A 72,089-nucleotide genomic window follows, 5' to 3' on the forward strand; every position below is an offset into this window, starting at 1 on the left:
TGAGGCTGTTGTTAATTGTTTCCAGTTCTCTCAGATACTATAGAAAGCTACTTAGCTTTGTTACTTAGTTTTCTTTAACAAAAAGAGAATAATTGAATTCAATAAATATTTACTCATTATTTACTTCACACACAAAAAAAAACTCTGAAAGATAAAATGTTAAGTAGAGCACAGACCCTTGAAAAGTTGTTTTAAATATAGTAGGGGGGGAAAGTGCACATATCTAGGGTAGGTGCCATAAGAGAAGCTAAAGCTATGGACATTCATGAAGGAAGTAGCATTTGGGACTCTTTCAGGTGGTCAATATTCAGCTAAGCACTGAGGATCCAGTGAGTGGTTAACAAAAAAAAAGAAATTAATAATATCCCTCTCTACATGGGGGAAGCCAAACAATTAAAAAAATGATAAGTAAATAAGAATTTCAGCAAAACCAGACAGACTAATGGACATAGAATGACTGGGGGAGGGGATTATTTTACACGTGGTAATTGAGAAAGTCCTCTTTGCAGAGGTGACATTTGAGCCTAGTTCTGAATTTTAAAACACAGAAATTCTGAGCTAAGTAGATTTCAGACAGATGAAACAGCAAATGTAAAATTTCTGAGGATTATATGCTTCACTTGTTCAAGGAACAGAAAGAAAGCCGATGAAACAGGACTATAATGAGCCAAGAAAGAGGAGGAGGAGGTGAGATTGAAGAGACCAGCTCATCTAGCCATGGGAAGCCACCGTGGGATTTTCAGTAGCGGTGAAATGATCTGGTTTCTACTTTTTTTTTTGGGGGGGGGTAGAGACTAGAGTGCAGTGGCCCAGTCACAGCTCACTGCAAACTTGAACTCCTGGGCTCAAGCAATCCTCCTGGCTCAGCCTCCCAAATAGCTGGGACTACAGGCACACACCACCACCCTAGCTAATTTTTCTTATTTTTTGTAGAGACAGGGTCTTGCTATGTTATCCAGGCTAGTCTTGATCTCCCAGGCTCAAGTGATCCTCCTTCCTGAGTCTCCCAAAATGCTGGGATTGTTTACAGGTGTGAGCCACCAAGTCCATCCTGATTTATACTTTTAAAAGATCACATTGGCTACTGAATAGAGGAGTCTTCATGTGGGTCATATGCAGAAATCAGGAGACCAGTTAGAGGCTGGCTGCTTTGGCCATCCAGGTAGGTGGTGGATTGGATGAAACTGGGCACTGGGGATATGGTGAGAAGTTCTTAGAATGGGGGTAATACATTTGGTAACAGAATCAATGACTCACTGATAAATGGTGCAAGAAGGAAAAACAAGGAATCAAAGATACCCCCTATGTTTTTGCCCCAACTTGGTAGATGGTGATACCATTCACTGAATTGGGAAATATCCCAAGATATACTGACTCAGTAGAACTAGAAGCACATTTCAGACACGGAAAGGAGGGTGGACAAAGGTTTGGCATCAAGAAAGCGAGCAAAGCTCTCAGGAAACAGTTGAACATTTGGCTGGAAAGCAAAGTACTTGTCAGAAAGCTAGAGGGCACAAGGCTGAAAAGGTCAAGGTTATATAGTGAGGCCTGAAATAGTGAAGGCTATGAATGCCATGGTCAGGGTAGAGGGAGTAGGTATTAGATCACAGACCCACAAATAATTAAAAAGATAAGAAAAATTGGAAAATCCACAGCACAGACTTATTATTGCCTTAATAAAGCCAGAAACAAGGGACCCAGGCTAGCAAAAACCACACAGGCCAAGTACAGAAAGTGCCCAAAGTGTTGTCAGTCTTTGGGCGGTGACTTTTAGGTACCCACTTCCTTTGAATGCTGTTCTTCATAGCAGCTGGCTGGGGGCCTACTTATTTATGATTGGCAAAGGTGAGTCCCTTCCTGACAAAGATGGCCATCAAGAATAAGCTATTTGCAACTCTCTATAACTTTACAAAACGAATCTAAAATATTTCAGCTTAAAGAGAACTTAGGATTTGTCTAATTCCTTCCCCAAAAAGTGCACTATTGAAATGTTTTCCCCTAAGCCTAAACCAGGGCAATGATTTTTCAGGACAGAAAGAGAAACCACACCCTTTCCTCACCAGGAGGCCATATCAAAATAACCTGAGAGCCCTCAAACCATGCAGCATCTACCTTCCAGAAACGCTGACTGTCCCAGCCCCCCCACCCCCGCTAGTGATACGTGGCTCCCTACCCTTAGAAGCGTCCACATAGAGAAATAGAAAGCTGAGAACCTCTGAGTTAGGGGTTCCTACAGGCATTTGCTTTTTGTCCATTTAAGTCGCTGATATGCAATTTTTTATCAGGTGGCAGAGTCGAAGGAAAAGAAAGAGGATCAGACAGCTTTTTGAAACCAAATTATTGCCTCTCTGACAGATACCGCTGTGCTGCTTACAAGTATTTTTCCTATTAAGTTTTAGTGAGTGCAAGGGCTACAGTAAATAACCTTTCATCTGCAGAAGCTTTTCAAGGAACAAATAAGGAGCAATGCAAAGTAATCCTGGGAGAAGTTTAAAGAGAGATTGTATCACCCGAATTGCAAGTAATAGAATAGAGAGAAAAGTAGAACTCTATGTACAATTGCTTTTGGGGGTCTCCTTCTTTCTGATGTATAATTTATATGCAAATTTTGTTATTGTAAAAATAATTAAGCCTACTTGGATTGAAAACATATATATATATATATATATATGAGATTACATTTGAGGCAATGGAAAAAAAATCTGAAATTAAGTAACAATACCTTGAGACATTTGGGAAGGTTTTAATACTGAACAGTTAATGGTAAACTCAGTTTTTACTCTTATTTTGAGAGTGTCTTTTTTCCCCTCTGGGCTAGATGAGAGAGAGATCATTTCTTTGGTATACAATGGTAGACTTGTGAGGTGATATTTTTATTTTTTTTAAGGCTCAACTAAACTTTTTTATGCAGTAATAACCACATTTCCAGGAGAAGTTAGTAAACTTCATAATATTACACACGAAAAAGAAACAAGAAGACCAGGAGAATATTGGAGTTTGCACTGGTTTGAAACAAGCTGTGCATAGCTAATCAATCAGAACCCTGGATTACAACCAAACCATAATAGAAGAATATAAATGAAGCCAGGGCATGCGAATGATTCTTTTACTAGAGGGAAAAAAAACTTGAATTATCAAGTAGTTTTCTGAAAATTGAAAAATAGAAAACACTCAATTATTGACAGCACACGTCCTCGATTGAGCAAATCTGCGTGTCAGTCAACCAGAATATACAATAGAATAATTTAGGTCGTTCTCTCTCAATCTACAAACATAATCATTTTCACATGGAAACTTGGCAATGTCACACTTCATTTCTCAGCAGACTTAAGAACAGTGTGCAATCTTGAGGTGTTTTGGATCACCTTTACAAAATGAATCCCAGTACATTTCCACTCTCCTTATAGATTGTTATCACGTACAATTAAATCTAAACTGCACTTGTCAAAACAAAATAACAAATTTCACTCTCTAGTGCAGTAGCCCTATATTTCTTTTTAATCATCTTTTGTCACTTGCTTACAAAGTTTACAAGTTGGACCATTTGCAATGCAATCTCAACACTTACTAGTGAGGTAGTCATAGTTAGAGCCATAATTTTAACTTTAAAACTTTATACTAACAAATAATTAGTACCTAACAGCTTTGAAAAGTGTTGAATGAAGCAGTAATAATTTACCAGAAATAAAAATTCAGAAAAGTGACAATTCTTTCTTTTTTCTTTTGTCTTTTTATTTTGGAGACTTTTATTATGATAAAAAAAAAAACAAAAAAAACCCACCTACTTTGGAATTTAAGATCTTTGGAAAAAGAAAACAGATTCCCATATGCATCAACAGACTAAATGATTTTGTTCTTTTCTAATGCATCAGTCCGGATGGGCTAGGTTATCAAATCTTAGTGGCTCAACACAACACGGTTTACTCTTCATGCATGCTAATGCCTGATATAAGGTAGCAGCAGGGGCTTTGCCCAGTGTATTCAATCAGGGACCCAAGAAAACAGAGGCACCATCTCAATATATGCTTCTAAAGTGGAAAAATGGAAGTCACATATACCACTTCTGTTAAATGTTCACAAATCATTGACAAAAGCAAGTCACAGGGCAAAGCCTATCTTCAAAAGGAGGGCAAAGAAGTATAATCCTACCATGTTCCTGGAAGCCTACCTATTTCCATTATTGAGGCAATGGTTTCATAAAATGTTCAGTATTCCATATAGAGAAAACTCAAAATCATCAATAACAAAGTAAATAAATGAACCACAGAAGAAAATCTTATGTTTGAAGAAGAATTATAAATATCCATTTGTCCCTTTGAATCTCCTACTTACACAATGAACAATGAATAACTACAAAAGTAAGTGACGGAGGTGGATTCTCACTCTGCCAGTGCTGGTCAGGAGATGCTGGCACCTGGAAATCTGGTCTGGGAGCCCAGAAATGAGATATGTCACTGACCATTGTCCTACTAAAGTGAACTTGGCCACACTGTTCATAGGCAGGAAGCTTTGTCTCTGGGCCACCTGACACAGCCATTCTGATACAATCATTTCATCCAGGGAGGCATAGACAGCTATTTTGATACAACCACAACCACTTTGAAACAGTCTTATCAAAACCACAATGGCAAAATGTAATAATACTTTTTGTTGTTGATAATATATGTAAGACACATTCTTAACTTTTCTAAGCTTTACCTCACCCCCTATCAGTACACTAGCAAATCATATCACAGTAAAAACATTTTTTGTGTATTATTTTTATTATGTAATAACTTATACAATCTTATCATTGACCTTCACCCTATTCCTGAATCTCTTTCTATCCTTTAATGTCAACTTGGTATGTTTGTTGCCACTGTTAAACATTCTCTACTGTCCCCATTGCATCCCAGGGTCTTCCCCTTCCTCATCCTTCTTCCCTGGCGTTGCTTAGCTTCAACATTTACAGTCATTGAAAATGATTCATAAACAGTCTTTTTTTTTTTTTTTTGAGACAGAGTCTCGCTTTGTTGCCCAGGCTAGAGTGAGTGCCATGGCGTCAGCCTAGCTCACAGCAACCTCAAACTCCTGTGCTCAAGTGATCCCTCTGCCTCAGCCTCCCGAGTAGCTGGGACTACAGGCATGCGCCACCATGCCCGGCTAATTCTTTGTATATATATTTTAGTTGGCCAATTAATTTCTTTCTATTTATAGTAGAGACGGGGTCTCGCTCTTGCTCAGGCTGGTCTTAACCTCCTGAGCTCAAGCAATCCTCCCACCTTGGCCTCCCAGAATGCCAGGATTACAGGTGTGAGCCACCATGCCCAGCCGATAAACAGTCTTATCATCTGTAAATCCATGTTTCGTACCCACAAGAGATTTCATAAAATATTAACAATAAGCGGTGCCCATTAAGAGTTAGACCAAAGATGGATAGAATAATTTCACCATTCATTCACAGAAAATTGAGAGCTACTCTTCTCAGGTATTTAAGAAGAGTTTTGTTTTTGTGTTCTCTCTCTACAGTCAAGATTTTTCTATCACTTCTAACATGTTACAATGGCCATCTGGTCTCTCCCTCTTTGGTAATGTGTGTGTCCTTTGTCTCTTCACATTAGACTCTGAAGGTTCCATCCACAGGTTTCCAAATCAGAATGTACCTTTCTAAATTTTGTTTGTGCAGTTGATAGATGCTTTCGGCTAGGAGATCATTTGTTATCATTATTCATTGACTTATTAAATGACTTAAGATGACATGAAAATAATGAAGCTGGACAGTGTCCTTGATCCTTGATATATGTGTGTCTGGTGACAATGTATATAATGAGATAAGAGATGGACAATACATAGATGGTAGAATATTCCAGCCAATTTTAAGTTGGATGCAATCCTTCAATTTTATTTTCTTCTAAGACTTTAAATGTACATTTTAGTTGATAATAAAAATTTAGTATTTTTATTCTTTAAAAAGGACATAAGAAGGTGTTATGTATGGGATGATGCCCAGAGGTAAGTATCAGAGCTATAAATGTCAAAACTTTACCTACTAATAAACAATATAGTTAAAAATGAGGGGAAAAATAGCAATGGGACAAAGGTCAGGAATGGAATGTGTACTGCCTTTGTGCACATTATTTATTAAGTATATAACTGAATTTAGTGGATATGATCTTTCTTGTATATTAAAATCTCTCAAATTCAAAATTTCTGCTTCAGAATGTCAAAATGTGTTTAATATTTCCTGTCTAAGGCTATATGTCTGTGTAACAATTCTTCTATTTATTTCAAATGATCTATGAACTAACCTTAATGTGTAATGCACTATGCTTAAGTGGTTTGGAATGGATTAGAAAAAGACACAGATCCCATCCTACAGTATCTCCTCAACAGAAGAGAAAGGGAAGGGAAATACCATTGAGGGCAGAGAGTCAGTAGGGTAGAATGGTAGTTCTTGGACTTCAGAGAGGGGAAAGCTAAATTAACAGATCTAGACCAATGATGTAGAAGCTCACAGTCTCAAAAAGAAATTTTATGTCCATTCTTACATATGACTGTTCTTTGGAAGAGGGACTTGGGTTTATCATTCAAAAAAAAAAAAAAGTTAATGCTGAGTGTACCAGGCGAGTGTACCTATGAATTCCTCCAAGTTTATTTTCTGAGCACACAAAATTTGATCTTCAAAATATCAAATTTGTGCAGAAGACATCCTGTGCTGAGAAGCATGCACACAGAGCAGTGCCAACTAGTCTGGCCAAAGAAAGAACAGCTGCCAGAGATGGCAGGCAGGGATGGGTTGGAGACTGCTCAGCCTCCAGGGCTAGTTGACTTAAAACACGGTCAGCAAGAATAAAAGCCTCATGTTTATCCTGTGCCTTCAGCATCTACATCTGTTTCCTAAGTTCTCAGTGAGCAGTCCGCAGGACCAAGATCCTGCTTCTTCAAAGGAAATATAAACAGTAAGCATTCCAAATAATTGCTTCATTGTACCTGCCAATCAGAGGTTACCTACTTTGTAGGACAGACTGCTTTCTCAGTGCATGGGCCTGAACAGGCTGTTCTACACTGCTAGGTGGATACTTGAAAATTAAAGCTTCAATTGCATTGCCAGATGTGCTACTGTTTGCTATCATTCTCTTGTTTGTCATTTTCTGAAATATACTAATATATATAGTTAGTATATGTTATCAATATATAAGTAAAGGGTGAATTCTGGGGAAAAGGAGTATCAAGAGATCCTATACAAGGTTTCTGTCCACAGACAAAAATGAACTCTATAATTAAGATTGCATGGTCATTCCCATTAAGGACTCAGCATAACATTTGTGTTGAAGCCCACCATTTGTATCATGGAAATGCCTCCTTGGAAAAGTATGGAAATAAAGTTGTTCTGACATTTTAACTCTAGGCAAAATTGTAAAGTAGATTCATGTTTTATCTCCAACCATCCTTTTCTTCTCTGGACCCTTTCTCTATTAGGTTCTAATTTTTTTTTGCATTCCCATTCTAGCTAAATAATTAGTGCCCATTTCTCCAAGCTACTGGGTAAAGTCACATTCAGCAAGCTTATTTTGAATGTCTGCTCTGTCCTAAGCAATGGCAATACAAAGGCTTGCTGCTTTCAAGTTGCTTATAGTTTAGTGAGGGCGAGAGAAATGTAAACAACACCTACTGTCTACAATTACAACCCATAATAATCAGTCTTCCAATAGAAAGAAGCCCAGATTGCAACGGGAAGTATATGGGGCCTCAGTCACCTGGACTGTGTGGAAAGTCTTCTGAAATTGGTCATGACTGGGCTGAGTCTTGAAAGAAAAATAGATGATCTCAAAGCAAAAGTGCGACATGTTTATTCTAAGCGGAGGCAATAGCATTTGCAAAGTCACAGAGATGAAAAAGGGCATGACCATCAATAGCGTAGCCCCTCCCCAGGTAAGGGGCTCACCCAAAGCTGTGCGTAGCCAGTTGGAGCTCAGGTACGTGATTCTGGCCTGGGATTCTGGGCTCTACACACTACAGACAGGCAACATGCTGAGGCCCAACCTCAGTTGCTCTAATGTCCCAGGGTTTGGGCTTTATTTTTTTATTCTGGAGAATCTCCAATATCTGCATACCCCGCTGATTAAATTAAAATTAACCCCACTATTTGCAGTCATGTCAATTCTTTGAACAAGCAGCATATCAGAAATAGAAAAATGGAATAATGATTTTTAATAATCAGTAAACATGTCTGAGTACCATGGCAGGCACTGTTCATATATCTTACATGTATTCACTCTTTTAGTCCTCACAACCCTAAGAGGTGGGTGTGCTATGATCCCCATTCTGTGAAGCACAAAGGGATGGCGTTGGTAGGACTGACTTGCCTTCTGAGTCCCACACCAGCATCCCACACTGCAGTCGTTTCTCTGCCTGGAGCTGAGGTTTCCAGGACCGTGAGCTTTGATGCTACTCATGGCCTGACTATAGAATCCCAACTCTGAACATCCTGATGGCCACAGAGGGAGGAAATATGGACATTAATGAACACTTACTTTTTTATTCCTACTTTTCAGGAAGTAAATCACATACTCCTCACAATGTCCCTAGAGAGATGTGTAGTATTATTCCATTTTAGAGATGGCAAAACTGATTCTGGTGCACACTGAATTTGAGAACTGGGAGCTGTGAGGGTGGGAAGATAGAGTTTTCTAGTGAAGGAACAAAGAATGTGCAAAGGCATTGAGGCAGGGAGATACATGATCCACGCATTCAGGAAACAGAAAGAAACCCTCTTGGGACTGGAGTCCAGAGAGGCAAGAAGAGCTGGCCGGCTCTGCGGGGCCCGGGCTTCAGTAAGTGAGAGATGCCGAGTTTATTCCACAAGCAGTGGAAGGCCACTGCCAGTTTCTAAGCAGGAGAGGAATAAAATCGAGTTTGCATTGTGCAAAGATCACTCCAGCTGCAGTGTGGAGAATGGATTAAAGGGAGGAAGGGTGGATATGAAGAGATTAGTCAAGAGGCTACTGCACTTAGGGAGGTGAGAGGTGACGGTCGCCGGGACCCAGCTGGTGGCCGTGAAGAGGAAAGAAATGAGCACATTCAAGAGCTCCTCAGGAGGAGGAAGCTTCAGTACACTCTCCACTCAGCAGCCTGGTTTGGAAGGTAAACCAGATTACAGCAGTCCTCAACTTAAATCCCTTCAAAGGCTTCCCAGCACCCTTGGGAGGAAATCTAGAATCCTTCCCAGCAAGACTGGGCTCCCCGGCCTGGCCGTGCTCTCTGCACGCCAGTCCCAGGCTCTCGCTTGGTTCCCACCTTAGGGTTTTTCACACGCTAGTTCCCCTGCCTAAAGCACTCTTCTGGCAATTTCCACATGGAGAGCTCTTCCGCATTTTTTTAAGCCTTAGCATAAATGTCTGCTCCTCAGCAGACTTCCTGGAACACCCCATCAAAGCAGGTGCCGCACTATTACCTACCTCAGCTCCTCATCTGTCATTTTCCCAGACCTCAGAGCAACGTGTCATTATTTGCCTGTTTTTCATTTACTACCTTTTGTTTGCCACGAGGAATGTAAGATCCCCAAGAGCAGGAAACCTGTCTGCCTTGTTCAGCTAGCACAGTGCCTGCCCTGGCACGGGGTGAGTTCTCAATAAATTCACAAATAAATACATAGGGACAGCTTGGCAATCTGCATGCTTCAGGCAGACAGAGTAGGCTGGGTGGTGGTGGCCTCCTCCGAGGACCAGGTTTGGTGGGAAATAATCAGATTTTAGATTCAGAAGCTACTTAACAGCCCTATCTTTATCTTTTCTTTCTTCCTTCATTACATCCCTGAGAATTTTTTAAGAAGGTAACAAGACAGTACAAGACAATGCATATAGTTCGCAAATTATCTTTTTACTGTGTTGTTTGTTATACCCATATTTTGTTCCAATTTCTTAAAAATTGTCAACACAATGAAAAACCAACATGTTTATTTAAATGACAAAAATAGCAAAAGGTCAAATTGAGCTACACTTTGATTATTGAGGAGATTTTCAGATTATTAAGGGACAGACCCACTTCTATATATGGCTTTAATTAGTATTAGTTCCTTTCACATTCTGGAGCATTTTTTATTTGCAATCCCACTTCCAGTGATTAATCTTTATCATTCTCCATAGAAGCCAAGGTTTAGAAAATGGTATAATCCCTATATTCTAACTCAAGAAATTGAAGCAGAGAGAGATTCCCTTTGCCAAGAAAGAGAGTGATTTTATAGTTCAGTGGGTTTCAAATTCAGAGTATATCCCAGGCTTTCAACACTCTACTAATGAACTGTGTACATTTTCATTTCTGTTTGCTTACATGAGTATTCACCAAGCCACCAGCACCATATAAGATCAGTATCCAAGCTACAAAGGCTTTTCAAATCACTAACACCAGACATAGTTCAGGCTTTAAGTACCAGGAAGCAACTGGGAACAGCTGCTTTTGAATCAGACATAAATCTAAGCAATGCTGCAATATAGCAAAAAGGAGAAAAAAGACCTTGTCTCATTAAATAGCTAACGGGAGAGTGTATCTGATAATAAAATCTTGGCAGAACATAAAATACCTGTTTACTGCCAAATTCTAGTCACACAACATTAAGGTTACCTATTTAAGCACAGAGCACTGGCTTCTCATCGTATATAATTCTATCGGGGAGCTTCCCTCGTGAAACGCTGCCTGTACAGTGGAGAGAAACACTATTGCCAAGATAACCAGGACCCATCCTCACAGGGATTTATAGATAAAAATTAATCCTTCAAATTGTGTCCAAAAGCAAATCAGTGACTAATGGAGACTATCAGAGCAAAGGCATAACCAACCTCTTGGAGCCTGTAGCCGCCAAAGCCTTTGAATAATTTTCCAGAGTGGCTCCTTAGCAGAGCGTATAGATAGACTCCCATCTGGGCGTTCGCGACAGGAGCTATACAGGCATGGTCTGTTTATTTTTCCTTTCTTCTCTGTCGTGGCCCTTCTCCAATTATTGTATTTGAGTGTCTGGAGTGTATTATAGGGTGACCAACTCATGTCCAGTAAGATGGTCATTTCTTTTTTTTTTTTTCTCTCTCTTTTTTTTTTTTTTACTTTTACACAGCCAAAAGGTAATTTCAAGAAAAAATCCTGGGGAAAAATATTCCATGGGATATTTTTAATCAAGTAGCACAATGTTTCCCATATAAATGTTGCATAGGGACTGCCATGAAAACAACCCATTAAGTAAAATATTCCAAAATCGAATCTAATAAAGCTGGATAGAAAAATCCATTCTTCTACTTTGGAATAGAATGCATAATAAAACTAGGGGATGCCTGCCTGGCATTAAACTCTGCAAGTCTAGTGTGATCCACAGCACTCAAAGAAAAGCAGAGAGGAAGAAATGGGAAAATAAAAGGGTGATGGCATTCTATCGCAGCCACAATAATAGATCTACCTTCAAATAAAAGAAAAGGAAAATCAATTCAGTTAGAAAGATGTCAGGATGGAGCAATTATTCATGGCTAATTACTTTTTAAAAGATGATGACAATGGGTTAGTTTTCTCTGATATTGATGAAGGGAAACCTTTGGGGAAATCATTTGCAAAGGTTAGCAAGGATATGAATTATTCTCTGGTATGTTGGAAGGCAAAGAAGAGGGAAGAATAAGTAAAATACTAGTACAGTTTAGTGAAGGTCATCAAGACAACTAAGCTGATACTATAAATTACCATTTTCTAAAATCCAAACCTGTCATCAATATGTCTCACAGTGAATTATTTCCCAGAAAAAAATGATTTGTTATGAAATGTTCAGTAACTCACCAGACAAATGGCTTTAAATAATTGTATTCAGTAGTACATTGTGAAAGGCAAGATTAGATGTAGTGGTTCTACCTATAAATTAAGAATCCTTTTGAATAGATTACTGTAGTGTTATGTTAATGTATGTTCTTGGCTTTGGCATTAGAATAGTTTGGTGGTGGTTAGTGACACTTGCTTACAGAATTCACCCACAAAAACAAAAATACTTTGGTGGTTTTCACAGGCAGTCTTTGAATATAGGTTAATTATAGATTATAGCCTAGAGCTGTGATCAAAGACCATGCATATTTGTAAGAAATGAACAGACTGTGGCATGGTGGGTCCATTCATTTTCATCATCAAAAACGCCCGTACATAACAGGAGGAGCTGCATATCAAAGAAAACCCTTCCCCTGGGCATGGTGAAGCAAGGGCTGTCTACCATCCACCAGGATTTTCAGCAATTCCTAAATAAACTCTCTATCCAAAATATATATACAGTTGGCCTTCCATATCCAGGAGTTTCACATCTATGGATTCAACAGCCACAGACTGAAAGTATTTAGGGAAAAAGAAATGGATAATTGCATCTGTACTCAACACACCCAGACTTATTTTTCTTGTCATTATTCTTTAAACAATACAGTATAACAACTATTTATGTAGCCTCTACATTGTATTAGGTGTTATAAGTAATCTAGAGATGATTTAAAGTATACAGGAGGATATGCATAGGTTATATACAAATACAATGCCATTTTATATAAGGGATTTGATCATGTGTGGATTTGGGTGTTTTCAGGGGGTCCTGGAACCAATCCCCCATAGATACTGAGGGACGACTGTATATAAAAGGATCTGTATACACAAGTGTGTTATCTGTGAACTTATATATAAGACCATGTGTTCTTCCCCACACGAAGGTATTCCCACAGAGAACCATCAATAATAGCTAGTGTGTAGACACACTCTGAGTAGGAAATGTGTGTTTATTTGCTCTTGTCAAAAACATGGTGAACAAAATAAAGACCATTGGCTAGTACCATTTTAGTCACCCAGTCTTTTATACAGAAAGTTGAACCAAGTACTGAGACAACAGGATTAATTCCCACTTGCACAGGAATTTATTTGTCCTGACTTGCTGAAATCACAGCTGAAAATCCTAGTTTGAATAACATATAAATGCTTTCTTCAGGTGTTTTAAAACTGTCTCCCCTCTCTTCTGTTATTCCCCACGTCTCCAGATTGGCCCGTTCACTGCCCTTCCCGGCCAGCCAAAATACTCTGCAACTTTCTGCTGAAGCAGTTTTAAAATTGTGCCAATCCTTCTGCCTGCAGTGTTTGCTCTCTCCTTATTTCTCCTTATTATCTCTTATAGACCTATACATACCTCGACCTCATAGTTACCATAGCTCATCTGTACCTCATGTATCAAGGACAACACAGGAAGCCTTCTCTGACTGCAACAGCCCACAGCGAGCTCACCATTCCCTGGCAGTCAGTACTGTCAGACTTGACATCCTCTTACTACCACATGTGATTATTTGTCTGTCATAATTACGTCAGTTATAAGCTGCTTGAACACAGGCCAGCCTGTAACACATCCTTGTGTCCTTAAAAATAATAGCATCATATCTTCTTTATAGCAGGTGATCAAACAATACATTTTGATTCATGAATGGATTGATTTTAAATGGCCTTAAATGTTGCTCCAGATTTTATGTGGGCAAATTAGCCTACAAGCAGATGGCATGCATATAAGCAACTGGATGAATTTCTATTAACCATCACATATATGCCAGAATTCTACACCATGATGTCACTGGATAATAGAATTAATTTTAATTAAGTCAACGGTGTGAAAAACAACACCTAGAAAATAATTTCGTTATCTTAGTGAAAATGTGTCCTTATTGGTATCATTGTTTTGTGTTTGGAAAGTCAGTGATCAAGGAAATGGTGACTGCAAGTTAATTTTCTCTTCTTGTTCTTGTTTAAGAATTTTCATTCATTGCTTTTCAGGAAAGCTATTAAGAAAGAGGAAAAGTTGAAGACAGAGCTGAATAAAGAAGTCTTTCAATGGAAGATAATGGCAGTTAAACAATTCTTATCTTCTTTTTTAAAAGACGCCTAGACATTGGAAGAAAAAAATGGAGAAGCAGATGGAGGTAGTGTCATCATCTGTGGACACTCCCAAACCTGAATATAGAGTACAGTATAATGAAACAACTAAGTTATAATGAAACAACTAAGTCCACTTGCTAAGTCTCAGCAAACATTTTTTAAAACATCCATTAGCCTCTTGTTTTGTGACTGCTCTGCCAGAGTGTTGCTTCATAGCAGGACATTTTACTTTACAATGAGAAAAAAAAATACCCTCCTTTTACCATCTTTACAGAATCAAGGCATTAATGGGATTAAATTGTCATGGTCCAGAGGGATTCCAAAAACTGACATTCTATCCTCAACTCTGAGAGAATTCACCATGTCTATTTGTTAATGCATATTATAAACACTTTCAACATCTTTTGTGAAAATTTCATTATAACCAGCTAAAGGCATTGGTTCTTCAAACCTTTGGAAGTGTTAAGAAGAACCTGGGCAGCCTCTCTTCTGAATAAATGAATGATTACTCCAATTGTTCTTCCTAAAGAATGTTTTATGATTATGAATGCATTGTATCATGTGCATTTTAACTCAACTCAATATCTTTTATGGGCATCTAGAGTGCTCTTAAAAACACAATAAAATTTGAACTAAAATTCCACGAAAACTCAGATAAGAGAAAATTACCTATCTCTGAAACCTCTTTGGAGAGTGTTTTAGAGAATTTGAAAAAAGACATTGATGGATTCCTACAGAAGAAAGTTTAAGAAGTAATAATATCTGAGCTGGATGGCAAAAAAAAAAAAAAGATGCTGAAGTGTTCTTAGTGTATTCTGCTGATGCTTTAAGTTCTACACGATAGTAATTGGAATGGGATTTCATTACGAGAAGTTTTTACCCAGTCACACCAACTGCATCCTTGTAAGAGTGATGGAGACTAAGTGTACCTGTTATGACCATTACCATCAAGTCTCCGGGGAAACAACTCAGGAAGTTATCAAAGCTGTAAAAACAGAGGGGAAAAGCATAATGTACTGCCAACAAACTCCACACTCTAAAATACTTGAAGCTTTAAAATAAAATAAATAAATGAATGAATAACTCATAAAATGCTGCTTAAACAATCTTGAGGAGGGGGGAAGCCTTTATTTCTCTTCTTATTTCAAAAATTATTTTAGCACCAAACATAGCTCATTTCCCTTGAAGAATATTATTCACATTCCTTACTTCCTCAAATAATATGGAGACTCAGTGATATTGTCAAGCAGAGTGCAGTGTAAAGTTTAGGTAAAGTTGACATTAGCCATGAACACAGATCATTCTTTCTATCTTTAGTTCTTTAAATAGAATAATTATTTGTGCCTCTTTCATGTTTCTATTTTAGCGTCCAGAAACATGTGGCTAAATCATACGTGGGCAAGGTATTTTATAGAAATCTGTTATATATGATGGCAAGATTCCCGTAGCCTACAATTCTCCATATGCCTACAATGCATGTTTCCCTTCGTGTCCAGGCCTGTATTTGAAAATTCATGGGCTCTCCTTGCAGTATAATGAGTAGGTTAAGGGCAAATGGGTAAAAAGTGGTTTTACCTGGTGGATTTTTTTTTAGCCCTTTTAATCTTCAGTCTAATGCAATCTAAGAGAGATAGTCTCCTTTACAGTCTCTGTTTTGTTGAGGAAAGAGGGAGCTCCCTAAATCTATACTAGTACAGACAGTAGTCAAGAGGATGCACAGGGAAGCACAGCAACCTGGAGCCTACCTTCCCCAGCGCTGGCCTTTCTGGACACCTGCTGTGGTGCTGTCAGGACTTAATGCAGTTGGTCAAGTTTAAGCAATTCTAAATCTAGTTGAAACTGACCAACAGTAGATCAACTGTATCTGGTTTCTACTTCCTAACATGATCTAGATGAGGTAAGAAAACCAAGCTTAACTATCACTACCAGAGCCCCAAGACCATGGAAAGAACCAAGGCAAGGGGTAATTTTCAAAACTCCAAGTGACAGGTGGTTCTGAGCATTTATTACACAGTATATGCAGTAGGGTCTTGACCTCTGAGCAGCCCCATCCAGGTGGCCAAAGCTCGGATCTTCTTGAGGGATAGGGAAGGCAGAGGCCCTCTTTCCTCCTAGCAGATAAGGAGAGAACCCTGCCTGGGAAGAGAGAGAAGGAGGACAAGAACAGATCTCCACATTGCTGGAATTCTTGGAGCCCAGATCTAGCTCCTTCTCCATTTTTAGAATGTTCTTCCTCTTTAAATATTCATGTTCCTGGATTCTACCCTCAGTGCATTCTCTTCTCACTCCACTAACTCTCCTCAGAAGAAGTTGGAGTCACTTGGCTCCAACAACCAAAAAGGATTCAGGTTTTTTGAGAGCAGAAATATATATAATTATGAAAAAGAACACAAAATCACAAATACAAAATTAGATATGAAGGTGAAAGTTTATTAAGAAAGAAGAAACACGACACATTGGCGGGTAGGTCATGGCTGGTCCTAGATCCTGCCCACTAAGCCAGTCCACTATCACAGGATGTAGATCTCGGATGCTGCTGCCAACAAATCCCAGACTCCCACCCTCACTCCCCCTCTGTCAATTTCCATTTTCACATAATTGTGCTTTAGAAAATTACCTCTTTCACAAATAATGTGCTTGGTTAGTTGAGAGATTTCACTGATGCTTATGGGTCTTTTGTGCAATATTTCATTAAGCTTTTGCATATTCAGTTTGATAACTAGAAGAGGAAATGAACACAGTTATGTCTGGTATTACAATTAAAAAATAAAAAATAAAAATCCTTTGGACAAATCTTTAGTTTCTTTTTTTCCAAGGGTTCTATTTTGTTTTACATACATTTCTTAATCACAACCACATATAAAAAAATGAATTTTATTTTAATAGCCCCACCGCTGCTCTGTAAAATGCACATAGATTTGCAAGATAGACAAAATATAGACTACAAATTACCCTCAGTAGTTAAAATTCAATTGCATTGATGAAATTATGGGAAAGGGTTCATTTTCTGGTGCTGTCTTTGGGTTTTTTGAAATGCTGGTTGCTGGCTTACTCACTAATTTGGTAATTTGCAATAGGTTTCCTAGTCATTAGTGCAAATTAGCAAGGTTTAGCTATAATGTGAATATTAATATCTTCATTTAGAACCATTCCACGTGCCTTCTCCTGGTTTCTAAGGACAAGTTGTTTTTTTAAACCTTGGAGAAAGGCTATATGAAATACATGAATATGATGTTTATGAAAAGGCATTTGATAACCAATGCATTATTTTTCATCTTCTATGAATAAAATGTCAGTGACTTTGGTAATATTGTATTTCAAAAGCCCCAAAGAGTGACAGACAGCGCCATGCCCATATTGTGCTATATTAAAGGAATATTGGTGCTTGGCTAGAAAGGATTTTCTAGCCCAGTCTGAGCAATAACCACTTGATCACACATCCTGCCTGAGTCTAAGCTCCTGATAGCAGAGTTTGTGCCTCTCATTTACTGGCTCCGAGCCTTCCACTCAGCATTCTGTACAGTCACCGGGGCTGTGTGCCTTCGGCTACATGACCCCTGGGGCACACTGGAGAAATGTTGCCTTCTGTCCATGACCCTTTTAAGACCCTTTAATGTCTTCCAAAGTTGTCACCATGGCACTGACTTGCTTTCATAATTCTCCCTGACAACCACTCCTCCTCAATGCTTGTTTTCACTGTAGTGCTATAATTTAAGTGCATGCCAGACACCTCCACTGTCAGTGTCTTTTCTCCTAATAGAAGCGACATTGGAATTTTTCGTGCGAATACACCAAAGCTACCAACTTACTAGTTTCTTAAGGGTGACTTTCTCAGCCCTGGTACCTAGTCTGCTGTTTTGCCTGCCTTGGGCCTCAGAGAATTCCAAAACGTCCTCCCCACTTCTTTCTTAAATGTGGCATTATTTAAATTTAACACTTCTCATCAATCAGCTTGGAGGCAAGAATGATCACATAAAACAGTATCCTCATGAAAAAGAAAGATAAATTTACCAGCTGAGACCTCTAAGCAAGACAGTAAGATGGATGGGGGCATGAAAAATCAGAGTTCCTTATTTTTCTGGATTATATCACCTCCCACTTATGATTCTAATATTCCTGAAAGAATCTTAAGCTTTGAACTTGAATCCATGCTCTGACACATCTCAGAGATTCAGTTCCCTTATTTGTTAGATGTGGGTGGTAACATGACCTCACAAGGTTGTAGTAACACTAAAAAGCAACATATGTAAAATACCCAGCACAGAGCCTGGAGCACAGTTGGGCTAAATAGATAGTGATGCTGCCATCATAATTGAAAGCATGATTGAAAAGGCATGTGCTGGAATATCCACTCACGTCCTTGCTGGGGTCTTTGGGTTGACTGGCAGTGAAATAGTCATTGACAAGGTTCAGGATCCTGATCGAGATTCTGATCACAAAGGATGCATGCAAAGAAACAGAGGAATAAGCCAGCTCTGGGTTCTTTCAGAAATTCCAAGACTCAACAAACAAAACAATTGTCCGTAATGAAGTCAAAGGGCCAGTCTTGAGAAACATTAGGGCCAAGATTTCAGAGTCCGGATAGAGAAGAAGTGAGAACAAGAACAGGTGGGATGCAGGTGGCAGGTGAACCTCAAACCTCAAACACAGGTGCCTATTTCCAGCTCACTCCTCCAAGCCAGTGGACATGTGGTGCTTGTGTAGGCAGGGCAGGCTTCAAGCGTCTGAAATGGGACAGAGAGCATAGAATATGAGATAAGAATGCTTTCAGCCAGCTTAAGCTATTTTTAAAATGCTGCATAAATACTATTCTAATACTACCACCTTTGGAATATACCTGTCTTCAGAGCCTATCCACCTGAAAGACCACATTTTCTGAGCAGCAGGTCTGTTTCCTGGAAATCAGGCACCTGCCACCCAAAGTCGCACTCCCTGCTGTGCAGAGCAGCGGTCAGATCCAACAGCTGTGTACACTTGAACTGCATGGCAAAGTGACCCTGGGAGGGCAGAGAGCTCTGTAAAGTGTCCCTCAGAATCACACTACTGTGCCCTGTCCAGCTGCAGTCAATCTGGGAGCAGCTTTGACCGGGCACTTGTCCGATCAAGAGCTCGTCCTCAGGGCTGTGAGCAGTTATGACAACCTGAAAACTTGGGGTCCTCCTAAAAAGAACGTGCAACTCTTTTTATCGTTCTTTTTTAGGAGAGAACAGATGTTATCTTTCCTACACAAATGTGTATGGGCCACCCCCTCGCATGGTTAAAAACCCTTCGCCCCACCCAGTCTCTTGCTTTTACACTACATAACTTCCCTACAGCCACCAGCCCAGTGCCTCTGCAAATTTTTAATACTTAGCGTGTAACAAGCCTCCTCTTTAGACTCCTCATACCTGTTCTTGGAATTCATTGAACTCTTTTCCCCTCAAGTTATCACATGCATTCTGCTGGTCAATGTGCACCCACTTCAAAACTTCATTTCCAGTGTAGTGTTTAAGGGTTTCGTCTGGACACGAAAAAAAAAAAAAAAAAAGGTAAGAAGAGAGAGAATGTGAGCCTCATGGAAAGGGAAAATCAGAACAGATTGCAATGAAGCTAAACTGTCTATTCATTTGAATCAAATGCTATAAATTTCTAAGCATAATGTTTGACAGTAAACTGTCATCAAAGCAACAGACTCATTATAAAAATGCTAAGGGTATATAAATCTCATTGACTGCTTATCATTAACTGCACAGGGTGCTGATAGGAAATGCCTGGTTATAATTTATATTTCACTAATAAGGTCCATTTTAGAGCATAGCTGTCAAATCTATTACTCACCTTTCCCCAGTTTTATAGTTGCTCTGGACAGCACTGAAATTGAATGTTAAAAGTGTGGTTTCAAGCATTATCTTTTCCTCTAATATCTCATCCCTGCATATTGAAGCATGCCTCACCTTTAATCAGAACTCAACAGCCAGATTGTTTTTTAGAAAGTAAACCAAAAAAAGAGAGAGAGAGACAGATAAACATTATTTTTTAAAAGCAAGATGCAAACAGTCCCATTTGCTCACTTTCAAAATCTAAAAGGCAAAATGCAATTAAAATATTAGTAATCCCAATTATTCCATTCTTCAACATATTATTGACATTAATGATTTGGGGGAAAGGGTTTGGGGGGATTTGGGGCTCCAATGAAGAAACCTGCCAATAAGTTACTAATGTGTGGCTCGCACAAGACTAGGCCCTTCCACTTAAGTTGCTCCATTTATCTTTAGGTCAAGATAGTTCCTTTAGGTTAAAAGAACTCCACCCAGTTTAATCAAGCATTATGCCATATATTCATAACCTCCTAACAAACAAGAAGAAAAGTTGTGGGTCCTATAGATGATGTCTAGGGCTGGGAATGTGTCTAAGGAAAATACTAATACAAAAACCAAAACCAAACAACACAATGTTTCACCACCAGTGCACTTTAGGGTCCATACTCTCCATATGCAAAACATTGAAACATCTCAGTAAACTTTGAAGAAAATGTTTTCATATTTTTGGTATATGATAAATGGAGTGGTATGTTGTATCTCCAATATACCAGTTCTTGCTCACTGGAGGCTTCCAGAGCCTCAAGGAATAGAAAGAAGAAGCTTCCAGAATGTGTCAAGCTGATGTGTTAGGCAAGGGTATAAATCGAAGGTCATGGTGAGAGTTGAGCTTTGCCAAAATCTCAAACCACCGAAGAATAGGTTCAGAGTAACCGAATCACAGAACTACTGGGTCAAGGCCAGCCGAGGAGTCCCAGTGTGACAGGTCTAAGACAAAGCCCACTGGGAAATGAGTTGTTGTCCCCAGACAGTTGCTTTTGACTCTGAAGTGCTTCCTCTTTGATGGTCATACCCCTGTGCATTTTAATGCAGCAGTACTTATGAACTATGAGCTATCCCTGACACAAAAGACTGTGCACTTTAGAAATGAAGTAAGTCACTGAATTGTAGCACCTTCCCCAGAAGCACCATTCTCGGAGTCAGTGGCCTTGGAACTTCCGGTGTTTCTAAAAACTAACGACAATGTTTAGAAGACAAGTGGGAACTATGTTACACAGAATTCTGCCTCAGGGCGTCTGGGTTCCCAATCTTTCAACACAGTCATTCAGATCAAAATCAACATTGTAGATTACAGAGAAATTAGTTGTTAGTGTCATCAATGCTTAAAGTTAGTACCCGACCACCACCTCCTCTGAACTGTGCTGCAACGCTCCAGAAACTTCTCCTTGGGCAATAGCTCCTTAACCAGAGATCTTCGACCTTCCACCACATGCCCATCTTATTATTTTCTCGAGTAGTTTGAGGGTTCCCCATTTCCCCTTAAGATCTGGTTCCTTTTCTACTCTGTGCAACCACCCAGCGCTCAGCTTGTCACACCTTGTTCTGCGCTGTAAATCCTCATCCGCCCTGTCCCTTTTAGTCTTCTCTTCAGTCTTTTAGTAAGAAGAAAAGATCACTAGTGCATTTAGTCAACCTGAATGAAATTCTGCCTCAAGCGTCACTAGATAGTTAACCTCAGGGGAAGTCGTTTAACCTCTCTGAGCATTTTTCCTCATTATGAAAATGAACATGTAAATCTGACCCCGTCTGCCCTTTCTCAACTGCGTTCAACAGCTCACAACTGCCAAAACAGTAATCTCAGCTCTTTTCCACTTATATTCGACGTATTCCCAAGGGCACACCTAGCCTTTATAGTCACTCAGGGGAGGTTACAGCTAGGCTATTGGAGATGTGTAATTGCTACCCTCCAACTGCCATTTGTCACAACATCTCCCTTGATAAAAATCTCTTATAGAGCAGCAGTCCCCAACCTTTTTGGCACCAGGGACCAATTTTAATGGAAGACAGTTTTTCCACAGACTAGGGAGGGGAAGATGGTTTGGGGATGATTCAGGCTCATTACTTTTTTTTTTGTGCACTTTATTTCTATTATTATTCCATTGTAATATATAATGAAATAATTATACAACTCACCATAGGTTGGAGATCCCCGTTATAGAGCATAAAAGTTAAGTTCTTTTGCTCGACACCCGAGGTTCTTCATACTCTGGTTAAGCTTCCATGCCTGTGTGTAGTCCCCCCAGCCCAGAGCATCTTCCCAGCAAGACCCCTGACACACACACACACACACACATACACATAGACACACACATACACACTTTAACATCCAGCTGTCCTGAACAACCACATTCTCTTTTGTCTCCAGACCTTGGTACATTTTTCTTCTCCTGAAGTGCTTTCTTTTTCTTTTCTTTTCTTTTGTTTTTCTTCTCTTTTTTTTTCTTCTTCTTTCTTTTCTTTTTGTTTAAACTTCTAATCATCCTTGAAGCCTCAATTCAAATTCTATTCCCATCAAGAAAACTTCCCTGACAACCTCCAGGAAAACTGTGATTCTTCTACACCTATGCTCTCCCTATAATTTGAATACTCGTTGATAGCAGTCATCATTGGTAAGTGTTTATTTGCAAGTTTGGCAGCCCCCTCAACCTTAAACTCCTCAAGGCACTGTGTCTCCTGATCTTCGGGGCTCTAGATGTGCACGTTACCCAGCACACTGTAGCTGCTCAGTTTAAATATTAGGATAAATAAATCTTACCAATATCTTCTACAAAACCTCACTGGAAATTTCAAAAAGAAACAACTATTGTTCAATTATGTAGCTACATAAATACAGTGCTGATCTCGTACATTCTTCTGGCACTGTGTCTACAATGACAGCTGAATACTGTTTGCTCAAATAATCCCATGCCAAATGTAACTTTATCTAGGAACGTATCAAAATTGACCACATATGTGAAGTCACATAACACTTACAGATTTATGGAGGATCAAACTGTGCAACCATCTAATTCACATTCACTGGAGCCACTGGCTCCACTGAGCAGGGGAAGGAGGTAAAAGGATGAAGGTAGCAATTCAGTGGCCCTGGGGATCCATGCGCATTACACAAGGAGAAACTACGCTGTTTAACGTCTGGCTACATTCCTAATTTTAGCCAGATATTTCACTAAGGTGAGAAAGCACATGCCATAAATCCATCTCCATAGGTGGAAAAAATTCAATGAATATATATTATGGATGGAGGAGTGATGAGATGAGTTCCTTAAGGGAAGCAAATATATACATATATATGTTACACACACACACACACACACACACACACACACACACACACACGCACACACACAAACTATACATCTACTTGCTTCTAGATAGTCTAATCTGGCCAGCAATATAGTCAGAATCAAACCCGGATGTGACAAGCACGGCGATAGTAGAATTAAGACAATCCCCCTCCTAATTTGAGCTCAACTCCATATTATCATAAACCAGTGATAGTGTGCAATTCAACTACAAATGCTGAGATAACAATAGCCCCACAAAGCACTCCTGAATCTCCAGACATGCTAAGCAAAGAAAAGCAATTTTTATTTTTGCTGATAAATGGTTTAATCAAACCTAACAGATGAGGCAATATATTTTGAGAACATTTTGTTGTTCAGATCATGGGGTCAGTAATTTTCTTTGGTGCAAACACATTACGGTATAACCGAGTGTATGTGGTGGGGTGGGGGAGGTGAGCTGGTGAGGAGGGATCACATAGATTTTTTGCAATAGGTAGTGTATTATGTTCTATCTAGAGAATCTTTTATAATTCTTCTATTTCAAAAATGCTATAAGAGGGAAAAAGCATCAGAATTGATATTTTTCCTGTGATTTTGCAGAAAGAGAATAAAATAGCAATGAAACATTGTGCTTCTCAAAAAGAACACAAAAAATAAAAACATTAAAGTAATAAAGGAGTAGATGTTGAATTTTGCTACAGCTTTCAAAATTCAATTCATACTATATATGGTAGGAAGCCAACTTTGGCAAATGTCACTAAGCATAACGATCAGATAGTCAGATTACTATCATGTAATTTGTACAATTCAATTCTGTAAAAGAGATGGTCCCAGGCTATATGCTGGGAAGACTACTTTTCATGACCAGCTAGCCCTGTGACACAGCCAAGACCTCAGACATTTGCAGGTGTGTACCATCTACTTACAGATTTGCTTCATGTTTTTCACAGGCCCTTTTTATGTGCTTAAGAGAAGACACTTCTAGAACCATACTGATAATAATTTTTAATGGAAAAAATTCAGCCTGTGTTCATATAGCATTGCTACCAGATAATGAGCAGCCCTCCCATTTGTAGAGCACTAGTGACTTCCAAATTATTCTTACACACACTATCCTTTTGAACCTCCAATGACTCTGGGATGCATATAGGAAAGCATTATCTCGTTTTACAGATGAATACACTGAGGCTCAGAGACAGGAAACAACTGGCCCAACATGAACCAGCTTTAGGGATTCTCGAGATTTCTCAAGGTCTTCTAAGTACCAGCCTAGGATTCCTGCGATCCTCACAGCTAGCTGCAAGGAGAGGAAGCTTGGCAGATGCCCTATGGTGGATTTGTTTCGGCTCCACCAGTTACCTCACAGGACTACTGTGAGGATACCACTAGGTCCTCTACCTTCTCATCTTATGATAAGCTGGTATGGTCCCAGAGAGTCTCAGCTCACACTACGGTTTGTAAGTTTCTCATCCAGCTGCATCCCCTGACTGTGCTGCAGGTTCTGTGACTAAGTGGGGCAGAAGTACTAAGAAGACAACCTCCAAGGCATGAGACTTCTCAAGTAAACAACTGTCCCAGTTTGCCCAGTTAGCTTAGGACTGAGGGATTTCCCAAGATGCAAGACTTTCAGGGCTAAAACCAGGACGGAGGGCTTTCCTGGGAGGTAGGATGTTAAGGACAGTCCCAGGTCCACCAGGACAGTTGCTCACCCTAGTTTTCAAATTTTTAGTATAGTGTCTTCAGAAACAAGGACTTAACATACCAAAGATGTTCAGAATGCTCTGTTCTTCTGTTTCTAATTTGCCCGTCAATGAAAATTTCACAAAGGTTCATATGAAGTGAAAGACCACTTATGAAAGACCCAGTTTGGGGAAAATTAGGAATTGAACTTACCATTTATTGAGCCTTTTTCTTATTTTCAGTCATTTATTTATCTTAACTGTTAAGTGGTTTGCACTTCATGATAATCTAAGTATTAGAATACACATTGTTAACCAAACAAGACTTAGAACGTGCATTGAACAACTAGAAAGATAGACAAGCAATGAAGCATCTACACTTCAGTGTGAAAAAAGACAAAAGGATGCTATGGGAGAACAAAGAGTTGACATATAACTCACATGTGTTTAGGGAGGTAGAAAAAAAGTGGATGTTCAAGAAAGGAATTTTGAATGAAGAGATTTTTGTTAATAACTGATGGAACTTAGTTGAGTATATAGAGTGGAAGGGATGGGGCTTGGGATGGACTGGAACAGGGTATCCTACCAAAGAACACAAGACACAAAGGCTGGGATGCAAGACAGGGAATGATGCACTCAGGGTCCCAAGGCATAGAAATTAATAGATGAATCTAGACAGTTGAACCTGATGGACTCTGTACCCCACACTAACAAGTTAAGACTTTATCCTATGTGCAACTGGGAACCACTTACGGGTCTTGAGTAAGCAAAGGTATAATCAGATGCACTTTGAAAAGACACTCTGACTTCAACATGGAGAACAGACTGGGAGAGGAAGGAGCAAGATGGAATCTAGCAAGACTGGAGCAGTTGCTGTAACTAAGCGAGGGACAGTGGTGTCTTGTACTAAGGTAGTGGCAGTGAGGATGGAGAAAAATGGACAGATTTTAAAGATATGAAGCTGGGAGAATAAATATGACATAAGGATGGATTGAATATAGTTTGTAAGGTAAAGGAAGGAATCTAGGATGGATATATACACACACACACATACATATACACACATATAAAAAATATCTGTGTATAATATATATGTATATTCATGGTAAATTTACATGTCTCATTCTCAAAGTAGTTGTGTACCATACACACAAATTTTAAATTTTGCCTGAGTCAAATAGCAAATAGCACAGTTTGGGATTCTATAGCCATCCCCAGCTCTTACCTCTTAAAAATATCCAGGCAGTATGTGGATGTATGTTTTGTACAGTTAGCACAGCCAAATAATGTATCCCATTCCTGCATCCCCCAACGAACATTTATCATCAACTTCTTAGTGTTGGTGGTTGGTCTAGACACCAGAGGACAAAAAGATGAATGAAACAGAGTTCTTGCCCTCAAAGGGTCCACAGCATAGAGGGGGAGACAGGCAATAAAAAGAAAATTACAATACAATGTGATCAGGGCTAGGATACAATGGGGTCAGGTAGGAGTATGTAAGGAGAGCAGCTTGCCCAGTCTGTCTCGGGATGCTGGTGCATGAGGAGTTCTGGAAGAGATTCTCTATAGGCTGTGTATTTCCCTCTCATCCCACCTCTCTCTCCCAGTGAGTTCTTTCCAGAAAAAGTCTGTTTCTTATTTAACACAGAACCTTGCACAGTAGATGCTCAGTAAGACAGATGGATGAATGGAGGGATGGATGGAATGAGTGAAAGAAATAAGTAGATATTGAGCTGACCTTAAAGGATTGAGGAAGAATGGCCATCAATTCATGGAAATTAATGGGTAAAAAGTGCTTTATGGTGAAAAGGGATTTATTGAGAAAGTACTGGATTAAATGGGCCACTGGTTCAATTTTGTTTTGTGGAGTTTGACCCTTATCAGTTGGTTCTCATTGCTTAGTATTTATTGAGCCAGATTTTCTCTGTACTTAAGCTACTCCCTGGGAGAAGGTTAGACACTTCTGGAAACTGCATTAACTCTTTCAAGCCACTAGGGTGCTATTCAGTGAATTACTTCTCAGTAATTAAAGACGCTGCAACACAAAAACACAATGTGCTGGGATATGGAGAGCTAATCTCTCTGCTTGCCTTCCCCAGCTGCCTATTTCTGATTACCGAAAAGATAGGGTGCAAATATGTGGGGATTACATGATGACAGCCATTCCTGACTTCATCTAAGAACCTACAGTACTCTCTTCCTAAAGCCCATGAATTTTTCACATTAGAGAACAAAGATTAGCAGGATCAAGTGACTAAAGCACTTAATGGCTTTAATCCTTATTCCTGCACATATTCACTCTGTGGTTTTGTACTTATCTCCTTCAAATTCTTTACCTTATTTGCCCCTTTCTGTACATCTGCAGGATGATAAGAGCAGTTGTGGGCTCTGGACACCAATATCTCTAATCTTTTTTCTTCTAATATAAAAAAAATAGAGTTGGATTTGAATGACTATCTTTTCTGGTGCCCATACACATGCCTGAAGTCAATTTATTATACAGAAACTGTCTTCCCCCTCCTCCTGATGCCCCTTTAAAGCCAGTGATATTCACCTTCCATTTTCAAACATCTTGCACTGCTAGTTTGCATCTTTAATTACCCAGGGCACTGGTCTTGTTTTATATGACTTACAACAAGCAGTTTTGTCGTTAGTTCATTTAAGCAAAATCATCCCTGGTTTGAGCCAAGACATATTCAATACACAATTACCTGATGGGTCAGGGCTCTGCCGTTTTGTCATTTTTACTGGCATTTTCTCCATTATTGCTAAGTACTGAGCAGTATAAGCTGTCAGAGCCACATGGCTGGCCTGAAACTTAATTTTCCTAAATTGCCCAATTCTTCAGAAACACCTTACCCCCCAAGCACAGTCCCCTTGACAAGGGGCAAATAGGGTTAAACTTCAAACTGAGTCATATAGAGCTTGCCAAGAGCAATGGTGGGAAGGAAGCAATTAAGCAGAATTTGGGTTTGCAGGGTGAATTAGACTTTTAGAGACAATGCAGAATTCTGTGTCAAAGTGGCTGTTGAAAAGCCTTAGCATAGCAAGAAGTTTTAGATAATACAGTGCTGCAGTAGGAGGAAGCAGGAAGCATAAGGAAAAGAAGTGCTTACTGAATACTCATGTGAAAGTCAGTGTGCTAGACATTTTTATACACACTATTGCATCCATTCTGATAATGACCTTTAAGATAGATATTTTTATTCCCATTCTACAGATGGGAAAACAGAGGTAGAATGTTCAGTGGACTGATCAAGGATAATACAGCTAGCAGATGGGACAGTTTCATTCAAAACTAGCTCTTCTGAGTCCACACACAATGTTCTTTGCACTAAACCACCCCAGCATGGGACCAGTAATCTAGTATTACAGTCTCCCTGATGAAAAGTCTTGAGAAGTAGCAAAGGAATACAAAACACCCAGAATTAACCTTTCCTTACCTTCACCCCATGGTCCTCAGTGCCACTCATCTGCTTTCTGCTTGCCTCCAGGTGATCTGAGAGAAGCATCTCCTTGGTCCATTTCTAGCCTGCGTAACACCCTAACTCTTTGCACTTACTTCCCATGAAGAGAAGCCCTTTGAAGTCCAAGAAGTTACCCAGTCCTTGTTACCTGGAGAATTTGAGAAAATGTACAGCAGTTTAGCCTCTTGCTTTGCATTAGCCTCAAAAACAAACTGCCTGTTCCAGCTTTCAGTGAAAAGCAGAACAAGATTTCCATTTCCTAAATCAGTGTGTCTTAGCGAGCAGATGCACACCTCAGAGCACATTAAAATACAAATGTTAACTATCTGGAGATAACCTGACAATTTTCTAACCCTTCTCTCTTTCTCTCTCTCTCTCTCTCTCTCTCTCTCTCTCTCTCTCTCTCTCTCTCTCTCTCTCTCTCTCTCACACACACACACACACACACACACACACACTCACTATAAAAGATTGAGAGTTTGAGAATTTGTTTTAGCAACATCTATTATTCTGACATCATTAGGCATTTCTGTCTTCAGTCGAGTGAGGATGGAAACTTAGACTATGGATTGATAGCCATTGGTGAGCTACTTGAAGGTAAAAACTGTGGCAAGCCTAGAGATTGGCCTGTCCTGACCAAGTATGCTCAATAGCCTCATTTCTACTTGGTGACACCTCTTACCTGGATTCTTGGTAAAGCACAATTCAGTACATTCAGTTCTGGACCATGGAAGTGACCAAGAGTTTCATGACAGCATTTTGGTTCCACTGCTCATTCTTTCCCTCCTTGCCACACCCTTCCACAACCTGAAAAGTTTACATATACATGAGCTTTGGGTCAACCCACATTGCCAAACTGTGTAGTGAAGAACTAACTTTATCTAGAGGTCTGGCCTTTGTCTTGCCTCCTTGGGTTAACCTCGAAACCCTTGGAACTGCCCAAGTGATGTGTGTCTTTGTCATTCATGATGGTCCTTCAGGCTACATATGATCATCTATGCTAACAAAGTGACTCTTGATGGGCACCTGATGGTTTATGCCGAAGAGACGATGCAGCATGGAGCCAGCCACACAGATAGGCTTAGGGTGAAGGCAGACCATGCCAGGAAGACCAACCATGCAATTAGAAAGTTGGTTCTTTGGGCTTCATGAAATCAACCTGACCCATGGGGAGGAAAGAAGGGTTGAAGACTGAGCTCAACCACATGGGCAATAAATAACTCAATCAATTATGCCTATCACATGAAGCCCCAGTAAAAACTGTGAACACTAAAGCGAGGCAATACTCTGTGTATTGCCACACATTGATGCCAGAGTGGTGACATGCTCCTGAGAACATGGAAATTTCGTGTTGGGACTTCCCTGGTTCCAGATTCTAGCCCATGTGTCTCCTCCTCTGGCTGGTTCTGATGGTATCCTCTTGCTATAACGAAACTGCAGTCAGACATACATCACTTTCCTGAATTCCGTGAGATGCTCCAGCAAATTATCAAACCTGAGAGTAGACCTGGGGACCCCCACACTAATGGCTGGGGTCAGAAATCTTAGGCAGGCTTGGCAGGATAGAGGACTATGTCCTTAACCTCAAGTCTTGCTGACTGTAGGTACAAACCTACTTTCTGAAAACAGTTGCTCAAATCTAGCTCCTAGGTATTGCTTCTACTGGCCCTGAAACACAACTCATAGCTTCCTCACTTTCTCAAACTCCTGGCCTCAAGCAATCCTCCTGCCTCAGCCTCCAAAAATGCTGGGATTCTTCCTCACTCTATAACTCGGTGTCATTCTAACAATCCATTTAGTGTCCAGAGATGTGTCTGCCCCAGACTCACCCTAAAAGTTATAGGTAAAAACCTTTCCTTTATGCTCAGTACCCCCTCTGTCAAAAGAAAATCGTTTAAGTGATTCAAATAGAGATTAACTAATGCATTCAGCCAATGTACATCAGCAAGCACCTGAACAGCCATGCAAATCTGTGAATATAAAAGAAACAGGATTCGAGTTGTATAGGGTGAGGAGATAAGCAGGGTATGTGTCCTTGTGGTCTGGCTCAGGTAGCAGCTTCTATCTTAAACTGCTCTGAAACTTGAAATGGGAGTGTCATTTAGCCATTGGTGCGATCCCATGCCCTGCACGGTCTAACCACTGTTCTCAAGGGATGATCTTGCAAGCCTTGCAGTCTATTGGTTAGTTAGGGTTTAGGGGTAGGGAAGGGAGCATAAAGGAGAAAGGAGAAAAATGGAAAGCAGGCACGAATCAAAGGCAAGGGAAACTGGAGCCTCTCTCATATCTGTTTTAGTCTTATTAAACTTCCTGCACACAGGCCCCCAACGTCTAGGCATTTAGAAGTTTGGGTCTCCCCCGCCCACAGTATATTAATACTTTATAACTCCCGCCTCTTCCAGGCAGGCACATACTCACTGGTATTACTGTGCAGGGCCAGAACGTCACACCGTGAGACCACCAAAGCCACACTCCCTGTAGATCTCTGCAGAACATAAAGAGATGCATGGTTTGCCTTCTGGGATCTCTGATGTGCTACGCAGCGTCTTGTTGGCATTTTACTCCGGGGCCTTAGAAATGAGTCTTGTCGGCTGCCAGGCTCTCTGAGCCTGGTGATTCTGCATTTTTGTACTTTCTGGAAAAATAGTCCTATTGCGATGCCAACAATAATACTCACTCACTCACTCTCTGCAACACTGCTCCTCCTCTGGTCCCCGGTCCTCTGAAGGCAGCTTCTTCCTGCCTCTTCCTCTCCCTCGACAATCAGGGGAGGGATGTTTACTGAGCTGTTAGAAGCTTGGAGCACTGAGGACCCTTGATATCCCTAAATGCTTGTGCAACTTGCTTTCCGCTGTTTATTTTGTGGGAAACAGTCAATTCTCTACATGAGGTGTCAGATTAGTCTTCCATAAAAGAAAATGGGAGAACTGGGAAACTTTTTAAAAATCTTTGTAAAACAAGAGAGAAAAAAACATAAAAGAAAGGCTTGCTATTTTAAAATGCCACGTGAAATCTCTAATGCCTCTACTGCCCCTTTCCAAGTCTGATGGAAGAGAAAAGTCTCTGCAGTGGAAGTGACAAGACCCAGCGTCCCGGCGCAGCCCTCCCCTCACCAGCTGTGCGACCTCCAACCGGTCACGTGACCTCGCCAGGCCTCTGCCTCTTCATCTCTGACATGTACAGTTGACCTCTGAGGTCCAGGTCCCTTTCAGCTCCAAGTTTTCATGATAAAGAACAAGAAGAAGAACACATGCTCCCTCAGGGAGGAGAAGTGAGGACAGGAAGTCAGACATGAGAGAGTGAGCAATGGAGAGGTGGCCCTTCATGTGTGGCCGGTGCCAGGAAAGGATCAGATCCCCCCTCCCTTTTCTTCATAAGGGACTGCCTTGCCTGCGCTGACCCTGAACACCTGGGCTCTGAGAAATGTATTAAATGTCTGAGAACTGCTATTATCCTAAGTGATGAAATGAGCCACTGAGACTGGAGTGGAGGTTAAATTGAAACCAACCTGCCTGGGTATGCTGTCCTTGATTGTGTGCTGTTAAACAACAGCCTGAGTAGGCACGCCAGGCCCAGAGAAGGAAGAGATTATATTTCTTCTTAACAATGAAAAAAACCATTATAAACCTAGAGAGGTCATTTTAACGGGAAGGAAGGTAATTTGAGATGATTATATTAATATTAAAATTAATTAGCCTTCTTCATTTACATTTTAAAGTGTAGTCATCAGATATTAAATAGACGTGAAATATGTAATTTGCCATGCCAGTTGCAAATATCACTCAGGCATTGAAAAACCAAAAATGAGGTTTGGAAGTTCTCTTTGGGGCATCCTGGTTGTAGTTAAGGTCTGTCATAAGTTTCATGGCTAATAAAGCCCTTCTAGACTGAATCTGTATTTTTGTGCTTTCTGAAAAGCAACAAGAATATAAGATCTTCAAAATAATAAAGAATAAAGCAAAATAAAATCAATTCATACCTTATGCCAAAGATGTTGCAAGCTCTAAAGCTCGAAAGGATCATTGGGCTCCACCCAACTTCCACCTTTGCAGATGGGAAATCAGCAGTAGGAGGAACGTACCCTGTGCAAGCATGCATCTCTTTCTTCTTAAGGTTTGCAGCAAAGTTTTGCCTTGCTTTCCTAAAAAAATAAATTCTATTTCCTAATTCATTTGTACTTGAGCATCATACAGATTCAGTTCTAAGCCCTGCATTCATATTAGCAAATATTCTGTATTTGAAATTTTGTCAGATTTTACTAGGTTTTAGTCTTCAGCACCAAGGTGGGGGGGGGGGTGGCAGTTAATTAGCAAACAAAACCATCCGCCATGTGCCAGACACTATGCTAGATGCCGGGAGGGAAACAAAAGTGGTAGAGATTCCTGCTCTATTCAAGTAGACACAAATGCAAACAAATAACAGAGCAATATTGAAAGGGCAACAGGAGTGCAGAGATGAAAAAGAGCAAGTCTGAGTCAAGGAATTGGAAAAGGCTTTTTCTACAAAACTCTGTCCTTTCATGTATACAGAACACTCCAGATATTCAATCCCTAGCCACTCCCGATGCAGAGCTGTGGAAAGTCCTCTTAAAAGAGTTGTTGCCTATCTCTGCTGCACTAAGCCCTTGTGACCTCTTAGAATGAGTAAGCTGAAATTAGGAAATGCTCCCATCCTGAGAAGTGATCCACAGGAAAAAGCTCACAAAGGCACATGATGCATTATAGAAGGCTGAGTATGACGCGTTAGGTACCTACCAATCTTTTTGCCAATTAATATCTCACACAAAAGCAAAAACACACCAACAACCTCCATTTTGAAAACACACTTCTCCCTACCTCCTAATGGTACAGCTTGCTGGGCATCAAAGGTTCTGACTGCCTCCCTTGGCTATCCTGCCAATAATAGAGGCACAGCAGACCTAACAGGAAGAAAACAAAGGGTGAGAATAAAACACGATGTTTCTGTCAGCCAGACAGCACAGCTATCCCCAGAATCCGCACGACTGCTGGGAGGTAGTGGAGAACTTTAAAAATCAGGTTGACACTTGCTATTTAGGATCGCAATAAGGAAGTCCATTATACTAGTTGTTAACATTCTGAATAATACTTAAAAACAGTAATCTATATATAATTTATCTTCTAATATAGCACTATTATTTCTGGAAAGCTTGCAGCAAGACTAAAATGGCCTTATTCCAAACCACCAAAATCAATTCTTTTGTACAAATTTGATATAGGCAGGCTTTGAAAAAGCTCACTGACCTGTGAAGCCTGGCATTTGCACCATAAAATTTAGACGTTATTTGATGAAGTTATTGAACACTGTACTTACCTCATCTAAGATTTGAAAGCAATCGTACATACTTTCACTTTTTCTCTTTAGGAGGAAGTTTTGAATAAGTGGCAAATCAAATTGCTTATGCTTTGGATTTGGGTAAAGACATAGACAGTCTAGACTGCACTTAATGAAAACTATAAGTTAATTTTGAGTGTTGATGCTGGAGGTTCATTGCCAAGTCGAAATGATGGGAATTATTTTTAAAAGGCTTTAGAAGTGGAGGGGAAAAAAGACATAATGCAATATCCGAATATGAGTCTATTTTCTTCACTAAATTGCTAATTAAAAGTTTATTTTCATATACTCTAATCTTAAAATTCAAGGGAAATGAATGATACACAAAATTTGTCTGCTGTTTTAAATGGGGATAATTTCAAAATATTATGTGGGTACAAACATTTTGATTACATATAATGCCTTTGCCTCATCCAAGCCAGGGCTAGAAGCTTGCCCCTCCCCCATACAGTGTGCTCTGCATCCATTAGTTGTGCATTTACCCACCCCGAACCTCCCCCTCTGACTGGCACCCAATGAGTATTACTACCATGTGAGCTCCTTAATGTTGATCAGTTAGTACTAATTCGATGTTGAGTACATGAGGTACTTGTTTTTCCATTCTTGTGTTACCTCACTTCGAAGGATGGGCTCAAGCTCTATCCAGAATAATATAATATGTGCTAGATCACCATTGCTTTTTTGCAGCCTTCTTAATAATAACCTCTACAATGATCCACACCCAAGTGGCTCTCCTGTTTGTTCGCGGCTAAATTACAGCCAATCACAGACATCAACTTTTAACAGTAAAACAAAAGCAGTCCAAAAACAGGTTGGTCCACTTCATTCATAAAACATTCTTGTATATGTCTTTGAGTATTCTTGTATATGTCTTTGGTAGAAATATGCACTCATTTCTCTTGGGTATGCCTAAGAACGAGATTGCTGGGTCATGGATCCATATGTTTAGCTTTGATAGATACTGACAAATAGTTTTCCTTAATGGTTGTACCAATTCACACCCACCTGGGGTGTATGAGAGTTTGATTTGATCCTCACCCTTGTCAACACTTGGTACCTGGTCTTTTTTATTTTAACCATTCTGGGCATATAGTAATGACTCACTGATTTTGATTTGTATTTTCCTCATGAGCAGGGAGGTCCAGCACCTTTTGGGTGTTTGTGGGCTTTTGGATGTCTTCTTTGGTGAAGCACCTGTTCAATATTTCCACTCATTTCAAAAATTGAATGTTTTTTTGTCTTTTACTTACTGATTTGTTCTTTATAAACTCTGGATGTGAATTCTTGTCCAATATGTGTATTATAAACATCTGTTTCAGGCCTAGAAAAAAAAGAGCAAGCTTGGTTGTAGTGATTCAGCAGTGTTTCACAAGACCATAAAAGTGCTGGTATTAAATAGACTGAGCCATGGGCAAACTGTCATTCGCAACTCCAATCGCACCACAGGCTCACATCACTGATGAGGGTTTACAGCATCTAACTCAGCCAACTTTGTAGAAGATGACCTATGATCACAAGCCCAAAAGGGCCCAAACATTCACTGGAATGTGGCAAAAGAATTAAACTTTTCAGGGTTATCCTGATATTCCTTGTTTAGTGGGCATGGTTTTCTTTAAGTGCAATCCATTTCTTTAGAAATTTGACCAAACTGATGAAGCAGACACTTGATAATTTGGATAAGTCCTAAGGTTTCAACTTAATAGGCAACTGCAGAAATTTAATTGCACCCAATAAAAGCCATATCATTTCTGAAATCGTGACTTTGTTTCTGCAAATCTTTACATTGAGTGACATATTCTTTTAAGTATGGGTTGTTTGCTAATAGAATCCTCATTCTTCACTGTTCAATTCACAGATGTACTTTGGGGCTGGATACACGTATATCTCATAGGAGGTAAGCATGTGGTAAAAGACAACAGTAAGATGATCTTTGTGAGTATAGAAATAAGGTTGCCCTCTGAGATCTACACTCTAAAATCAGCACAGAGAGGGAATAATTCTTTATTAACCCCATTTAGCTCATAAGTATGCAGAGTCACCATAAAGAAGCAGAATATCTCTCAGGACAGCAACTCTGGCCCATAAACTCCTGGAAGCTGTTAGCCAGCTGCATCCATGAACCTGACAATGCATCATGTGGTCATAGCCTAGTGCTATAAAGCATAAAGGCAGAGGAAACTCCTTCCAAAGCCACGATTACCAGGCAGCTGCTGATAATTTGGCTTCCTATGTAGCTAGCCCAGGATGTGAGATAAGCTGATCAAGCTAATTTGAGTGTATAGTCCACTTGACATTGCACTTATCAATATAAATCATAATAGCTAACTATTATTTGCTGCTTACTCCACACCAGACAACATTCTAAGCACTTTACATCTATTATCTCATGTAGTCCTCACAACAGGGCAGAGAGCTAAGTCACAAAGCCAAGGTCATGGTAGAGCAGTCAGGATCTGAACCTAAACAACCTGTGTCTAGAATGAGTACTCTTCATTACTCATGCTCTCAACATTCTGATTTTAATCATCAGGGATGTTGAGAGCTTTGATATCACTAATTGGCATCCGAACACGTGACCATTTGCGAAGCAACTAATTAGATCATGTTATCAACACTGAAGGGCTATAGCTAAACCCAGGACTATAGGGAGTTCCCCAAGGAAATGTCGCCTTGTTGGGTGAGGTGCCACCCCATGGCTCCCAAGAAGCATCTCTGCACATTGTCATCCCTATGCACCTTTATTTTTAAACTCAACACTTGAAGAAATTAACCATATTCTTGTTTTCTTTGCTGCAGTTTCAATTTGTGTTCATACCATTTTGTCACCTGAGTAAAAAGTGCAGTCTCCTATATCACTGGGCATCCAAGAAGTTGGGTTTCTTGTGTGCATGGCATTCAGAAAGCCAGTGGCCTGGCCTCCTGCTTGTATAAACCACATCTCTAGACTCTGCTTGAGGTTTTCCAAATATCACCCAGGTTGTGGACACTTAAAGACACAGTCATGAACATGATGGGAATTTACAACATGATCAGTGGCTCGAACAAATCATGCATGGAAACTGGATTTAGTGTCCTTCTATTTCTGAAGCGAATATACAGTCAAAATCTTCCTCCCCACTCACTTTTATTTCTGATTCCTTAACTGAAGTGAAATTAGATCAACTCTCCCAAACCCCTTAAAGGTATGTGAGTAGATACTACTATTATACGTTTTATGTCCTAGTTAGATAGTTAAAACATACATTTCTAAATATGGCATCATGTTAGACATGTGATATTTACCCACTGACTCAATTTTGAGTAGGTTAATAAGATCATATATTACTATATTTTTTAAAATATAAAGGAATTTACAAACATTGCTCATCATAATACAACATTTCCCAAAATGTATTCTGTAGAACATTCATAGAATATTAATAGAGATACCACAATAAAAAAAAAAATATTTCTGAGGCCTAAGAGTTAAATGGGTGTCTTTACTGTGTGACTTCTCAGAGCCTTTAATTTATAACATAGCAAATATAGCGAATCTCTACAGTATATATCAGTGTTTATCTGTGATGAAGGATCAGTTTTGGGATTTTTTTTTCCAGTTCACAGAGGAGCATTATTTTAGCAAAATATAATAAATGTGATTTACTAGAAACTGAAGTAAAAACAATAAAGACATACAAAATGCAACCCCTATTTTTTTATTATTGAATTTAACAGATATAAAATTATTATGTCAAATCTCTATTCAAGTCTCTAAATGCTTATTCTCAGTTTTTGTATGTTTCACATCACAGACAGGAAACAGCTTATGGAATGGCATCAGTTCACAGACCACATATTTTTCCAAATCTTTGATTTCCAAATAAGGTAATAATTCTAGTGTTCAAGAAAATACATGTTAGAAAGTGCTGCTTTATTTCCAAAGTCTGTTTTATTGCTTTTCCAAGTTTAATTGCCATAAATGGGAAATTGAATTAATTGTTAAAGAATCTCAGCTACTCCAGCTACTGAAGAGGCTAAAGGAGGCTGAAGCAGGAGGCTCACTTGAGGCCAGGATTTCAACACCAGACCCAGCAACATAGTGAGATCCTGTCTCTAAAAAAAGAAAAAAAAATATATATATATATATATATGTACATATATATATATATATTAAATAAGGTTGAATTCTGCTTCTTTTAATACTAAGTGGTGAACATGGTCACAGTGAAGAGCATATGGAATTAACTGTTGGGCTTGGCATGTGCAGATGCAGAAGACAGGGTGAAGGCAGGTTAGGAAGGAATGGTTAAGATAGCTACCTGGTCATTGTTCTCCACTGATATCTGCAAAGTCCAAGCAAAGGAAAAGCTAGTGAGGAGAAGAGGGAAAAAAATGTGCAGTGCCTGCTTATATTAGGGTTTATTTAAATAAATTTCCATGGTAAGGGGATAGATCCTCCCAACCTAGACATAATGGCATTCTGTGCAAATCCACAGGGGTCATGTAAATTTCAACCAACCTGATTGCAGTTTCTCCTGTAATCATTTTGAATCAATCAATCACATTTTTAGCTGACTACTTTGTACCTAGTAATGTGTCAGATTCTATGTCTTTTCAGATTCTGAGCCTGTTTTATAATATAAAAGTCAAACCAAAGGTTACTTGAGAGCTCTTGGTGTTTTGCCTAAGGTTTTGTTTCTCATCAGAAATGTTAAATTATAAAACTATAAAACACAGTTTTAAATAATGTGCCCTTATCTAGGAAAAAAAATTAATTGTGAAATTCAACTCAAAGTTGGAGCCAGTGGAAGAGTTTTATTATAAATAAATAAATTCTATTGATTTTGCACTTTGGCACTGTTGTTGAAACCCAAACCAAATTACCTGAATATAGTTTCAGGTGTTAAAAATGAACCCTTCTTATAGCAAAATGCTTTCACCAGAACTCAAAAGTACAGAAAGTATGTCTCATGGTAGTCTTTCACTTTTCACAATAGTTTTAAAGAAAAATGAAAACTTGTGCTATCCATATATATAAAAAGCACTTGAGTAATGATAATTAGAACAATTGCAATGTGTATCATACTAGATAAAATGGATTATTCGGCTTTAGAATCCTTTTAAAAAGAGAAAACATTATTGCAAACTAAATAAATGACTCTGAGACAGGGATAGCTCTGCCAATATTTGAGGTCAGAATTATCATTCATTATCCTTTTACCAAAGGCTGCCTCAGTAGGCTAGAAACTCAGAGCCAATAATAGAGGCAAAAAAAAAAAAAGGAGAGAGAGAGAGAGAGAAGAAAAAGATACTATGATTGAGACTATCTCCACTTACCCAGGGAACTCATAAGTAAAATGTTGTTGGTTTCAGCTGACCTTTTCTCTCCTGTACTCTTCCTACTTTTACTAATGTCCCATTTTAACACCTGAAAAGGTCATTGACTTACTGCGATCAGATACGTGAAAACTGATAATGATGATGGAAATTTTGCCCTTCCCACAGAGTCAAACAGGGCCACACAGTTTGCTTGCCATTATGACGTAAGCAGGGTAAGCCCGGTAGAAAGGTATCACAAGTGGTATCACTTGGGCAATAGCATGGTAGGCACTTTGGCCTCCGAATTTCCCTCCCACTGAATGTCGTATTACCTGAAAATCTCAGCTTTAGAATTACTATTTGAACTAGCATACAAGGTACTCATAGTGTCACTATCCTTCGTTAATTCCTTAAGGGGGATGATATTTTTAGATACATGAGCCTGACACAAAGCAGGGTGCTAAGGCAAGGGATACAGAGGTGTGGGGATGGAAAGGAGGGAGGCGAGAAGTCTTGCATCCATTGAGCACTGTTGTGAGAGGAGCAAGAGAGTACCGAGAGGTGAGAAAGGACAGAAGGAAAGAACCCCCTGGAGGCTCCAAGGACATCATGAGAGAACATGCAAACTAAGGACAAAATGCATCGTGTGCAGTTTTGCCTGGAGATCATGCGTGCCTAACCCATGCCAGTATAGACCAGATGCCCAGTAAGCAGTCCTCCCTCCCTCTTCTCTTCTCCTGGGAAAGGCCCTGGTCTGGCAGGTGGGGGGTAGGGGGGGTTGCTTTACATCACAATAAATCTGAGCTGGACTTCCCTGTTTTATAGTTTGAGATTGGCATATACTTTATAAATTTTACCCTCGAAGTCTCCAAATTGGAAGGAAGGCGGAGATATTTTAGATACTGCAATATATTTTAGACGTTTTCTTATTTCATCTGTTTGTTCACATTTGCAAATGGCATGTGTTGACAGTGCTACTTTGAGCTTGTTTAATATGTTGCTTATGTGGGCATTACCTCCTTTTGTCCTCCCAACATAGTGCAAAAGTAAGAAAAGGCAGATGGCATAATTTCCATTCAAGATGTGAGGAAACCTAGGTATAGAAGGAGAAGAAAGATCAGGGCATAGAACTGGACTACGAACCTCTGGCCTCTGTCATCCCGCCCAACATTCTACTGCGCCGAAATTTCAAGCGTTAAACAAAATGTGCAATGCTTTGAGGTCATTTATGTGGCATTGGGGCAGGACCTGAAGTTGTGAAGCTCTGTGGAGGGCAGGGACTGGTTCTTATCCCTGCCCTACCACAGGACTCGTCAATAAACCTCACGTGTCTTAGGCACTCAGTATTTATTTGTTAAATCTTTGAGTATGCAGAAGGACAGGTATTGAGAAAAAGTTGGGAAAGAACATGAAAACCATGGAACTTAGCGAGACATTTTTTAAACTTTCATAAGATCTGGGCTTCTTAGCACCGCTATATTGTATACCAGGCATCTTTGGTGCCTTGTGTCAAATTTCCTCCCACCACAGATTTTAGGGGCAGTATCAGTGGACAGTTGTGTGCAAGTGTAGACTCACACCACACTGGCTGCATGTGCTGAGCATCTTTCTGTTTTCTGTCCCAAGAACTTTTCTGATGCTGCCAAGCCCCTTCTGTCTACAAACACATACAACCCAGAAGTATAGGGGCGTTCATGCTGCCAGCAGACACCCTCAGCCCAAGGGGGGTGGGGGCCTGGGGATAAATGCTCCAACCTCTCTTCCTCCAGGAGACAATTGGGGAGGAATTCTGCTTCCTACCAAAGAGGTGAGGCAGAATTTGGCCCCTGTTCCCTATAGCAAGGGCTTAGAAACCACACCCTACTTGGGATTTTCTTTTCTCCTCTCACTCTCCCCTCTCCTTCACTCTGGTGTCCTGGAATCAATTCCCAAATATTCATCTTCACTGAGTCTTTGACTCAACCTCCACTTTCATGAGAACCTAAGACCATCTTTAATAGAGTGTGTTGGTTAGGACTGAAAGTTTGGCAAGAAATATGTGTAAGGAAATAGAGCATTAGAACTGGTGTGGTTAGTGTGTTGCTAAGGGAAGCATAATAGGCCATAATCAAGCCTGATCTTTAGCTGGTAAGAACTGCCATGGTGCTCAGCTGTTCATACACTCTGCTATGTCCATACCACCTGGTGCACAGCTGCTGCCCTGAACCCCCATAAAGCTTCTCCACATCAACCTGGCCCTCTCAGCCTCCCTGGACCCCTAAGAGTGCCTCACGACCCAGCAACTAAAGGAACGATGCCAGGAGCTCCCAAAACCTCACTCCAGTGCCATGACTATTATAAGATCTTATTGATCACACCCATGGTACACTAATTATTAAATACTTTTAATATCATCTTTGGCTACAGCAATTCATAGGAAATACACCTAATTTTAGGGGTGAAGGAAGTGGTTATCAGGGAAGATATTCCTAAAGAAATGATACTGAAGTTGGATAAATGTATATTGAGGAAAGCCTAAAGATGAAAGAAATTATAGGAAGCAAACAAAAATTTAACACGGCTGGCCAGCAATATAAACAGAGGCCAGATCATAAAAGTCTCGTAGGCCACGTTAAGAGTTAAAGCTTTTCCCGAAGTTACTGAAGGGAGAAGGGCTCCAATCACAAAGATCACGGTGGTTTCTGCCACATCTAACTCAGGAATGTAAAGTTCTTGTTCAGGGCTGGATGAGTCCCTGAATAAGTTTCTTTCCAATGGCTTTCCATCAATAATAGCAACAAATTTTTATTGTCTATTTGTTTCCAGGATGTCAGGGACTATTCTAATTAATTTATTTATATTAAATCATTTAAGCCTCACAACAAACATGTAAATTAGGCCCGATTATTATCCCCACTTAATAGGTGAGGAAGTTGAGTCAGAGAGAAGTTAAGTAACTTGCCCAAGGTTACACTGCTAGCATGTGGCAGAGCTGGCTCCTTAATTCCCATGTTTCACACATTAGAGAGACTAATTTCAAATTAAGGCCATGCAATTCAGAAGCAACTCCATATAGTGTTTTTCTCCACTATACCCAGCTGGAGCTGGGTTTCAGTACTGCATATCTATCCAGATTAATAATGAGTGAACAGAAGCCCAAGGGTCAATTATAGGAGTTTGAGTCTAAAAACACACCGTGTTGGGTCAGCAAATCCCAATCCAGTGATGAGCTCCACCACATCATAAATATATAATGTACAGAAAATAGAAGAAAACTTGATAGCCAGTCAATGATTGACATTATAAAGAACATAGTTGGGATTTGGAGAGTAAAGTGTAGAAGAAAAGAGTGAAATATTTATAGTTCTCAACTTCTCATTTACCAGTGAACTCAAGTGTGAGTGATTCAGACATCCTTAGCGGGCACCACAACTGCGGAAGATACAAAACAATAAGAATCCTGCTTCCCAAATGTGAGCAAAGTACTTCCCATTCTCTAGGAGCCTACAATTTCTAACAGGAAAGCAAGACAATAGACAGATAACCACAATACGAGGCAGGATGCAATAAATGTTCTGAGATTGTCCATATGAAGTCCAGGAACTCTCACAGGGCAGAATCAGGGCAGGCAAGATGTAGAACATAGACTCTGAGGTGAGTCTTACCAGTAGATGTGGGAAAGATAGGAACATTCCAAAGAGAGAAAAGTAGAAGCCAAAATGAGGAGGTAGGAAATATCATTTTGTAATTTGGGAAATAGCAAATAATTCCAGTTGATTTATAGAGAGGAGTAAAGAACAATTTATTCATTCATTCATTCAATAATATTTCTATCTAGTGTCTCTTACATCTCAAACATTGTGTTAGGCAGTGTGGATGGATATATCAGTTAATATGGATGAAAATGTCTCTGCCCTGATAGGGTTTATTTTCAGTGGGAGTGGCAAACAATAAAGAAAAAAGCCCCAAATAAATGAAGTGATTAAGCTGAAGTAAGTAGGCTGAAGATGGGAAAGGTCCCTTGGGTGTTCAGTTTGGAGAATCTACGATGCCAGACAAAGGCTTCCTTCTACAAGCACCAGGGAATCACGGAGGGTTTGTGGTCATAAGTATGAGATGGGAATGACAATGAAGGCGGATTTTTGAGACACTTGATCCCAGGATGGAAGGCAGGAGAAATGACTGTGGCAAAGCCTAGTCAGGAGGCTGCTGCACGGGTCCAGAAAGGAGAACTAAGAGAGTAGATGAGAAAATTTAGAAGTGTAGATGAGGAAAGATGCAAAGGAAATAAGGACTTTGGTGGAAGGACAGGGAGAAGTCCACAGTCAGCACCTGCTCAACCACGGAGAATGATGGTGCTGCTTGCAACCAGTGGAACCAGGAAGAGGTGGCTTAGAAGTTAAAACAAATTTTAAATTCTGATATAATATCTATTTGGAAATGTCTAATAGTCCATCCAGATCAATATCGGAATACTTCTGCTGTGCTAGGTATGGTTGTAGGTGCCTCCAAGAGGTAGATGAAAAAGCCTGCAATTTGGGTAACAAATCTGAGCTGAAAAGAGAGCTGTGGGGAATTATTAATATAGACAAGATAGTTGAAGCTATGAGAAAAGATGATCACACTGAGACACATCTGATACTATATATGTCATTGGGTTCTCTTTTTATTTTTAGATAGAATTTTTTCCTTCTAGAATAGATACAAAGGTTAAGGGTAGGCAGATGTCAGTTGCCTTCAGAAACTTCTTCCATCTGGGCCACCCTTGGCTCTTCACAGGAATCCCCAAAGCAGTCGCTCAGGGAGGCTTCAGCTAGCACCGAGCTTGCGCGCTCCTCCCTCTCTCCTATTCCTGCCTCCTGCACGCACTGCTAGAAGCCCAGAGGGAAAAAAGTAAGAGAATCAAGTATCAGTTCTATGGCCAGAGTATGAAAGCAGCTTTATTTATAATCTTTAAAGCTATCATATTCTACTTTGCTTCTTGATATTTGTAAATATTAATTGAATAATTTACCCTATCATAGAAAAACAATACATTAGAATTGGGGGGGAATTTTATTCTCAGCTACTCCTGCGATTCCTCGGTCAATTGAGGCCATGGAGAACAGCCCAGACATCAGTGCCCACATGAGTTCACTCCCCTAATCATGGAAACATGACTGATGTAGGAGCAGAAGTAGCCTCAGTGGTCTGGCTTGAAAAAATATTCCCATATTATGAGTTTTTATTTCAATGTGATGCCTAGGATTTGCTTCAGAGTAATTCAGTGAGCAGACTAAAGTGAAGAAAGATAAAGCAGAAACAAGATTGCTCATGAGATATTTGTTGGCACTGGGTAATGACCATTGAGGTTCATCATACTATTCTCTTTTGTGTATGCTCAAATTTTCCATAACAAAAGCGTGCATTTTTCTTGTAAATATATTCCTAGAAGTAAACCTGGGCTTTGACCCTGCTCCACTCTTTAGGAAGCAGGAAAAAAAAAAAAAAAAAAAAAGCTGTAGAAAAGCTAGTGCTCCCAAGAGCTGCATCTTGAGATGCTCATAAATTGTATCTACCTCAACAGGAGACTTCTGAGAATAAACTAGGCTCACTCCTTTACCTCCACATTCTCAAAAAGAATCACAATAACATAGCACAAATGTTGCACAAAAGGGAAGTAAATCCAAGACTGCACTGGGAGCAGGAGGTCAGTCTTCGTTAGTTAGGAGACATTGCTGAATCTCTGAGAGACAGAAATCTAGAATCATACTGAAGTTTAACCTACACAGAGGAAGGCTCAGTGAAAGTAGGAGCCTCTCTTCCCCACTGAGCCTGGGGGAGGCCTTGACTCTGCATCAGCTGTACGGAGAAGAAGTGGACTATCCTGCAGAGTAATTAAAAGTCTGTACAGCACACCCGTCTCCCTGTGACCCTGTGCAGAGTCTAATAGTCGTGGCATTGGCCTCCAGGGGAAACAGGAGATGAGCTCTCAGAAGCAGCCCAAAAGCCATATGGGAAGATCTGGGGCTGACATACCCGGCCCACAAACACTGAACTTGCAGGAACTTCAAGCCCCTTTGCAGAAGCACACCCACACAAGGCCAGAGGAAGCCTGTGCTCGCAACCTCATACTGCAAATGGCAATATTAATAATCAAGGGACTCCATTCATTGCAGAAAAGAACAAAGCTAAACCAGCTGGAAAAATTATCCCACAGGATACACAGATAATTTAAAAGATAACTTGTAAACTCAGGAAAACTTGAAAAGATAACCCCATCATAAATTAAGAAAGGGTGCTATAAAAAATAAAAATCAAGGGGGACTCAAAGTGAAAACTTTGATTAGCAGAATGAAAAATACAGTCGAAGACATAGAAGATAAAAGAGAAGCCAAAAAAAAAAATGAAAGTGAGGTAATCTCCCAAAACACAGAGCAAAATTACAAAAATATGAGAACTTCACTCCAAGATGTCCAATATTCATCTAATCAAAGAAGAAACCAGAAAAAAATAGAAGCTAGAAAATAATCTTTAGAAAATAAAAAATAGAAGAAAACTTCCAAATGCTAAAATAAAAAGTCCAATTTGAAACAACCCACTGAACTTAAAAGGGAAAAACAAAAATTCCACACTTAAATACAATCTCATGAAGTTGAAATGTTATAGCTCTATAACTATCTCATGTAAAAGCAATGGTCTAGCTGATATAAGTTAGGAAAAGAAAAACACAAGTTTCATCTTACATAATAAGGAGTCAAGAGATATTGTTTTCATTTGCTATAGACTAGATAAGAAATAGACTATTAAGCCAACATTTGAAATCATAAAGGTAGCCAGTAGAAGATCTAAAAATAATAAATAAGTAAAAAATCTGTAGGAGTGTAAGGAAAGAAAGCATGGAAGTAAGTATGCTATATACCTCATCTTTCATGAGAGGGGCAATAGATGTGAGTCCAAAATCACTAAGTTAAGGAATTGAGGTATAAAAGCATAGTATTCAAAGTTAGACAGATAACCACCTGATGAACTAGATATAGCCAAAGAATTATTAATAGAAACAGAAACAGTTGGCATCTGGGCCTCCATTCTCCCCAAAGACTTGTTCAACTTCTTCAAAGAGCTCATCCCCTCCTTTTGTTCGGGTACCAACACCTCTAGGGTTAGTGTCTTTGCCTAGAGTTGTGGGGGAACTGCTGGAAGTGGTCACCTCTGGGGAATAGACCTGAGGGGTGGGGAAGATAGGGAAGGGATGGGAAAGCACAAGAAGCTTTAATTTTACAACCAGATTTTGTGTGCCTGAAATATAATACATATTTTTAATTTAAATTGAAAAACTCTAACCACTGCCTCAAAAAAATCTGAGCTTATGAACCTTTTCATGTGGGCAAACGTACAACCGACATAGGCCGTGCCAAGCACCTTCAAAAGGATGTGTGAGCAGATAGCCGTGATTCAAGAAAATGCCATGCCCAGGACAGCAATGACTATAACCAATGACTGCAACCATTGTGGTAGGAGAGAATTTCTCACCCCAGAGACTAATATTGCCAAGGGTTGTGGGCCAGTATCATAAGTAGTTCAGTTGGATATTTGCTAGTGCTTTTTGGACGTTTGTTTCATGAATAGATTTTTCATATATTAAATGCATAAAAATAAATTACGCTTAGAAAATAAAATGTGTACATTTAGCTAATAGCGAACATCATCATAAAACATATAAATGTATAAAAATGCAGTGACAGCCTAGCAGAGAAAAATATACATATACAAACAGAAACAGATTAATCCATTAAAATACACTGACCTCCTATTACTGAGAAGAAAAAATACATGCATATGCAAACAAACTAATGAAATTATGTACCATATGCAGGAGACAACAATTAGCAGCTTATAAAATCCGAATGCTGAATTACTAAAACACATATGAAATAAGATTGCTAACCTTGAACAACAAATGCTTTAGAGGCACAATCTAAAATGTTAGTGGGAAGAGGAAAACAATAGTAATATTAATGTCAACATATTTGATTTTCCAACACTGGAGCTATTGATTATTTCCTCCGGCACATTGGTTGGAAACAACCATTTGTCTGATATAATTTTATTTCAGTTATTATTCCCAACAACTACTTTTTCATATAGCAAGTGCAAAATAAACCAGATTTGAAAAGTTTGGGATGGTTTTTTCTAGCGGATTGTAGTAGACAGAAACCTCAAAATAGAAACACATAAAGAAAGGTCAATTTGGTCAAGCAAGACCACTGGTTTCAGAAAACCATACTTCAAATTTGGGTCAGTATTTATTTAAGCACCTCTAAGTCCATCTCAAATTGGCAACCCAAAACCAGCTCAAATTGGCAACCCAAGACCACAAAAACAGCTCCGGGCAACCATAAAAGGGTTTTTGCACAGTGAGAGTTACGACAAGCCCCTGAGAGGGCATTCTGTTTGTCGGGGTGCACTAAAATTCACTGGAGTCTGAGCAATCTTTTGAAAGATAAACGCCTTATTTGAGATAGGGAGGCTGACTGATAGAGGCTGATAGAGATGACAGGTCTGGACGAGCCATCATTCTGGTGTCAGGACAGCATCAAAGCCTCACTAATCCCAACTGCTTTGAACTACCTGGCTTCTGCCTCTCTCCCTCCCTCAGCAGAGTAGAGTTTCTAGCAGCCTATAGCCTGCCCTATAAATGAACAAGATCAGTCTTCTCAGTGGATATCCTGCACTTTCAACGAGTTGTGGAGCACAACTTACCATTTGCATATTCTCGAGAACGTGTTATTTTAGAGCTTCCTGAAGGTTAATATTCTTTCACCTATTAAAAAGAATGCTGGTCTCAGTAATGCGGGCTTGCAGCCAGGCAGCCCACACTGCAATTTGCTGCCGATTTTAATAATAGAATCACGCCATAATGAAACCTTTTTAACGTATGGTAATTTAATTGCGGAAACCCTGTCTGTTTCAACAAAAGCCTTCCATAAGTAGCTTTAAAGATTAAGTTATGGGAGGCGACTCTCACGCCATCTCCCAGCGGATGTGTATTACATTGCATTACATCCTGCCATTCTACACTGGCACAAAGGCAGGCTCGGATCTCCTTAACTCAGCTCTGAAATTAAAACTTAGGTTTATAAACCTATGAATCATTCTGCACAGGGAGTTAGCTTTCAACCAACGTCAGGACTTAATAATCTAACCGTGGTGAGAATCACAGAAGGGGGAATAGGAGAGATCTTCAAACAGATATAACGATAGGTAGGGTAATTACGTAATCACAATAGCCAGATGTATTAAGCTTCAAATGTGTGTCATGAACTGTGCTGAGTGTTTGACTGTAACCCTCAAAACAGCTCAGGAGTAGGAGGTCTTTATTGTCCCACTTTTACAGAAGGTTTGTCATGGGTACCTGTGTAAGTTTTCTAGGGCTGTCATGGCAAAGTGCCACGAACTGGGTACCTTAAATGAAAGAAATTAATTGTCTCACAGTTCTGGAAGCCAGAAGTCTGAGATCAAAGTGCTGGCAGGGCTGGTTCCTTCTGAGGGCTGTGAGGAAGAATCCGTTCCATGCTCCTCCCCTGGCGTCTGGTGGTTCTCTGGCAATCTTCAGTGTTCCTTGGATCATGACAGCATCACCTGGATCTCTGCCTTTATCTTCACGTGGCATTCTCCCTGCACGTGTATGGGTCCAGATTTCCACTTTTGATAAATATATCAGTCATATTCAACTAAAGTCCACCCTAATGACTTCATCTTAGCTAATTACATCTGCACCAACCCTATTTCCAAGTAAGGCCAGATTCATAGGTACTGGGAGTTGGGAATTCAACGTATTAATTTTTAGGGGATACAATTCAACCCTTAGGCAAGCCATCTTCCAGACAGTGGGGTGACCATTTTCAGTTGCCTTCTTTTCCTTAATGGGCTTTCCCTAGGACTTGCCCTTGCTTGGATTTTGGGACTCACTCAAGAGGTACACTGCTTCATACCTGTGCTTTAGACCTGCCAATGTCAGGCAGAGGGACTCCTCGTGGCTCTGAGTGACCCAGGCTTCTTCACCAGGAGACTGTGGTTTTCTAGAAGTATCCGCAAGATATCTATCCCCTTCGAAACTCTGAAAGAGGAAGACAGCTGGTCAAAAATTCTGAGAGTCCCAGTTGCAGCAAATATCAACTTCCTCATGCATGATGCATCGTTTTGGGGTGTGATCTGGCATTCTAGATCATTCTCAGGAGGTTCAGTTATGAAGAGAGTGTGTCCCGGGGGCTCCTCGTGATGACAACATGCCCTGAGAGTTCCTCAACATTGGCATAAACTACAGAGTGTAACACACAAGGGAAACCACGGATAAGAGACTGAGGATCAGCGAGCAAATGTGTTAGAAAATAATATGTGGAGAAGGAAGGAGCCTATAAGGAATGGGAAACATACTGCATCTATTGCCTTTCCTCCATAAGGTGATCACTGAACAATTGTGTCCTCCCTGAAAATAGTGAAGCCTCACTTTTCCTTCATTTGTGGAGAGAAATGGAATCGGGCTTCTGTGCGTGTGGATGTTTGGATAGGCGCCTTCCAGGGAGAGCAGCCTCTGGAGTAGACTTTGCAGTTTATTACCATCATCGCTGAGTCTCAACACAGAAATATTAAAATCAAACAACAAGCTTTACAGCCTCCCTTCTGGATTGACAGATGCCACTGGATGTTTTAAGAAAGCAGAAGGCTATAATCTTGCTATTATCCATAAAACGTCGGTGGGAGGGCTTCACAACAAAACAGTATCTGTACAGGGTTGCCCAATGCTACCTTTGCAGATCAGCAGGACTTGCTAAGGAAGACGTTTTAAGGAGATAGCCTCATTTCCCCATAATTGTTGGTCACTATTCCGCTAAAGGTGCCATGGCATGGCGTGCGTCTTTCCTGCCTCCCCCAAAAGGAAAATTATCGGCATTTAATAATAGCAGGTGAGATTGATTTAAATGGTAAGATTGATTCTTCTGGGCTTAGCATACCTAAATGATTTGCCCAATATTATCCAAAACACTGTGATCCTTGGAAAGGCTCAGAGTCATTTATCCCCAGGCCACTGCAGGAAACATTAGCCTCTGCACTCCATCACCCTTGTCAGGACTCGGCGTGCCTGCCTTCTGTCCCGTGACATGCCTCCCTATTGCACTCCCTGAGTCCAGGTCCGTTAGCTATTCCTTAAGAATGAGTTGTTTAAATGGTGGTTACCTTATGATTATAATTCGGCAGGGCACTGTTACCTTATTAATTAGGTGAGCACTGTGTAATTTATTAGTGCAGGAGCACTGGGTGTTTTCTTTACTTATAATCGCTCCAAGCACACCCAGGGAATCTGAAATTGAAGGGGCTGGGGAAGTACTAGCCCTGCCTGAGGGGAGAGAATGTAATAATTCATCCTTGCTTATTCAAACCAATCCTCCAGGTAGAACAGATGCTGCCACAGCATCCAACCCTACCCGACTGGCCACCCTCCTTCCCCTGCTTCCTCCCCAACAGACTACAGGAACTCAAGGAAACTCCACTGTTAAAGAAGCAATTGCCTTTGTTAGCTCTAATTGACTTTTGAGTAGCCCTGAGAGGCTGAGGTAAAACGAGGTTCCTTGCACCCTTCACAATTTATCTCACTCAGGAAAAGAGGCTAAGTGGATTCAGACCCTGAAAATCAAGCAAGTCTTACATAAACTTTGACCTGTTCTATTGAAGAGGAGACTGCTGATAGCAAAAACTCCGTCTGAAGGACTTGAGTTGGAGAGGTGGTGCTTGCCTTCCCTCTCTCGCCATAGGCTTGTGGTCAGAGAGGAAGTAAGACAACTGGCAGGAAAGCAGGCCTAAAGGGCTTATGGGACAGCAAAGAGAGGTAGGTATGGGAGGATGCCTGGAGAAATCGTGGGTGGCTTAAGGCCACTTTACATAGAGACTTTTTTAAACTTGACTCAATTCAAACTTATTTCCCACGCTGCCAACTTCGCCAATATTTCTGGTTTCTGAACTTGCTGACATGGGAGAATATCTGCTTTTAACTGTAGGAAATGAATTCAGGCCACACAAATAATCTGTTCAACCTAAAACATTTTCCTGGCTTCCATATGTATAGCTATTCTCTAGAATAGCTGATAAAAATTTGCTTTTGTGGCTCTAAACATGAGGACCAGTCTTATATGTATAATTTAAAAAAAAAAATAGTCCCTTAACATTTTTGAGTACTTACATGGGCTAAACCTTGTACTAAGTGCTTTTGTTTATAGCCACCTAAAAGATTTATATAGGATAGAAGTTAAATGGTTGTGTTTTAGGATCTGGCAGACCAGACCAAGTTCAAATCCCATACCTGCATCCTACTATCTATGTCAACTTGAGCAAATAAAATTCGCAGCATAATGATTTCTACTTCCTGGAATTTCGGAACAATTAAATGAATTAGAAAAGCAGATATTGTAGAGTTTGACTCATAGTAACAAGTCCTTAAATAATATCTGTGGTATTAAGGATAGCCCCTGTGTCAGAAGCTAAGGGGTAGTGGACAGAGTATAGGAGGGACTGAAGATACAGATACGAGACTTCTGTGCTCAGGAAGCTGAGCTTATCTGTAAACCTAGTAGCTTCTCTGTCCAACCCTCATCTCCCCAACACAAACCTGGAAATGTACATGAGCCCCAGGGATACAAATGAAACAATAAATCAACCCTATGGGGGCCTGGGAGAAGGTCCAGCTCCTGTAAATCTTTCCCAGCCCATTTCTGAAGTTCATCTAAGAGGAGCCACTTACCAGTGCGATCTCAGGAGCATTGTGGTGGCCTCTGTCTCCCTGATCATGACCACATGGCTCCCAGATTACAACAATGACATTTGCTGGTGTTTCCAGTGTTGGCCTTATACTAATTGCTCTCCCAACACTCACTGCATCAAAGTGAGTCACTGCCACGCCCATCCCATCAGCCCCATGCCTTGGAACTGCATCATCCTCTGCTACAAAGCTCTAGGGCAAAGGTGAGCTGGATTCTTTGTTCTTCCAGCCTCCATAGGCAGACTCACTTCTGGTCACTGCCTCTTTCCCTAGAAGTCTGGCATGCATTTCTGAGGATCCAGGACTGGAGGCAATCCAACAGATACTCCCTGGTTATACTCAAAATTATCCACTCATCATCCACAGACCATCTCACCCTCCTGATTTTCTCTCCACTTTATGAAAATCCCTCTTTCCTCCTACCTACTTCCTTGTAGGTAGTATTCTACAAGGCTAGATAGTGGCACTTGTTTCCCTGAATGCTTGGAAATCACAGCACTGAGAAGCAAGATATCCACCTTATGATGTTCTTCCTACTAGATCCCAAAAAAGACCTTGGCTGCTCTACCCACCCACCCTCTACACCTGTCTTCATTCATTTGTCTCCTTTTGTTGCTTGATTGTTATTGCTGTTGTTGTCACTGTTCTTTGTTTTCCTGAGTTCCTATTAAAGGATATTTTCAAATGTCTTAATTTAATATCAAAAGAATTCAAGTTAGGGGGATCAACGTGGTCCCTGAGGCCAGGGTCTGAATGAAGGTAGCTATTCCTGCTCCAAATTCTGTAGCAGCAAATTACCGGGAGAAGGGGAAGAACCAGAAATCAGGGAGCATCAGAACAATAGAGAGTGTGGATCTCCTCCCACCGGGGTCTCCTTCCCAATCTCGTCTTGATGTATTTGTCAGAAACAATTTGGAAGAATTATCCAAAGGGAGTACCCCATTTCAAATTATGTATGGTATTTTCTAGCGTTTGCCAGAGACTTTGCTCTCCAAAGCCATTACAGAATTCATGTAGTTTGAGCTTCTTTGATAGTTTCTAAATTAATAATAGCTCACAAGATGCTGTGACTTTTTAAATCTTTTAGCCATTGCTTAATTGTGTCACTGTCTCATACCTCCAGAGCAGCTCTGCGCGCTGATGCATTGATGCACTCTCGGTGATAGAGTTACAGACTACTGAGAGGGATCGGAGATTAAGAAGCAAGAGGAAAACAATGAGATTTCAGATGAGATTGGAAATTAGATGGAAAGCTAGGGAGAGAAAGTTGATGAAAGGAAGCCAGGGACCAATGAAGGGGGTCTGACAAGAAGGAGATTGGTGGGGGAAGATAGAAGGGATGTCTTAGCAGCTGCAGGGGCAAGAAGTAGAAAAAGCAAGAATTCTTCTGGCGCATCTCTTAAACTGTCTTCCAGCTTTATGATTTTTGAAGCAAGTTAATATGCAAAGTCTCATGTCCTGTCCTTTATTCAACACCTTTTCATTGAATACCTGCCAGGTGCCAGTCAGTTGTCAGTGCCAGGAATACTGCAGCAACTGAAATAGACAAAATGTTATCCTCATGGTGCTTAAACTCTAGAGGAAAGGCAGAAAACAATAAAGGAATATTAAAGATCAGTAATGACAAGCAGGATGATAAAAAGCAAAGCAGGGTAAGAGGTTACAATATGATAAACAGTGATAATTTAAATAAGATGGTCAAGGAAGTCCTCTTGGGGAGAGAATTGACATCAAAGCAGAGACCCGGAAGAAGACATGGGGGGAAGAGCCATCCAGGCAGAAGGAGCAGCAAGGGCAAAGGTCCTGAGGCTGAAACTCTATTGCACAGGGGAGTCACACCACTTCCGTGGTGTGGCACTGTCATGAGAATCTGGCAAGAAGGAGAGGTTCAGACTTGAGAACAGAGATAGCCACAGGCAGGTGGTATAGGGTTTAGCTGTGGGAAAGACTTTGGATTTCAGGCATAGCCGATGTTGAAAAGACCCCAGTGAGAAAGGCAAACCCTATTTTACAGTTAAAGAAACAGAAGTTCAAGTTAAATTAAGGGCTCCCTTACTCCAAGTTGGGACTTAGTAGACAGGACAAAAAGAAGAGGTGATGGCTGAGCATGCCACCAAACGAACTTGAACAGAAATGTAAGTTTCAGGAACATGCTGTAATCTGGGAGGGAAAAACAGGAACATCTTTGTCTTCCCCATTGCCATCATTATGAAATTCCACCATAAGTAACTTATTTATGTAAATGTTGCAAGTTTTTCCATAAACACAGTATCTGATATCAGTTATCAACAAATAGAGAAAGGCCCTGCTAAACTGGGGGCCTAATAGTAAAATGTCAAGAAGGGGGAGGACAGTGCTGAAAATAAAAAGGACAAGACGTAAGCATCTGCTAACAGAATACTCAGAGCATTTCTCTTGTAGGTAACAGGGTTACTTACGCAGTAATTACCAAGTTGGTTCTTATCTACTCCCCCTTCATAAAAGAGAGATCTTCTCTATAGTAATGACATACTACTTTTAATAACAATAGCTAATACACGTACGATGCCAACTATGTGCCGGTGTTCTGAGTATTTGTGTTACCAACTCATTTAATTCTCTTAAGGACCCAATGACTTATCTCCATTTTACAGATGAGTAAACTGAGGCATGGGGACGTTACTAGCAAGATGATTTGTCATGCAACTAGTACACAGTAGAGTCAGGCTTCAAAGCCAGCCAGTATGTGGTTCCACAACTCACACTGTTAACCACCATAGCATACTTCTGTATACTTACTAAATTATATTGATTTATAAGTAAATAAATGTGTTTTTTCCTTTGGAAACAAAACATTGTATTAATGCAATTTGACTAACAGATGATATAAACCAGGGGTTGGCATGCTTTCTCTGTAAAGGGTCACATAACAAACATTTTAAGTTCTGAGGGCCATGCCACCTCTGTTGCAGCTGCTCTGCTCTGCCAGAGTAGCATGAAAATACCCATGGACAGGATGTAAATGAAAAAGCATGGCTGAGTGCCAAGAAAACTTTATTTACAAAACAGTCCGGGGCCAATGTGGCCCACAAGTCTTATTTTGCTGACTTTTTGACACAGTTTCAAAAGGATACACGTTTCCCAACCATGTTGCAGTCATGGTTGTGTTGTTCCAAAATTACAAAGTTTGGAAATGAAGTGTCAGAGATATCTGTGAATTGAAAGTTTCAGATTATACCAGAACGTCCTACATCTTTTCATTGGAACTTCCATTCAGAATCCTAGAGAAATCTCATCAGATAGTTTGGTAGGAGAGCATAAGCATGCTGAATCCCAATGTGTTAGAGAAAAGATATATTTTTTTAAAAATTATATATCCCTTAACAACACTGCAAAATGTTATAGTCTGTCGATATCCTAAATGGGCTTTCCTAAATTAACATACAATCCTCTGAAAGTAATGCTGACCTCTAAAGTCCTCGCCTCACAGTTGCTCACCGCTCTACCCATGTGGCCAGGCCAAACCATGCTCTCTTAGCCTCCTTCAGGATCGTCTCCTGATGTAAAAGAAAATTTTCACTGGTTGTCTGCAATAGAAGGCACCAAGACCACTGCAAGAGGAGTCAAGGCCATTATTGTATAATATTTAATATATATAATACAATAGGGGAAAGAGATTGAACTCAACTCCACCGAAACAAAATGTGGGAGGATTTTTCAGAACAAGGGTGAGCTAATGGAAAGGTTAGGGAAGACATTAGCGGGAGGGTGGTCTCTGTGATTAGGTACCTGTGTTTCCTGAATGCTGACCAAAGTTAGGCTCCTACCCTCCCATAGAAACTGGAAAATAGAAAAATAGAATCATCTTTCTTGATGATTACATTTCAAAGGGATGGCTTCCAGGTGCTTGAGAAAGACATTCCTAGGTCATGGAAGATTTACAACTTAAAGGGGCAGAGAAAGAATTTATAATTGCAAATTTCCTAATGTAAAGGGACAGCAGGGACTTAGAGTCAGGAAGAAACCTATCTAAAGTTTAGTCAAGCTGAGGGGAACTTTAAGGCAGTCTTAGTCACTTGATACCTAGGAAATTGTAGGGAAGCTTCAGAACCTTCCAGTAAGTTTCTACCCTAAAAACAGACACACTCAGGAGTCCTTTCTCTCTGCCCACACCACTTCATTTAAAATTGTACTTTACTATCTCTGTCTTTCACATCTGAGTTCCCCTACTTTACTTCTACATTTTTAGACAAAATTTTTATTTTACAGAAATTTTTGATTTACAGAAAAATTATAAAGATAATATAGAAATTTCCCAGAAACACTCCCTCCCTGCACAGTTCCCCCTATTAACATCTTGTATTAGTATGTATATTTGTTCAACTAATGAACCAATATAAATTATTGGTTATTATTATTATGCTGTTATTATTATTTCAGCTTTCTTTAGTTTTTAACTAAAATCCTTTTTCTATTTCAGGATCTCATCTGTCCTAGTCAGGTCGGGCTGCCATAAAAGAAATGCCATTCACTGGGTGTCTTAAACAACGGCAATTTGTTTTTCAGTTATGGAGGCTGGGATATCCAAAATCAAGGTGTCAGCAGATCTGGTGTCTGCTTTCTGGTTTGCAGGTGGCTGCCTAGTCATTGTATCCTCACATGACAAAGAGAAAGAGAGATCATCCCTCTCATGTATCTTCTTATAAGGGCACTAACCCCAAACACCAGGGCTTCACCCTCATGACGTGATTACCTCCCCAAAACCCACCTTCTAATACTTATCACATTGAGGGTTGGGACTTCAGCATATGAATTTGGACAGGGAAACAATCATTAAGTTCATAATACCATCAAGATAGCACATTAACTTTTTTTTATCATATTTCCTTGTGTTTTTCTTATGGTTTTCAAAATTTATGAAATTAAAAAAAAAAAAGCCAACAGGATGAGAAACTTCAATATATGCTCTGGAAAATTCTATTTTCTAGTTCCCAGACTGGCTGGACCTAGGGTTGGTGTGGTGAATATTGAGAGAATGAGATTATAGATATTTTGTTTGTTTTGTTTTGTTTTTTGAGATAGAATCTCGCTCTGTTGCCTGGGCTAGAGTGCTGTGGTGTCAGCCTAGTTCCCAGCAGCCTCAAATTCCTGGGCTCAAGCAATCTTCCTGCCTCAGCCTCCCAAGTAGCTGGGACTGCAGGTGCCCACCACCATGCCCAGCTAATGTTTCTATTTTTGGTAGAGATAGGGTCTCACTCTTGCTCAGGCTGGTCTCAAATTCCTGACTTCAAGTGATCCTCCTGCCTCGGCCTCTCAGAGTGCTAGGGTTACAAGCATGAGCTACTGCACCCAGCCTTGATTATAGTTTTTAAAAGCAAAATTGCTAGGATTAAAGATTAAAGAAGAAAAGAGAAGATATTAAACATTAATTCAATGTTTCATATTTCAAAAGTAGGGGGGAGAAGTTATGTTATCTTAAGAAATACAAAGTAAACAATAATTAAATTCTGTGAAACAATAGTATGTATGTATTTAGAACTCAAGTATGAGGTGTAGGGAAAATTAACATGGCATGCCCATAATAAAACTTTCTCTGTCTCTCCAGTGACGGGGCTATAAACCCTTGTATGAGCTGCAATATTCTATATAATTTAACTTTTCCATCCCAACTTTGGATTGATTGTCCTGGTCTAAAACTCTCTAAAAATTGCCACATCGAACAATCGGCTGAAGGAATCACTCTCTATAATGGTGAAAATTGAAGAGATCTTCACCAACATGTCAGATACTCACGTTTTAACTCTGTAAGTGACGTTACTGAACATTGGATGTTCAGCATTGTCATCAAGAGTTCCTATCAAAAGCAAAAGACAAAAAACACCTATGTCACTTTTGTCTCTTTCACATGAAGCTGCAATACTGTTAACATGTTCTGAACTGATGCTAAAATAGTATGCATTTCTCAATGTCAGTCTATCCTTATAGGGGAAAAAATCTATATAAAAGAAAAATGAGCTTTTTTTTTCTTTCTTTATGAGGCACTGTCCCACCATCCGTGAAACAGAATATAATTCTCTGGTCAGAATCCTTGGGAGATAAGCTGTCTATTAGAGTTACAAGTCACAAGGAAAAATAACTGCCTTTATACTAAAGGAAATCCAAATTTAGGGAACATTAGAACCTCAGGGGTTAATGAATTGAGCCAAAGGACCAGTGGTATGATTTAGCTGGGGGTGGTCAACCGTATGCAGATAATACTGAATTGCTTCTTTCCTGGGATAGAGTCAAGTATTTGCTACAATTTTAAAACAGGATGCTATATCTAAAAATGCATTAGCCCAGAGCCACAGCCTGGTAAATTTTTACCGTGTGCTTTGTCTGTATTTCTTTTCCCATCATTGCTGATTACCTAGACACATATGTTTGTGGATAGGAGCATTCTCATCTGTAATTATCTTGCTCCTTCTGCTTAATTCAGTTGGATGCATCAATTCAAGTTGTGTGACATCACAATTTCACCAAAATGAAAGGAAATGTCATATCTCAAGCTGTGGGCTGTAACATCGCTGAATGAATCAGACAGCAGGGGAAGGCTCAATTTTAAAAAGGAGTTTTTATTTACAGCAAAAAATCCTGAGTAATAGAACAGGAAAAGAAAAGCAAGGAAAGGTACAGGCCATTCTAAAAGGAGTTTGGATTGGGCACAAAGTCCAACCATTGTTGTTTACTTGAATACTCTGGAAATTCATAGTTTTGCCAGGAGCCATCTAATATCTCCAGTTTGAGAATTACGGATTACTAAAATCATAGAATCAGAACAGATCGTAGAGGCCATACAATCTGACTCTTTGATTTTGTGCTTGAGGAAGTGGAAACCTAGAGAGATTAAGTAACTGGCCTAAAGACCCACAATGAATAGAGCCAGACCAGAGTCCAGGGCTCATACTGACCCATGACCAGTAGCATTTGTGCAAACTTCTGCTTTACCTGGATGTGCTAGCTTCCTGAGCCAGAATTTAGAACCTCTCTGTGCCAGAGATTCTGGGATACATGAAAGCATAACATAAGGGCTAATAAAATTCATATTAAATAAAGAGCAAATTGTTATTGTTTATTTTTTTAAGGTAAAGATGTTTTTACATGTGCTTTTTCTACATGTTCTGTAATAAATGTCAGCAGTTACGAATTTGAATTTCTGTATGATAGCCCTTCATACAAAATGCTATCATGTCTGAGAGTTTTTGGTCATTTTGTCAAAAGAATAGTTTGCCTAATTCAACCCACATATTCCAGAATTACAACCCTGCCCACTATTGGTCTGGGTTTTGATCAACATTTTCTAACGTCCAAGCCAGTGGCTTCCAATGATTGTAATGGTGTTCTCTGCAAAATATGGAGGCTTTAAAGTACAAAGAGGAGGTTCTCATGGTAGTTCCTGAATGCTTACTATTTTTCTTAGAAGAACTGAAGAGACTAAAAATTGGATAATACATACTATATACTCTGACAATTTCCTTATCTAGATGAAAAAGATTCTCTTGGGCAAACTTAACGTTGTTTTCCTGGTGCCTGCAAGTGTCGACATCACTGATTTGAAGACAAAAACCACAAATTAATCTCAAGTCCTTTTCTTCTTTTACTTTTGCACTGAATTAGTAGCCAAATACTGCCTTGTCCCAAAGTGAAGCGTCCCTCCCAGGTAGCTCTTTCTGCAGCCTCTTTCACTGATACTGTAAAATAGGCAATCTTTGAAGTGGAACATTCAGGATCCCAAAAGGCCACCATGATCTCAAACATGCAGATACCACAGCTGTACAGATGCAGACACTCCAAGGGACCAAAAGCATCCATCTACAGCTTAAGTGACTTGTCCAAGGGTTTGGCCATCACAGTACTTCCAGTTTGAGTTGTATGTCATGATCCCCCCCCCCCAACTCTTCACTTCACTGCTATTTCCCAAGTTGTCTCCTTCACATATAGTTTGGAGAAGTCCCAAGATCAAGGCTTTTAACCTAGATTCCAAATCTTTTGTCCAGGTTAATGCTCATCCCTTCTTTTCCTTCTCAATTCTAGCTTGGTCTGTTCAGTCTATCCTTCTCCAAACTAGCCAATAATTCATTTTTCATCCTTTAACCTGTCAGTCTGCCTTCTATTTGCATAGTTAGCAAAACTTTGCATATACTCTTATACCTCATTAATCTGTTTAATATTTTAACTCCTTGTGTGTATGCCCTACACATGTAATTCATGTTCACTGGCAGTTTGACATTGTAACCTGTCAGAGCAGAAGTTCTCAAACACTCGATCACAAAAGTTATAAGGAAAATAGAGAAAACATAAGGGCAATGTTGACAGTTTTTCATAAAGCTAAACATACCCAAAGAACTAACCTTTCTTGTGAGATTATATGCTTCCTACATTTTCTGAATTTTCAAAATTTTACAATTCCTGAATTTTCTTTTATAAAAGGATGATGGTGACAGTGAACAAAATAAAGGATATGTGAACCATGCGTCCCCCTCCCCTAAAATTTAAAAATAATGTCTGTCTGTGAAGTCTGAAAGTTTGGGAACTATTATCTTGAAAGACATAGAATAAAATCTATAATTCTCTTTCAGCTATTCTCAGAACACTACTACTATAAAAATTCAGAATAAAAATAGATAATTTAAGAAAGCATTGGTAGTCATTATTGCTGCTCAACAAATGCTGGCTATTCTCTCCCTGAGCACATGATAGGGTTGTATTTTTGTTCCTTTTAATATTCCCTATGCCATGTGGCTTTCTTTGGCTAATAGAATGTTAGTGGAAGAGATCTGTATTCCTTCTGAGTGTAACCTCTAAGAGCCATAGCATAAGTTTGACACTTCTTTCCCTCTTGCATAGGGACTGGGTAGAGGGTGGCCCACGGTGTGGATGACAGAGACTAGTGCCCCAGCCAATCTCTATAGTGACAGCAATAAATAAACTTTGTTGGTTTTAAGCTACTTAGATCCCGACAGGTACAAACGCCCTTTGAATGAGTTAGGAAAAGCATATCAATGCAAGGTATTATTATTCTTTTCCTTAAAATTGAAGGTGAGAAAAGAGACCCAAAAGAAAATTAGAAGGAAGTAAACGGTTCATCTCAAGCGAGAGCCTTCATTTCACATACGTTCACAAGTGGGTGATCTGACTGACTATTGGCAGATCAATTAATACTACAACAGGAGTGGACACTGTGGGGGGACAGGATGAAATGACACCATACATATCAGGACTGCTCGATCTGTTCAAACGAGATGTTATCTGAACCTCCTTCTTTCTATGGTTCTAAGAAAACTAAAACAGAAGAAAAATAGCTTTACTCGCTTGAATGGCTGAGACTTAAATGACATGCAACCCTGAATTGTTGGCACACAGATTGGCGTTGCCCTGGGTTTCCATGTAAACAGACAAATCCTGAATCCATCCCCTCATCTGCTGGCCATGGTGCCAAAATATATTCTTCTACCCTGACAGAATGAAAACATTTTCACACTGTGAAAGGACCCTTTATACTCCAAGCTCAAGGCAGAGCTAGAAACAGTAACTGTGGGGCAGAAAAGGACAAAGAAGACCACAGAAAAACCACTTCAGCCCTTGTCTGCTGCAGGTGCCACATTGCCCATGCTTGTGTGGTCACATATCATGCCTCCAGCCCACATTTTATGATGGCATTTTGCAATGTAAAGGATGCTTATCACCTACAGCCAGGCAGCTTCAAAGACATCTTTAACCAAATTACTACCCAAGGTATCCCCTAAAAGGTAAGCTTATAAATGCAGAAGGCCACTGGCCAGGACCACTGCATTTGTTCTGCTCTGACATTTCAGATGCCAGTGCTTTTTAAGTATTCGTGAATAAATAACGCTAATTTTGTTACAACTTTAACGCTAATTTCGCTGAAACATTAACAATGGCTTCCTCATTATGAACTGCTCAAAATTCCTCATGTAGTTTTCACCAGAGTGAGCTTAGCACAATTATGAGATGAGTGGATTGCCAAAGCCCAACACCACGGAGTTAATGAAATTGTCATCCCTGTGAGCAGTGAGTGGCAGCTCCATCTTGTACTCCATGGTTAGCATGTGAAGCGCAAAAGAAAAAGGAGGCTGTTTGTATTTTAAATGCTGAGCAAAGGCACGTCCAGCCTGAGCAGGTGCATCAATCCAGACTCCCAGAGAGACAAATGGAAATTTGGGCAAGGATAAATCATCACAAGAAAGCACGGCCTAGCAATGTGAGTGTCCTGGGAGGCCCAGATTCCAGGCACACTTGTTACTAATCAGCCTTGTGACCTTGAGAAAGTCATATACTTTTTCTGGGTCTGATTCCTTATCAGGAAAATAAGGAGATTGGACTAGATGACCCCTAAGGCCCTTTCCCTTCCTAACATGTTCTGTGATTCTCTATGAAATATTCATTGAGTAAGGCTACATGGGGAAGCATTCAAAGGGCTACTGCTCTGGATGAACTGAGAGCTGCACCCTAATGGAGATGGCACATTCACATCAACAGTCTTCCTTTCCCAAGCCCTGTGAAGGCTAGGGTTTGGGAGGGCATATAGAGTTCGAATCAGGAGCTAAAGTAAAAATCCAAAGCCATTTGGCTTGGCTCAGTCTCTTGGCTTTGGGACTTATTCTTGGTATAAGAAAATTGCCCACAATTTTCTCAATTGCTTTTAGGATTAGGACCACCCAGCATTGCATCTCTGATCCCAAGATGATCTAGAACATTAGCATAATCCTTGATAGTTCAAGCTGCAATTTCCTTCCACCTCCTTGTTGCCAGCTTTATCTGCATCTCCTGGTCTTCCTACTTCTTTTGGCCTCGAGTTATAAATTCTCCCTTGGAGTATGACTCCTTCGTGTAGGTCCCAGAGCCATAGCTCTTTCTGGTAGCCAACAAAGATTTCTCTCTAGTATCAGCAAGGCTGTGCACTAGATCTCAGGAGCTGGCCTGAAATGTACCAAGAAAACCATCGTGTAAGCTGTGCTATTATTTCCCATAATTAGCCCTAACCCTAACTATGCCTTACAGTAGAATTTACGTCCTTAGTTCTCCCCTATATTAACCGTTCACCCAGGGTTCACTCTTGACTTTTCCAGAGAGCCATCTCCAAAGATTTGAGGGCAGCTCTTCTCTCCCATCTTTGATATAAGACTCTTCAACCTCAAATCCAGATCCTGTCTTTAGATCTCATGCAATTCTAATTTCTGATTCTAATTTCTGATGGCCTGAGGTAATATCTCATAGTTTCTGAGTTTGGTGAGCCAATTACACATTGCCAAAGCATTCAGTTAAAAATGCAAAACAAACAGAAAACTAACAATGAAATTTAGGCAATACAAAAAGCCAGGTGTGTGGCATAGATTATCAACATCATTATCATTTCGGCAAATAAGAAATAACTTGAAAGCTAAAGTAGTCTGTGTTATCTTCCCAGCTAGATCATTGAAGGGGAGGTTAAGAAATGTATTTATTTGTGATTTTAGAATGTTCCCGGAATTGGGCTAGCTTTTATCTCATTTAATTTTTACAGTAATCCCATGAGACAGGCATCATTGTCATAATTTTATAGATGAATAAATAAAGGTTGAGAAATGTAAATATCTTGCTCTAAATCACTCAGTTGGTAAGTAGCAGAGTGAGTCTCTAAACAGCAGGTCTTTCTCGCTAATGAAAATGTTAAATCCATGCTACTACTGTCTTTTACAGTCTGAGTCATGGATTACCTGAACCAGATTCACCTGGTTTACCTCTTAAAATGTACATTCAAGGGCTTCTTCCCAGAACTGCAGAATCAGAATCTCCAGGCATGGTTCCTGTTTGACAATCTCTGCAGGAGACTCATATACACTAAAGTTTATGTACCAGCTTTCTATAGCATGCTGGCACCCTCTAAAGTCAAAGGCTGTGTCTCATAAATCTTCCATATCCCTGGCAACATCAAGCACAAAATTGGGCACCTGGTAGGTGCCTAATTAAACCCATGTAGAAACAAATTTGTTCAGATGCAACCTTTTTCTTCAACTGAGCAACAGTGTCTGTGCAGAGGTTAAGGTGACAAGAGCACAAACACAGTGCTACAAAGACAACCGCAAAATGAGATTCCTGGAAGGGACGTCCCAGGGCTTTCTCACTTTGATTCCCTCCACCCCTCATACCCTGGTCTTTGGGGAGGGGGTTGCTTCCTGATCCCCAGTGTGGGCCAAAGTAGCTCTTCTTAGCTCCCCTGCACTCCTGAAGCTCGCTCAAACTTCCAAAAATAACTTTACCAAATATTACACAGAAGTACAAACAAAATATTTACAGAAAATACAAACAAAATGAAAACAAATCCATATCTAAGGTTCATATCTATGATTTTGTTGACCTTGAGATTTCACAAACACAGTGACAGTGATGAGCTTACTGAGCCCAAAACCCTTTCTGGAAAGTAACTGCATCTCTGCCTGAAAGGGCTGCTTGGTGAAACCTCAAGGGAGACTTCTTTCCTCCCTGTTGTTTGTATCTATAAAAATTTAAGGTTAACTATTTGTTTTCTAAAATAAATACTCCTTTTTGCAGAAAAGAGAAAGGTAGCAATGTAGCTTAACACTGGCCTCCTATTCAAGCAAGAAAACAGAGAAATGTAGGATCTGCTAAGGGAGGAATGCAAAAGCCAGTCTTTGTCCCATCTCCTGGAACTGAAGTAACCACAAGATGGAAAGCACTGATTTTCTCTAGTGAGTAGTTTTTAAATTTACATGTCAGCATGGCCATAGTAATATATTCAATGAAAATTCAGCCTGATTATTTATTGATTTTACATTTTCCTGCCCTGCTACTGTCCCAGTAATTTTATAACCATTTTCAAAATACCTCTCAGGCTTCCTGGGAAAAGGCTGATACAAACCAAGAATTCCCAAACAAGAGCTGAAGTATAAAGCTAATTATTTCAGGCATGCCTCTGCTACTACAGGAGGTCTTCATGGGTTCAAGAGAAGTCTTAGGTCGGCCACAGAGGCCAGATTTCAATTTGGGTAATTAGACTTTGCCCTACCCTTGAGAGTTCCCCTGACATAGTTTCCTTGCTTTCCTTCCTGAGTCTCTACATATCCGTGTTTTAATATTCTTAGTTATTCCACACTCTACTACCCTTCTTCAAGTAGATGGCGCTGGCCGCATATATTCCTGGGTATTTCTCATCGGCAGGATCAGAAACAACTGCCTCAAATCCTTTAGGACTGGTGCTAATGTTGTCTGCCCCTAAAAACCTTCCCAGCCCACTCTCCAGCAGAATTAATCATCGTTTTTTTTCTGTATCATTTCACATCTCTCTCTCTCTCTTATGAACACACGTATTTCATTCAGTCCCATATTATAGTTAGTTGTGTGTGTGTCTGTCTTTCTTCTCCACTGGAATGTAAACTCTTCAAGATCCCAAACACATCTTACTTCTCTCAACAGCCCACATGGCCCCTAAGTAGGGGAATCAGGGAAAAGCTAGCATTTATTAAAGCTTTTAATGTAGGAAGCAATGCAAATAACATAATCTCACTAAATCCTGAAAACAACAATTGATTCTAATTTTACAGATGAAAGGGGGGGAAATGTTCACTAAATAAGATGCAGTATCCTTTTTTTTTTTTTTTTTGAGACAGGGTCATGTTTTGTCATCCTTGGTAGAGTGCAGTGGTGTCATCCCAGCTCACTGCAACCTCAAACTCCTGGGCTCAAGCGATCCTCTGCCTCAACCTCTCAAGCAGCTGGGACTATAGGTGTGTACCACAACACCCAGCTAATTTTTCAATTTTTAGTAGAGACAGGTTCTCGCTTGGGCTCAGGCTGGTCTCCAACTCCTCAGCACAAATAATCCTCCTGCCTCCACCTCCCAGAGTGCTAGAAGTACAGGCGTGAGCCACCACGCCCAGCCAAGATTCATTATCCTACTCAAGTCTACAGTGCTACTAAATGCTACAGCAAGGCTAGTTTTCCAGAACTTTTGGACCCTGTGGCTCATTTCACAGCCCAGCCCAGCACTGCTTCCTTAATATTACCCAGGGTCTGACCTACCATGAACACTCAAGGTTGATGAAGAAGAACACAAGAGGTCCTATATAATCCCTTTCTGCACCTGTCTGTCCATTGGTCTCAAAAAGACTAATAGAACAAGTAAGTGAATTTAGGAAGGTCATCGGATAAAAGGCCAAAGTACAAAAATCAATTATATTTTATGTGGTTTCTATGTAGTAGCAATAAACAACAAACAACTGGAAAGAGAAATGAACAAAACAAAACTTTTTTCATTAACACTAAAGAACATAAAGAATTTGCTAATTTTATGAATAAATGTGCAGAACTTCTACAATTATAATATTGCTGAGAAATTAAAGACTACCAAATAAATGATGACTAAATCCACTAGCCACTTGTGGGGCTTGAGAATCTTTCTTTGTAGGCTTCCCCCTGTGGCTAATGAGGCTTTGACAGAATCCTATCTATCTCCATTCCTAAACAGTGGTGTAACCCTCCTCTCACTCCTCTCTCCCTACTGCCACATGACTGGCTCTGATCCAGGTAGCTGACCAATTTCCCCCACTTCTGGATCATGTGTATTGATCCTCCCCCCCTTTTTAAGGCCTTCCAAAGGAAAAGTCACACTCTAAGTTAGAAGAAACAATAGGGAGTTCATTATGTGTAAAATAATGGATATGCTAATAAAAGGAATGGTGAACATATTTGCCAGGTCATGATTATGAATGAGCCTCCCAAACACATCTTCTACCACTGTTTCACACCTCCAAAGTACAGCCAAAGGTACGATTCAGGGAGGGGCCAAGATTCTACTGATCAAGAGCTCCATTCTCAGGACTGGTAACTCTGGAGATGGGCTATGCTCCAACGAAGCTTTCCATCCCTACCAGATCAGTAAACGTTAGCTTAAACGGCTGCTCTCCCTCCTTTTTGGCCATATAGCAAGTGAGAAGTTGAAGAACTGACTACAGGCCATATTAAAACACATAAAATGAATGATTTTTTTGCCACTTACCTTGTCCACGTCTACAACAAGAACAAAGCAATATATACCAAAAAGGCAGGAGCGAGTAGGAGTCATCTCACTGTTGGCAAGACTCTTCCCTAAAGCCATGAAACCATTTAGTTGAGGCGAAGGCAATCTGAAGTTTTTATTTCAAGTTATACAAAGACCAGAGACATTAAAATTCCTTCTTTCTTTCTTTCTTTCTTTCTTTCTTTCTTTCTTTCTTTTTTTTTTTTTTTTTGAGACAGAGTCTCACTTTGTTGCCCAGGCTAGAGTGAGTGCTGTGGCATCAGCCTAGCTCACAGCAACCTCAAACTCCTGGGCTCAAGCAATCCTGCTGCCTCAGCCGCCTGAGTAGCTGGGACTACAGGCATGCGCCACCATGCCCGGCTAATTTTTTCTATATATATTAGTTGGCCAATTAATTTCTTTCTATTTATAGTAGAGACAGGGTCTTGCTCTTGCTCAGGCTGGTTTCTAGCTCCTGACTTCGAGCAATCCGCCCACCTCGGCCTCCCAGAGTGCTAGGATTACACACATGAGCCACCGCGCCCAGCCTAAAATCCCTTATTTCTTTTTAATCCAGATCACCTATTATCTGAATTTTATAGATGATATTGAATATAATCTATATTGATGTTAACAATATTATCAAATATTATCTCTGGAATCTTTTCCCTACCAACTATGAAATCTATTCCCTCACTGCAGGTGTCCTCAAACTATGGCCTGCAGGTCACATGCGGGCTGCATAGCACATTTATCCGGCCCTCTGGGTGTTTTTGCAGCTGCTACCTGTCCTGCTTAGCAGCCGACTCATCCCGGGCCCACAGTGCGCACTTTCCAACGGTCTGAGGGACAGTGAACTGGCCCCCCTGTTAAAAAAAGTTTGAGAACCCCTGCCTTAGTGAGTAAAAAGTCAAAGGATCTCTATATCTAAGTTAACTGCAGGAAGGGAGATTCTCTTAACCTGTACACAATACAAGTGTTTATATTTCCATCTGGTATTGTATGGAAGAGCTCTTCCTTGGTGGCCAGAATAAATGTCTAACAATTTCAACCCACATTTAGGAGAAAAAAATTGTGATTAAACAAATGAACAGAATTATTCCGTTCTATGAAGCACTCACGTCAGAGATTACAGGAGTCCTGGACTTGGGTCTTCATATGTCTCTCTTCAGATGCTACTTGTTTTGGAAAAAAAATTTTTTTTTGCCACCTAAGTTTCAGTGTTTCCATTTCTGGAAACATAGCTAATAGAAGGTGTTGGATCTATATTCATTTGGAGGTATTAAACCAATGACTCAAACCCAGTGGTTCTCAAATTTCTTTCCATGAGTTCTCTCTTTATTGTTTCTGTGAGGTATGAGATCTTGAAGTCCTTCATTGGGTACCATAAGCCATGGAAGAGGAATGTGTTAGAAGAGTGGAGGGAGGAGTTAGAGAGCTATCCCCTGTTGACTGAAACAAGTATGCAAGAGACGGTCAGAGCAACAAGAAACGAGATTACAGGTCGGAAGGCAGAAGGATGGGTCACAGGAAGGAGAACCAGTACCTTCCTCATCTGGAATAGCCTACTCCCTTCTGTCTTTGGTGTCAATGGCTGGATAGAATTTCCTGGGTAAAGGAACTTAGTAACTAACTCCCGAGGAGAAAGAATGTCTTTGTTCCATGCTAAACATTCATAAAGTAGGAAAGAGCTTCACTTGATAAATTATAGCTGTATCCAACAAAGCAAATTGAACAGACTTAACCTGCCCTTATAAGGAAAGCCTGACATTGATGATTAGCATATTAATAATGGCACAAAGGCTTAGTTATAAAAATATGGCACAGACCATTATTATCTGGACAAAGTGAGAACTATGTTTCAACTATAATTTGCATATGGTTATGTGTTTATTTCATAACAACTCTCAGATGAGTCATCTAATTTTTACAAAACTCAGTTCATTTATAAAGGGAATAAATTTACATCACATGAAACCTACAAGTCAATGCATCAAATGGCAGCCAATAAAGGCTTTCAAGAGCTCAATTTTCTATAATTTGTAATGATTTTTAGAGTCTTCATACTCTTACCCTCTTTAACCACACTGCAGAACAACACAAGATAAATCTTCCAATTTCAGGTTATTTCACCATTTTCTATATGTCACTCTCCTGCTTAAAAACCTAGCCTCATGCAGTCTAAATTCCTCCACCTGACTTTTGATTGACTGATTGGTAGGCAATTGTACAGAGTAAGATTTACAATTCACAGAATCACAAATATCCAGGCATTTTTCACAGTGGAGAAGGCAGGAAAGGTTATGAAATGTATATTTGGGCAGTCAGAGAAGGGACTACCTTTCCCCAGTTAGTCAAGGAAACTTCATAGAGACTTTCAGGATTTGAGGATGTGCTTGAAAGGTGGGGAGTTACAGGTGCCCCAGGCATACGGTTCTGTTTGGGACAAAATTCTGATGCAGTCAAGAGATATTAGAAAGCCATCATGAAAAAGAGGAATTGATCTATCCCGTGTGCTCTAGATAGGAATGCACAAACTTTAACGTGCTCACAGATCACTAGGGATCTTGTTGAAATGTAGGTGCTGATTCGGTAGGCCTGGAATTGGGCCAAGTTTTAACATTTCAAACTAGCTGCAGGTGATACCTGTGATATTGGTCCCATAGACCATGGCTTAGTAGCAAACTCTGGACAATAAGGAATAGTTTGGGGTTTGTTTGCTTGTTTGTCTTAACAATTAGAGCTGTCAAAAGATGGGGGGAGGGAAATCTGTCAAAAGAGATAGCAAGATTTTCAGAATGTGCTAAATATGGCATGTAGACAGGATAAGATCTCTATCCCAGCTCTACTATTTTGTAACTCAGTCTCTTTATTTAAATGACCTCTTTAGACTCAATTTCTTCATCTTTAAAATGGGGATAATAAAATTCAATTTGTAGAGAGGGTGATAAACATTGAGTTAAGTGGCCTAAAGCCTCTCTCACAGACTCTGCACAAAATAGATTATTCAATATAGGGAAATCTCCTTTCCTGACCTCAACTACCTCTTTCATTCCTGGAGATGTTCAAGCAGAGTTTCAATCAGCATCTGTGAAGGAAGTTATGAAGAGCATGCTGACCTCAGGGTGAGAGCACTGATGCCCCTCTGAGACTACAACACTGCACACTGAACCGTGGAACTTGAAGCCAGCCATTTCCAAGAGATAAGCCCCAGATACATCAGTATCATTCATGTCTGTTATTGTTGTGAACACATCTATTATGCTCTTATGATAGATCAACAGTCTAGAATCAGGAGCTAATGACAACTAATAACTGAATAAACAGCTCGATAATGAAGTGCATGTGTGCATAAAGATGTTTCCATCAATACTCTTTAGACAGGGCATTTTATTTTAATACCTTCCATTTATACAGACTTTTAAGTCTTTTGAGAGCTTTAAGTTCTGTCATCTCATTTAAGCCTAAAAGAACCGCAGGAGTGAGGCTTATAATCCCCATTTACAAACAGAGAACTGTTTTATGATTTGCTCAAGGTACCCTCAACTCTAAGACCCAGGACCAACCCAATGTCCTGCCTCCGTGCTCTGCTGCCTCTTTGAACAAGTGTCAACTCGGTTGAATCTAGCAAATATTAATAGCTTCCTGAACAAGCCCTGCAAAAGAAAAATAAAAGGCTTATGTATTTTAGAACAAATAGGAATACCTGCTTGCATCTATTCCAATTCCTTTACATTATAGGTCAGGCCACTGATGTTCAGAAAATAGCAGAGACTTACCTAAGGTCACCAGTTAGTTCTTGCCTAAAAAGAGAAAGTACACTGTAAACATTCCATTAATCCCCAGTAGCGGATTTTAGTATTTGACCCTCCAGGACATCCAGGGTTATCATCTTTGTTCCAGATTCTTTCTGACCTGCTACCATGAGCAATTAATCTAAGGCTGTAGCATACATATTTTAACAAACATGTAAAACCTTAGGATTATGGTCAGGGGAGAGAGCAATCCTCCAGTTATCTTTGCTCTCTTTATGTCAAATATTCGTATGTGATTGTGTGTTAACATTTAAGGGTAAGATACATGGCTAATGTGCTAAAACCAACAAGGGCTGGTGTTGAAAAGTTTCAAATGTGAACTGGTGGGAAGAGTCATACCCTCATCTTCCCAGTGATGAATTAGCCATTCTCCCTTCCACTTCTTTAATCAAAGCTGAACAGAATGAATTGCAAATAGAAAGGGAAAAAAGAAAACATTAAATATGAAAGGCCAACTTGGTAGCCTATATTTTTAGTTTAAGTGACAGTTTTAAAATTACAAAGGTAAAAACCCTTTGCTAAATCGGGTTTTAAATGTGCCACTTGTCAAACCAGTACATTTTTACGATTTTTAAAACTACTGTTTTATCATGAAAAGTAAAAATACAAAGCGGTGGTGTTATTCTTCATTTCCACCACCACCTCATGCCACTTCTGTTTGCATGTGGGGTTGGTTTTCGATGCGGAAACTGGACTGTTTTCAGCAAAACTTCTGGAAAGACATATTTTCATTCACGTTGCAATACTGTTGGATCATTTTCCACCCCCAGAGCTGTTATCATTGCACAGGAAGAAAGAAAATGATCCCTACAGCAATCACAGAATTTCGTAGCTGAAAGAGACCCCAGACATCATCAGGAACAGCACCCTCCTTTCACAGATGAGAAGAGAGGCCAGAAAGGTGAACAGACCTGCCTGTGTCGCTCAGCCCATCAGCGGCAAAGCCTGGCTAGATTCCAGTTCTCTACATGCCTGATGAGTGGTTTTGCACTGTGACAGGATGCCCTACCTGACACCACCCCGACACATGGCCAGTGTTTCCTGCTCTTGCCCCTCTTATTGCTTCTCTTCTACCACCCAGAGTTAGTAGCTCGACTTACAGAATGACCCTAACCTGAAGACTTGCAGAATCTTTGCAGGGATAACCAAGACAAAAACACTTTTCCTGCAAGGTTAAGATAAGGACCAAATGATTGTTTCAATATAAAAGGGATGTGGTGTCTGGGAATGACAGGACAGGAAGTAATATTATCTGAAAGAGAGAAGAGGAAGCTATAGAGGGCACAATGGAACCTCTCCTATAGAGACAACTCTGCCTTTTCTCTCTGATTATCTTCAAAAACAACTTTGTAAATTTCCCCTAAGAAAAGAGGAGAAGAAACTCTGATTTCAGAGGCACTTTCTTTACAGCTGTGGAATCTGTGCCTCTGAATATAAATAGCTCTGGCTGGTAGGAAGTGGGCTGTGACTGTCATCTCGCAGGGAAAATAGCATCCGGCAGGATCTTCTGACCAGGTTCGGCCTCACATCTATGACCCTGTCATCAAACCCCCATCTCTCTGTGGTTCTCCTTGCTTACTTCTAAAACGGAAGCCCTAGTAACACATTTGTAGAGAGTTTTGTTTAATCCCATCCAC

The 72,089-nt window shown here is 40.0% G+C and overlaps 1 long non-coding RNA gene across 1 annotated transcript; it reads right to left on the reverse strand.

Annotated features, from left to right (window-relative positions):
* Positions 1-18,398: 18,398 nt before the first annotated feature.
* LOC105871576 (uncharacterized) lies at positions 18,399-39,034 on the reverse strand. Its single transcript, XR_012922555.1, has 9 exons — positions 38,850-39,034; positions 34,784-34,854; positions 33,017-33,099; positions 30,600-30,666; positions 28,864-28,988; positions 28,158-28,329; positions 25,940-26,065; positions 19,281-19,393; positions 18,399-18,617 (listed from the first exon to the last, which is right to left on the reverse strand). It is a non-coding gene; the product is annotated as an uncharacterized LOC105871576 (long non-coding RNA).
* Between the last annotated feature and the right edge of the window lie 33,055 nt (positions 39,035-72,089).

Source organism: Microcebus murinus, chromosome 13, assembly GCF_040939455.1.
Source record: "Microcebus murinus isolate Inina chromosome 13, M.murinus_Inina_mat1.0, whole genome shotgun sequence".
Lineage (NCBI taxonomy): Eukaryota > Metazoa > Chordata > Mammalia > Primates > Cheirogaleidae > Microcebus > Microcebus murinus.